The sequence below is a fragment of the Lepisosteus oculatus genome, chromosome 10, assembly GCF_040954835.1.
Source record: "Lepisosteus oculatus isolate fLepOcu1 chromosome 10, fLepOcu1.hap2, whole genome shotgun sequence".
NCBI classification, from domain to species: Eukaryota; Metazoa; Chordata; class Actinopteri; order Semionotiformes; family Lepisosteidae; genus Lepisosteus; species Lepisosteus oculatus.
This window is the reverse complement of record NC_090705.1, coordinates 20,145,077-20,217,165: the sequence shown is the minus strand read 5'-3', so window position 1 is coordinate 20,217,165 and position 72,089 is coordinate 20,145,077. Positions and strand designations below refer to the sequence as shown.

Genomic DNA, 72,089 nt, shown 5'->3' with positions numbered 1-72,089 from the left:
ATTCGGTAACAACACAGAACACAACAGCCTGGATTGGGGACATTGAGGAAGGCGATAGGAGACCAATCTGACAAATGAGTTGGTAAGAATGGGATATCTTGTTATGCAGCCATGGTCATCCAATGTGCAGAAGAGGTCACTGACACAGCATTGCTGAGACCCTAAAATTTTACATGGCTGGGCTGCAGTTCAACATGTTTTAAAATTCCTGATAACTCCGTCTAAAGGGAGATATTGGCTTCTTAATTAGTTCCACTCAATACATGAGTTGACAGTGTACACCTGCGTATGATGGCATTCTTACGCACAAAGCAAGTTTAAGAGTACCAAGGGTGCTGCAAAATGTTCTTTGAGAGAAAGGCATGTATTACACTAACAGCTGCTCCTCTGGGTTCTCAGTCTGGGCTGCTCTCTGCCGTTTTGCCCCAGCCTGCCCCAGCTCCCACCCCAGTCCTGTACCCAATGTCAGCAGCATACTCCTTCAGGGAAAGCAAGCATGCAGCAATCAGCAAGCCATTAGCTCTAATTAACCTTCACAGGGATATGCTCCTTCTATTCCCTTCACTTGTAAGAGGCAATTGATTACCTTTATTCTTCTTTGGAGATCACAACTTATAGAGGAGGCTCTGAATCAGAACAAACCACAGAAAATAAAAAAATGGTGGTACAATCTTCACATTTTGGTTGTGTAGGAGGCTTTCTCACCACATATTTTCATTGTAATTATTTTTGTAATTATTGTTTCGCTGTAATGCTTTTTTTCCCTCTGTTCATTATGGTATTTGCATCACTTAATTGCAAAGGAACATCCATCCATCCATTTCTTAACAATCGATTTACAGGGTGACGGGGGAGCGAGAGCCTATCCCAGCAAGGAACAGGCACAACACAGGATACACCCTGGATGGGATGCCAGTCCATCACAGGGCACACAAGGACATAAACACACATATTCACAACAAGGCCAGTTTTCCTAGCATTTAATTAACCTACCAGTATGTCTTTGGACTGTGGGAGGAAACAAGAGCATCTTGAGGAAACATAAAAACTCCATGCAGATAGTACCCCTGAAAATGACTCCTTAGCCCCAGCACTGCAAAGCAGCAATGCTAACCCCTGTGCCTCTGTGCTACCCTGAAAAGGAACAATAAGCAGTTAATTCCATAAAAAAGAAAGAGTAAATCACACAACATTTCAACACCTTTCCTCAGGTGCGTAAAAGAAGAGAGGGAGGGAGAAGGGAACACAAAGAAAAAGTGGAAATGTCTGGACATTAAGATAAACGGTAGAAAGTGCAGTCTTTCTTTCACTTCTCTTTTAGTTTCTTTCTGTTCCAGGTCAGCTCCACACCCAGTGGAACCTCACACATTGCATTTGGCTGTGTGGTCATTGATGAGCATTCAGACAAACAGTGTGTAATTTCCATCCATGAAGATTGCAACCCACCATGTTGATTACATTATAGCAGCATGAAAACTATAAACGAATTACTGTGAGAAGAGAGGGAGATGCAGACACAGGTGGAGAGATTTTCTTGTGCAGCCTATGCAGACCTGAAACATGAGTACAGTACATTTACTTTTTCTTTCCGTGGAACAAGCTACAGTACTTTGGTTATTGGACTTCAGTTGAGTAGGCCTAGAATGCAAGATGATAAGAATATTTTCCTCACTAGTTTTGGCTTTATTGGGGTAAGTCTGTGTTAAAGATAAATATTATTTTGTATACACTCTCTCTTTCTCATCCTAACGTTAATCCCGCATCAGCAGGGTCCGCTTGTCTCCATTTGGTGGTTTGAACCAAATCTTTGAGCTGACGTTGCCATTAAATATGACCAAGAAATACTCCAACCGGCGCGTCGCTCCGCCTGCCGTCGGGGGGCGAGGGGGGGGTAGAACAAAAAGTAATGTAGCCAATTCATAGAGGGGGATTATTAGGAGGCATGGGAAATTTGGCCAGGACGCCAGGGTTACACCCCTACTCTTTTCAAGAAACACCCTGGGATTTTTAATGACCACAGAGAGTCAGGACCTTGGTTTTACGTCTCATCCGAAAGACGGCGCTTGTTTACAGTATAGTGTCCCCGTCACTATAGTGGGGTATTAGGACCCACATGGACCGGAGGGTGAGCGCTCCCTGCTGGCCTCACTAACACCTCTTCCAGCAGCAACCTTAGCTTTCCCAGGAGTCTATTTTGTATAAACTCTCCACTTTTTTTTACACACTTTTCTTTGTGTAATACAAGTCTGTCTTCCTTTCAGATCTGGGATGGTTATTTAAAATTTTGTTAGTCTGCATCCTAGATCAAGTGTATTGTCAGTTTATATTGTAACTGGTAAATGATATTGAAAAACATGCTTCTATACTTTCTTGCACACCTACAAGTCTCTATCCTTCCGTACAGAAGGTACTGTTGCAAATAAACCTTTTGTTGTATTCCTTTTCTGGTCATCACACTACAGTTGCTCATACTATAAAACATATTGTGCTTTTGTAAACCCCAGACTACAGAATTGAGATGCCCTAGTCCTCTATTATACAAGGTAGTGAAAATAATTTTCCTCTTTTTTATTATTTAAAGCTAAAACATAACCACTACAGACATGATTGGTAGTTTGGATGTTTAGACAATGGACAAACATGTTGAAGAAATGAGGAGCTTGGTAGTATGAGATGTTTGGAGAAAAATGTTAAGTTTGAAAGGCAAATTATAAAATGGAGATATTTTTTGATGACCTTAGGAATAGACACTGTTTTCTGGTGGAAGGGGAGGAGCAGTTAAATTTGGTTCCAGGAGAGTGTATTCTTCCTGTGATTGGTACTATAATGGCTATATTTAGCTCATGTGAGATCCCTTTAAAAGGAGTCTGTAGTAAAAAGTTGTGTTATTATTGTCAACGATAATAATTAAAGCTTGAAGGTGTTTAAGATTTCACTTCTCAAGAGCGGTATATTGGTCAAATCTTATAAACAATTTAGAAAAAATTGATTTAACTTCCACCCCTGCAGCCAAGAATTCTGGATCTGAATAGTTGAAAGTGTAATTCAACTCATTGCCTATATGGCAGTAAAGGTGCCATGGCTAAGATACCAGAAAGAGAAGCAGACTGACAAATCACAGGACCAGAAACCATAGCCGGGCCACAGAAATCGGGTGACACAGGCAGAGCTACTGGAGCTCCAGAGAAGTCAAACTGTGCTCCCATTGCCAGCAGGGTGAGATAGATCCTTGCAGTAGGTGCTCTCTCTGTTAGATTAGAAGTACTTGGGGATTAGACAAAAATTCTTCATCAAATTCACAAGTCCAGAATACCCCTCACCTGGCAATCAGAACAGCTATCAATCTTACTGGGGAAAAGGGGAGACACAGTAACTCAACAGGGGTGGCAGCCAAGTACGTGATCTTCTGTCACATTCTGAAGAGCACAGAGTGAGCCTCTCTAGTAAAGCAGCAATGTTATTGTTCTAAATGTACAGTATGTAAGTTGTTTTTGTTTGGCAACCCAAATTCATCTGCCATGCCAATAAAGCTCTATAAATTCTAATTTAAATCTAAAGACATGCCAGTGAATCACAATAGCTACTTTTTGCAATTTTGTGTGCTGTGTATCTGTAGTGATGTAGAAAAGTGTTTTTGTGTTCCATTTCTTTACCTTAATTTTGTCTCTAAGCACTTTCCTAATGCAATCTGTTGTCAGACTCTAAGTCCCCTTGCTTTTCAATGAATCTTCCCATTAGAAAGCGATAAGGGTTAGAAAGTGATAAGAGAGTTCATTTGTGTTATTCTGCTTTTTCTCAAGTTATCTCAGCTTCCTGCTGACTTCAGCTTTTCAGGCACATTTGAACAAAACTGAACTATTGCTCTGCCTCTACTGAAAAGGGGGAATTGGAAACTCTCTGAAAAAGCATTAAATTCAACTTAAATTTCAGTTATGTTCGAGGCATACTCAACTAGTCTTCACACTTAATTGCTTCTGTTAGAAAGTCGATTTTAGCTTAAAAGCAATTTTAAAAGCGAGAAGTGAATGAAACTTTTGAAATTAAAGGAAAGGAACGAGGTGTGGATATACTTTTTGAATACATAAGAACAATTTTAATTAGAGTCCTCCCACACCCCTCAAACTGTATCTTACTCCCTCTGCCTCATTCTTTTGCTCTGTATTTCTGAGTTCTTCAGTCCCATGACACATTCATGAAATTAATACTGTATTTCTCTGGAGGGCTCACTGTGTTAAGCTTTGTCTCCTTCAAGTTCCTTTAGAGACCAAATTGATATGAGCCATGCATAATTCATACAAGAATGATAAATTAACCTCAATATTTCATACATGAAATGTAGAGTTCAAATTAAGCATGAGCTCACTCTAAATAACAATATTGTCATTCAATGCGTGTACAATAAATCGAAAATGAATTTACTCCACTTATTTTACATTTCCTGTGATATATTGATGAACAGGCAGTTAGTTATCATTATGTGTGAACTGTATGCTACTTTAGAAAAGCATTTGTAAAATAATTTCCAGTATGATATGACATGGAGGTGAGCTTTGACCTTGTTGTTACAGCAGCAAGGCTGTGAATATGACTATGATATAATAATAATAATCTTTCTTTTGCCTTGAACTGAAACAAACCTCCTGATACTTAAGCTACTGTTCCAAAACAAGTATATGTTTGAGAAAGATTAATTCATGACAGTGATTGAATACTTAAAGGTGGCACAGTGGCACAGTGGTTAGCATTTCTGGGGTGCTATCTGCATGGACTTTGTATTTTCTCTCTGTCTTCTTGTGGGTTTCCTCTGGGTGTTCCAGTTAATAGTTTAATTAGCATTTGGGAAAATTGGCCCTGGTGTGATTGTGTGCATGTTTGTGTCAATGCATAACCTGTGGTGGAGAGGAGACCCGTCCAAGGTGTATCCTGCGTTGTGACCGTTGCTCGCTGGATAGGTACCGGCTCTCCCATGAACCTGAACTGGATGAAGCAGTTAGAAAATGGATGGATGAATCTGTGTGTGTACATCACTATGTTGTGATTGATTCATTCCCATTAGTCAAATTCAAACTTCAAAATCCCTCTTTTGTATACATTATTAGATACATTCTCTTATCATCAACCTTTCCTGTGCACTATAATTCACGTAACGTGTGTATGTGTTAAAAATGCACCGTCATGTTTTATTGTGGGGAATATACTTGGTGGGAAAGACTGCTGCAACTTATACAGATTGTTCTGTCTGGGTTGTTGAATCCTGAGATTTATACTGAGCTCTGTTAGCCTGGTGGTGCATATTACACAAACCCCTTTTCTCTCTACATTGAGGTGATCTATTATAAATCATGCTAGTATAAACTCGTGCTAGTATAAATCAGAAGAGAGGCTACAGACAGCATGTAGTGATGTAGCTATTTACCGCATGTGTACTGCCTGTCGTGAATATTTCATTGTGACACCAAGGCTGTGTTCTCTCAGTATTCAGACCAGAGCAGGGTCAAGGGATGACCATGACCAAGATAATTGTTTCTCTAACCAGACAAGGAGAGTGCGTAACGAGGAACAAATGCAGAGACACTATGCCAAAAGAACAACTCAAAATGGTACCATTGAGCAAGGTGCTTTACCCAGGTTGCTAGTGTAAAACTAGTACTATACCCAAAAGAAAGTCTTCTGGATAAAAGTCCATGAGCACACATGTTCTTCTGGATTCACTCAAAGTTTTATATAACTCAGTGGACATCTATTTTCTTTTTGCCTATTTATATTTACCTGTTACGTCCCAGTGTGTGGTCTATGTGTGTTTGTTGTTATGTTCTACACTGCTGACCTTGATTGTTCTCCCTCCCCCATTGGCCCACCATTACACAACTATTGCAGTATGACATCATCACCAATCATCAATCAGCCTCTCAACCAATCAGAGTGCATCTTATTCAGTACAGTATATAACATGGAGGTTTTCAGGAAGGAGAGATGCTTCTGATTTTGCTTTGGCTTTGTTGGTTTGTTGTTTTGCTTTGTGTGTATGTGTGTGTGTGTGATTTCGGATAGCTTTGGCTTTGTTGGTTTGTTGGTTTCTGTTTTTCTCTTTGTACTTTCATTTGTTTGTGTGTTTATCTTTGTTTTGCTGTTACCTTGCCCTAATGTGTTACATGTTCAACTTTTGTGTTCTTTTGTACCCTGTTCCTGTTGATTACTCTCGTTTTCCCTTATTTGTATTCCTAGTTCACTTGTGTTTTTGTGTGAACTTATGTGTATAAAGTTAGTTTAGGTTGTTGGGTATATTCTGCACACTTAGTTGATTTTGTGTTAGTAACACTAGTTTAGTAAGGGTGAGTGCTGTTCGTCTTATATGGTTTTGGATAGTCAGTGGAGGTTAGCTAGGGTGTTGAAGACGCCGAAGTCTTTTGTCTTTCTTTTGTAGTCTTTCTTTTGTAGTCAGATTAGCTTTCCCTCACTTTCCTAGCCAGCTCCATTTTGTTTATTTTCTTTTCTTTGGCACCACTCTAGTTCCCTTACCCTGTGTGTTATTGTGTCCTATTTTGAACCAGCTACTTATTCACCTTAAAATTATCACTTTTTGCACCAACCCTTGTTATCACGCTTCCTAGTCCCTCACCAGAACCCACCTGCTTCCAAAAATTATCATAAATGTTACACCCCTTTTCCCCTAGACACGTGGGGTCATAACAATACGTTATCTAAAGTTCTTCACAATAGCTTGTTACTATTGGGATTCATTTGATGTACTGTATGTTCAATACCTGCTAGACATGACAAGAATTTGAAAAGAAATACTAAAATCTACTCATGTCAAGGAAGCAACAATTCTGAAAAACAAATTTGGTTAAAATGAACAAAACAGATGAGTCTGTAGTCCCCGATCAACATTTGAGAAGTCTAATGCTGAAGATTTGCCAATCAGAATATCACACATCTCATCCATTATTATTATTATTATTATTATTATTATTATTATTATTATTCAAAGATTTGCTTCACTACAGCCGATCTACTCCCAATTACCTCAGGACTCATTATAACATTAAAGAAGGAGGAAGAATATTACAGATAATTGTTCTCAATGACAAATAATGTTCACTATAGTTTAAATCTACTTTTAAAGATGTAAATTAATGCATAATCAGTCCATCGCTAGAAATTAAGCCAAGTGTATGATGTTCATTTCAGTTTACAATTACACTCAAGGAGCACTCGTGCGCAAAAACACATCCCCTGAAAAAAAACAGGCTTGTATCCAAAAACAAAAGTCGATTAAATATTTATAAAGGGGAACTAAAAATAGGCAAAGGCCATCTATACTGTTGTAACTCTGTGTGCTCAAATAAATCACAAGCTTAAATTGCAGAACTACAGAAAACAGAGAAAGAAAAGAACAAAATGGAAGCAGAGAACATATTTCAGCATTCTTTGTGGCTCCCATCTCTGATGAGTCTGATTCCAAGAAAGATTCCAGTTTTCATATTTCTTATCTGGACTTGTGTTTTAAAGACTCAGTGAGTTTGCAGTGTAGATTGATGTCACTGAAATGCTAAAGGAAATATTTGCTTTTATTTAACAACTCTCCTTGTGCAGTTTTCCATCCCACACTCCTACTGTGACATCTTAGCCTTCTTTTCTCACATCCTTGTCTGTATGTATTTCTGCCACACTTGTCTCCTTTTAATGAGATCTTTAGTATCACTGCAATGTCAATTAAGCTCCACCTGGAGGCAGTATGAGATCTAATCATTAGTAGCTGCTGTCATACAGAGGACCCTTCACACACAAATGGAGAAAATGTAAATCGTTTCAAAAACAATAACTGAATAACTGAAATAAATATTTGTCTTTAATTCTGAGCACCAACATGTTTTAGGAAGATATTGATATTTCACTTAATTGATGAATAGCAGTTTTCATCAACATCATTATTATTTTATACACGTAATCATAGGTTACTAACCAATTTTTGAATTAAGTCTGGAACTAGCGCCCTAATGTGAAGGTCACTCAGCAGGACTTCTAATTTAAGAAGGCAAGAAAGTGTTTCTAGGTAACACATCTGTGAGGAAGAGACAGGTTTGTGGCCTAGTTGTCTGGCTGAGATGTCAATGTTGGATTTGCTCCTTTAAAAGCCCATTCCCCATGAGGAGATACACCTAATGGAAAAACCTATTGTTTGAAAGCAGGAAGGATTGAAAAAGCAAAGTGAAGAATTAGACCAATGCTTTGCGGTGAAGGTTTAACAAAACACAACAGCAAAGATGTTTTAGTGCTATTAGGGTTTAATGATGCATAAAAAGTCGATTCCATCGCTCACTTGCTTTATATAAATTTTAATTAATGTTACTAATAACTGAATGAAAAATGAAAGCTAATCTGTCTTGTAAACATACAGAATCTAAAAGAGTGTTCTGGCATTATAGAGATGAGCCAGAAGAATTGAGATTTTACAATGACAAAGGGCACTGTACACTCCTTATGGGTTTTTACTGATGTTTGCAGCAGGAAACAGAGAAGATGCCATTAAGTATTAAAGCATACCTAAGCCTCATAAAATTAGTAAGAAATATACTATATATAGGAATGTGCTATTTCTGACTGAGATTGTAAACTGGTATTCTGGATAGACATAATAGTTCAAATAGTTACCAACAGCCTCAAGACATGCAAGCCTTTGTTTGCCAGACAGACATTTAAACAATTGTGCTTCTTCCCATAGATTGTTTTCAGTGGGAACATTACCACCAATAATTTTAGGTTCCAGAGGTCCACAACATAAAACATAAAACACAACATAAAAAACACATCTGTACTGTCCCACTAAATTGAGCACCATGAAGAAAAGACTCACAGAGTGCAAAATCCACAACATCCTGAAAGCTTGTACCTCAAACTAATGTATCTTTTTTCACTTTAACATGCAACGTCTGCAAGTCACAGGCAAGTATTTCATTGCAAAAGCCAGGCTTTCAGATATTGGATTACACGTCAGTACTTTTCTGATGAGACCAGCTCAGATGTCTGATACAGTACCTCAGCCACCCTCTTCCTGTGGTCTGTGAAGGATTTTAAATTTTCATCACATTTTAGCATAGGAAGAACATTACTTTAGTCCAAATTAGTTTGCATAATAAAAGAAAAATGAAGTTAACTTTTTTTGTGTGTCTTCTAATTTCTTAGTTCTTCTTCTCTGTTAATCAAGTCTCTGGTGTGTCTTCCTTATCCACAACTACAGACTGCTGTCAAGAACTGTTCCCTGGGTGCTTTGTGGGAGAAGCAGTAGTGTGCAGTGGTCGTTAATTTCTAGATTCATAACTCAAAGGCTGTGGGTTCAAATCCCACTTGAAACACTTAAGTGTTGAACCCTTAAGCAAGGTACTATGCCTTAATTACTCTACTATAAAATACCCAGATGTAAGTTGCTTTAGATAAAATCATAGGCCAAATTAATTAAGAAGAGTATCTTTAACAGAGAGTTACACCTCAGAACTCTTCCAAAAGTCAAATGAAAATAAAACAGTGCTATGTCCAGAATGGAGAAGAAGACTTATACTGTTGAATGTCTAAAACGCTTCATTAGGATCTACATCAGCTGTGTCTTATAATAAAACCATCAATGACCAGGGCAACAGTTTTACTTCTTCTGCATTATGATTAAATAATATCAATCATTATTGTTACTGGTAACTGGAAATACATTAAATAATTGATTTTGAGATAAGAAGAAGATGTACTACGTTACTTCAAAATTACAGTATTTGCCCATCACAAAATAAACTAATTTTGTCCAACCTGCAGATAAAGAAAATTTTGGTATGAACTACAGTATATGGAGAAGTTGAATTCCTCCCTTCTGGGTATTTCTCATTGTTTTGTTAGTGTAATTTTGTACCTTGCAAACTATATGTGGTGTTTACCTTTGTGATGGTTGGTAAGGTGAAAGGCAGAATTGAAGAACTGCATGTAAAGTAATGCAGAGCACCAGGGAGAGGAGTGAATAAGTAATGTCAGTTGATACATTGTGTACTCTGACAATAATGGAGTCCTTGCCATAGTTAGTTCCATATATCACCATGGGAAAAGTTGTACTGCACTGGCTTACACAACGATCAATTTAATCAGAATGCTTTTCACTGGAAAATGAGTGCAATGAATCACAGTTATTGCAGAATAGGGATTAAAATAAACAGAGACAGGACTGTTAAGGCATTCACCCTGCAGGGGCACAAAGCAAAAGCAATGAGTGGTACCAGAAGAGAGTTTATCTTCATCTTTGGAGCCTAACATACTGTAGCACTGATCAGAATTCACTTGAGTTACAAAGGCCACCATTTGCATAAAACATCTTACAGTGGGTCTCCTGAGTGGCTCAACCAGTTAAGAGCAGAATGTCTCAGAGTACAATATCGGTTGTCTGTAAGACACGAGAACATAAGACTGGAGGAATAAAATTCAGTCCACCTAGCTTGCTTGGTTGCTACAAATGTCACAGTAAATGATCCAAGGATCTCACCCAGCCATTTCTTCAAAGAAGCTAAGTTATCAGCTTGAAGAAAAACATGGGTGGTTTGTTCGATGAACAACACTTTGTGACAAAAGCACCTTCCTGTTTTCAGTTTTAAAAGCATTTCTACTAGTTTCTATGTCTTCTCATTAATGTATCACTGTTGATACTGAAAACATCAGCTGGGTTGTCTTTGAGGATTTTGAATACTTGAATTAGATCCCCTCATAGTCTGTTTAAGAGTGAAAAGGTTCAGTATCTTCAATATCTGTAAATGTAGGACTTTCCTTTAAGCATTAGGATACTGTACTGTATATCTGTTATACAGTATATCTGTGAAGGGTTGTTCTTTTCTGAACTAACCTATAGTAGCAATATCCTTTTTTGTAAAGTAATAACTAAAACTGTACACATTACTCTAAACTAGCTCAAATGAGTGTATTGTAAAATTTGTTGTGTATTCTGTTTGCTTTTTTATTGCTTAGCCACATTGGTTAGAAGATAAAAATGATATATCAATATAAACAATTTAGCATGTGAGAAAGTCCAAAGCTTAACAGGAGGACAGAGGTGAATATGAAGCAGCTTTATTCCAGAGATGAGCTATAATAAGGGACCCGACCCTTTACCCAACCTGCCAGAGGTGAAAAGATCACATTAGAAGATCAATTCTTTTAAATAAAAAAAACAGTGAAAATAAAAAAAGCCTTTTAACTGCAGTAGAAAGAGAATTCTACTTTCAGGGAGGCTATCATCTTCTCCTGATGGCTTATTAACAGGAACTTATTCTGGCTGCATTTTGAGTGTTGTGGAGAACAGAATAACAAGATACTGTATCTCTGAAACTAAACCAGCACATGCCCAAGGGCAAGTGGGGGGTAGGAGGTCTGTCTGGCAAAAATATTAATCTTCTCTTTCCATCTGCTTGTGCACAACACAACTGGAACTGATTCTTTCGCACACAAGCTTCCACAGTATATTACTGTACTGTATCTCCTGAGCTAAACAGGTTGAATATCATAGGCTATCTGACCTTAAGCCACTATCTCCCTATCTCCCTAGAGATTTTGCCATGCCTGGTTGAGCTCAGGGCTGCCATGTCAATAGAGGTTGTCTTCTCCCATTCCTTTTTTGACATTGCCTCACCTCATGCAGAGCACTCTATGGCTGACACCAGAATCAGCCACATTCTTTCCTCCAGTCGATGCTGACAGATGGGGCTCATAGGCAAATGTGCTGTACATGCTAGGTGCCATTCTCTATTGCCCTCAATATTCCATCTGTTGTAGCACTTGACATGAAAGGTTGACTCATTCACCTTTGGTGTTAAAAATTAACTAAACCACTTCACAGAGAATCACAGAGAAAATTACTGTATTTGTGATGTGGGAGGTGAGATTGCTTATAGCATTGAGATTTGGAGATGTCAGTTCTCTTCTTTTAGACTGTACCACATGAATATACAAGAGGCACCCCTCTATGATAGGATGTCTACTCCCTAATAGAACATTAAATGTCTTAGTGATACCAAGACAAGATAAAGGCATGACTAATTTCATGTAGGTGTTCAATCAATTATCAGCAATTTTCCATGAAAATCATCCATCCATTTTTTTTTCATTTTTTAATAAACATTTAGTCCAATACAGCGCCACAGCAAACCAGAGTCTAACTTGGGAAACAAAGAGAATGAGGCAGAATATTCCCTGGACAGGATGTCAATCTATCAGAGGACAAACACAGCGGGATCCCCAGATTGGAACTGCTGAACCCAAAGACCAGTTGTGACAGCCCATGATCCACGAGGTGTAAGGCACATACTGTACTGAAGTGTCTTCATAAAAATAAATTGTTAGAAAGTCAATGTACTGTATGGTTTTATTTATCTCTCTAAAGGTTTTAGGTCTCATAATTTTCTAGTTGTTTTTGAACAAATGCCATAAGTGAAAGATTGCATACTAGTAAAACATTTATAAGGTAAAATAAAAACCTAAGAAGTCAGTGTCCCACCAATATGCTTGAGTCAGGATCAAAAATGATAACAAAATAGCTGTAGAATGTATTTTACTTTGAAATTATCAGAAGTAATTTTAGAACAACTGAATAAAATAGGATATAAAAGAGATGTCCCACAGAAAGCAGTTAATTACTAAGACAAACACTAGAACAAAAGACTTGTTGGATAAAAAAGAAGGTTAAGGAGTCTACATAGTCTATGACTGATGTAATGACATCCAGTGCGAATTGCTTATTTACTGTAATTAGGTTAAAAAATATGAAGTGGCATTATCACAGCTACAGTCACAAAAGAGGAGAGGCATGTAATTAAGCCTCTTCCCACCCAATAACATTAAACCGTGTTATTCATGTAGTAGGCAACTGTGACTCACACAGTTCCAGCTCAGAGCTGGAGCACACTGCCTAATAGCAGGAGATGCAGAACCACCATTACAAAAATAGAATATGATCTCATTAACAGATTAGAAACAAATTCAAGTCCATATTTCCTTGGACTTTATATTTCATTTTTCATCCAGTCATATTCTAACCACTTTATCCAATACACACTATCACAGGGATACAGAGCCTATCGTAACAAAGGATGCAAAACAGGATACACTCTGGACAGGACTCCAGTCCGTTGCAGAGCACACACTCAAACTTAGGGTTAATTTTCTCAGAAGCCAATCAATCTACTGGTGTGTTTTTTGACTGTGGGAGAAAATAAGAGCACCCAGAGGAAATCCACAAACACAGGGACAACCTACAGTACAAACTCCACACAGACAGTACCCCAGATCCAGAACTGAACTCAGGGCCCCTGTGTTCTGTGTCACTGTACTTCCCACATCCCATTGTGATTCTACTAAATCTTTCAGATAATATAACATTAGCTATTTTAAAAGATGTTTATTAGAAAAAGAAATTCAGTTATTACCCTACTGGAAACTATGAAGTGAGAGGACAAAGGTTTCTCATTTCAAAGCAAGAGAGGGTAAGAAAGGGAGGGGTGTTAAATTTGTGGTGTCATCCTCAGGTGATTTCACCCACAGCTCGAGAGGAAGAGGCTACCCTAGATGGAAATGAGATCTGGGAGGAAAGAACAAGACTGACCTCTGACCCTGGCACAGCAGGTCCATATGTCACACCGCTGTGCAGTGGGCCCAGCACTTGCCCTGAGCTCCAGATACAGCGGTCGACCTGACAACCACCACCAGCTCACAGCCCGCTCAGGTGAGTCTGGCATGGCCACTGTGACAGTCAGACACCTCTGTTCTAAAGTTGAAGATAATAAACTCAGGCATCCTAGACCATAGAGGGACTGTGGTCTCTTACTGAACATCATTCTTAACCTCTCCTACAAATATTACTTCATAGCAGATTTTCTGTTACAGTGTGGATATTAAAGTTCAGCTGAAAAAGTCTTACAACTGAGGAGTTAATGGCAAAACATTTCAGTTGAGCACATTTTCATTCAGTTTATGTACAATGGCTGTTTTTTTTTAACACAGACTAGCAGTCATGTGTTTGGGAGATCTTTGGTGGCGCAATGAACCATCTTAACACATAGAGCTGATTTACACACACTGAAGAGAATGAGGGTGTTACATAGGGGCAGGAGTCATGTGGGCAGTTGTTAATAAACCTGTGAATTATTCCATGCACCAAATTCATTCTAAGACAGCTTCACAAGGCTTTTTTTTCTCACCAAACTGCCATCTCACACAGAGCAGCCTTAACCTTTTAATATCAAATTTCTCATTTGCTCCTTACTGAAAGTGATACATATGGAAATGCCATAAAACATCAATCATTTATTTTGCATTGCTTAAATCCCAGAACTCCAGGCAAGTCTCCCAAATAGGTTTACATATAGTTTATTATTAATATTCTTCCTATTATGTTTGATCATTTATCTAGCTGATGATAAATGTAAGACAATGGAACTTTCTGTTTAAAAAAGAATATACAGTAGCCTATGCATCCCTGCAAGGAACAGAAACCTTCTAAATATATACAATGAGAAGTTTTACTTTGTTATTTATTTTCCTTAAAACACCGTACAGCTCAAGAGTGATTTATTTACAATATATATTTCAGAGATTTGCTCTGCCTTTTGTCAATTTGATATTTTTATTCTTTCACCTGCTCTCTATGACATATCCATTCATTTTCTATCTGCTTCATCCAATTCAGGGTCACAGAAATACTAGAGCCTATACAGGCATGCAATAAGTGTCTGGATACACCCTAGATGGGACGCCAGTCCATCACAGGCAAAAACTCAGACATGCTCACAGATTGGTAAGATTCCCAGGATTCAATTAACCTAGCAGCATGTGTTTGAGGAAACAGGCACACTCAGAGAAAACCCACATGAACATGGTGAGAGCATACAAACTCCACACAAATAACACCCCAGGTCCAGAATTGAACCCAGTGCTGTAAGGCAGCCATGCTAACTACTACACTACTGTTCTGCTGCTCTTCAATGACCTCTTAGATACAAAAAGTAATCTTCTCCCTTTAATTTAATGTATTTTTGTTCTGCCTATCTTGTATAGACTAGTAATAAAAACATTTTTCTTCAGCATTGCACAATAATTTTAACTATAGTTTCATTATTAAGGATCTTTCTCCAAAAATGAACTGCAGATGACTCTATCACGGGAACTGGACTGCAGTGATAGTAAACGAAGCAAAATAAATTTTACAGGAATTTTCTCAGTTTAAATTGACCAGTTCCACCACGGATCCTCTCAGTTGGTGAAATGGCCTTAGACACACAGCTCTGCTATATTCTCTAGTTTATGGAGTCTATACAGCCAGCCTGGCATTGTGTGTCTCTGGATTGTAACCTTTCTTTTGTTTTTATGATATTCCTCGGGTATTTATACAAGGAGGACATGAGCTCTGTGACAAATGGCCCCATCTCTCATCTCTCATCTCTCATTGACAGTAGTTTAGAGTCTTTAGAATCAAGAATACTATGACAATTAATAACTATAGCACCTAAAATGCATTTAATAAAACTCCATTGTTGAATATGTCTGGCCCCATAAGTAGAAAACACATAAACAATAAGGGAATGACAAGACTATATTGGCCTATAATTCTTCTTCCTTGGCTGTGACAAAATTTATATGGGACAGGAAATGAGAGTATTGCATTCTTATCAATGCACTGAGAAAGAATCATATACATTACATGGCATTCCTGTTCTGTTGTGTGTTCATAGTCAATGCTGGGTCTCTGAAACATAATACAGCAGCATTGCCAAATGTAGAAGACTTTAAAAAATAAAGTATTGTACATAAGTATGATTTAACCCAAATTCTAATCCTAAAGTGATACTCTTCCTGACCATGAGAACAGCTTACATTAAGCAATTGTGGGAACATTGTAAGAGTACAAACTACACACTCATAACCGGGAAAAGGGAGCACAGGCAAGCAATTCAAGTACAGTACAGTCAGACTTTGGCTTGAGAAGAATGAGCACCCTCTGCTGGTCCTGAAGCAGCATTACATACTGTGGTGCAGTTCATCCTTTCTTCTCCAGCATTAGCTCCTGAGACTTCCATCATGTGAAGTTACATAATCAGATGACTCTAGGCAAAAGAATTAATGGGCCAAATAATTTTGTCCACACATATGAATTCTATAATGAGCGAAAGAAAACCTCAGAACTAGCAAATGAAATATTAAAGAAAACTTTGAAATAAAGGCAAAGCTTTTTTTTTCTTGAAGGTTGCTTTAAGGTGAAAATTTGACTAATGAGGCACTTATAGGCCATAAAATTACCACTAACAGGTTTATCTCGGTCTCACCTGTCCATAAAACCTGTTGTTCCAGAGCTCTTATGCCTTATCAAATTCTGAAGCTTTAGGAGGTAATGTCTGGACCTGGGCTAACAAGACCAGCTCACTATGCTTGGGACTGTCTCGCTTATCCTTATTGATGACGTACAGTAACTAATGCTGGCGGTATCAGAATGAGCTATAAAGTTTACAAAAATATCTTGACTGCTTATGTTAGAAGAAAATGTTTTTGCTACTTCAATGTGTCATGACCTTATGGTTTAGATAGATAGATACTTTATTGATCCCGTGAGGGAAATTGCAGTGCAACAGCAGCTTAACACAGAGAACACAGCCACAGTGTAACAAATGATATAATAATAGTACAATACATACAATACACTACAAGAGTTACTCACAGTCCGGATACACAAAGAACAGACTAGAACTGTCACGGACGTCCAAAGGGACAAACCGTGGGGAGCAGGAGAGCGGAAAAAGACCCATATGCGTAGAGGCGAGACGGGAAAAAGGCCCGGGCTCATAGTGCAAACAGTTCAGGAATGCCGTATAGAAACCTATGCCCTCAGGGAGCGGACGTGGGGCGCCCTGGTGCTAGGCGGGTCTCAGGACATCCAAACGTCAATGCTGAGCGAGGACAGAGTGCAAGACCCGGAAATATATAGCCCAAGGGAAAGAGAGGGACAGGAAGGACAGCAGACCGGAAACTAGGGACAGGACAGAGAAGGAGCGCCCTCTGGCTGCAGAGGGCGTGACAAGAACAGAACAGTACACAGAAAAATCGTATCACACATATGAATATAAATATAGATGTAAATATAGATAAAGATATAAATATAGATGTAAATGTATTGCACAGGTCCCTGGCATATATTGCACAAAAAACGGTTGTAAACGGGAAAAGAAAAAGAAAGAGAACAGATGTAGCAGTAGATGTGTAGATGCGTTCAGCCCAGAAACAGGTCACTGTCAATGTTGCCTCTGCCCAGACGCAAGGTGGATGCGTTGTACAGTCTTATGGCAGAAGGCAAGAAGGCTCTCTGTCGCACTGTGGATGAATCAGTCTATTGCTGAATGTGCTATTCTTTTCTGCAAGCCTGTCATAGAGGGGATGGGAGATGTTGTCCATGATGGCCTCTAGTTTGGACACCATTCTCCTCTCAGCCACTACCTCCAAGGGGCCCAGGTCAGACCCAATGACAGAGCTTGCTCTCCTGATGAGCTTGTTCAGCCTTTTAGAATCCACTGCTCTAATCACATAGCCCCAGCACACCACTGCGTAGAAAATGGCACTCGCTACCACCAACTGATAGAACATATGTAGCATCTTACTACACACATTGAAGGACCTGAGCCTCCTCAAGAAGTAAAGTCGGCTCTGTCCCTTCTTTTATTGATGGCCTCAATGTTCTTAGACCATTCCAGTCTATCGTCGATGTGCACTCCCAGATACTTGTACGAGTCCACCATCTCCACACCACTCCCATGGATGTAGACAGAAGTAGGTTTGACCTTTTTCCTCCTGAAATCTACCACCAGTTCCTTTGTCTTTGTTACATTCAGTTCTAAGTGGTTCACCCCACACCACTCCACAAAGCTGCTGACCAGTCCTCTGTACTCCTCCTCCTGTTCACCCTTGATACATCCCACAATTGCAGAGTCATCTGAGAACTTCTGCAGGTGGCATGACTTTGAGTTGTACTTAAAGTCCGAAGTATAGAGGGTGAAGAGGAATGGAGAAAGAACTGTCCCTTAAGGTGCCCCTGTGTTACTCACTACCTGTTCAGACACACAGTTCTGAAGTCTCACAGACTGTGGTCTGCCTGTCAGGTAGTCAGTGATCCACGAGGTCATGGAGGCATCGACTTGCATCTCCTCCAGCTTCCTCCTTAGAAGTAAGGGCTGGATGGTATTGAAGGCACTGGAGAAGCCGAATCCTTACAGTGTTGCCAGCCCTGTCCAGGTGTGAGTAGGCCCTTTGCAGCATGTAGATGATCGCATCCTCCACACCAACACTGGGCTGGTAGGCAAACACAAAACCAGGGGTCTCAGGTGGGATAAGACCAGCCTCTCTAGTGTCTTCATGACATGAGATGTCAGTGCAACTGGTCTGTAGTCGTTCAGGACAGATGGGCGCCCTTTCTTTGGTACCGGGACCAGGCATGATGTCTTCCAGAGCACCGGGACTCTCTCCAAGCGCAGGCTCAGGTTGAACAGTCGCTGGAGCACTCCGCTCAGCTGATCAGCACAGGCCCAACAAAATGTGAAAAATGTGCAAGTGTCTGAGTACTCTTCATGGTATTCTATTTAAACTATTTTCACTTTTCATTTTTCAGCACAGGCTCTAAAAGTGTTAAAAGCATTTCTCAAGAGATTTATCACTTTCTCATCAAAATCCAAAACTTTTTGTTTAAAACTGTTGCATTCTGTTCTAAAACAAATCAATCAGAAATCATAGCAAATTATATTTCCAAAAATATTAAGAACATAAGAAAAATTACAAATTTACTTAGGTCATTTTGGCCAACAACCTTGTGTGTTAGTAATTTATGGATCCAAGAATCTCATACAGTCATTTCTTGAAGGATATTTGACTATTGGCTTCAATAATCCAGTGTTTGAAATATTATAGCTTTTTACCCATATTCCCATGGAATTTTTGTTTTCTTTTGGAACAATTTTTTCCCTTAATATTATCACTCTGAAGAAGTATCACTCTGTTCCTGTATGGTATTCCACCTTCCATATCATAGCAGTGTGATGTCCTTCCTAGTCTTTAATAAGCTCTGTGTTGCATGTGTTTTGCCTGACTTGCTGGACCTTTTTGTTGCACTGTGAGCTCCATCAGTGAAACTCTCAGAGAGCTGAGTGTTCCAGAACACAGCCCTGTTGCTACATCGTGAGCTCCAGACGTGGAATTCTCAGAGCTGAGTATAATTGAATACAGCTCTGTTGCAATACGGTGAGCTAAGTCAGTGAAACTCTCAGAGAGCTGAATGTTCTAGAATACAACATTTATTACATTACTTTTCATTATTCTAAACCAAAACCGTTGAAGTTTTATTTCCTTTATATTGTAAATTAAAAATAATTTAAAAGTAAATGTGGTTTTTAAATTGCACAGACGAGCGTAGTAAAGTTACAGCATATGACTTAAAAATGTTATCGGAAGTGGATTAAAACAACATACAGGAATTTGTACTGTATGTAATTATATTTTTATGTTGAAAATGTGGTATGAGTCATATGTTACTGAGAAAATCTGCAAAATTCAGACAGGAGTCTGTCCCCAAAATACAGTGACACAGACAAGCAAGTTCCAGCAGTTTAAACTCCAATTTCTAATTTGCAAGAGCAATTTAATGTGTGAATTAGAACGGGAGTGACTCAGAATGACATTCCGACTCCCACATTGCAATGGTAAGGAATTGCCAAACCATTCACTGGCATTAACTTTAGCATAAGGAAATCCTGGGCAATTAGAAGGTCCAGATAAGTAGTGAATAGTGATTATGGAGAATGGAAGAACACTTTCTTGAAAAACATAACACATTACAATTGTAGTTCTCCTTGAACATTTAGAAACTCAACAACATCACGACCTGTATGCTATTCAATTTTTTGTGTCTGCGGAAACTACTCATTACACAAAAATGTGAGACACTGCTGTTGTATCAGTGAGCAAGGTACTATAGCCAACTCTCTCTAGTAAAACACCATCTGTGTAAATGGGTGTAAATTTAAATTGCTTTGGCTGAAAGTAAATAAATGTAAGGTCTGAGGGAGAGATATATGCAAAATGCAATAATGTAGCTATTATATGACTTTCACCTTTTCACCTAGTACAATTGTCCTTATACATTTATAAGGATCAAAACAAAGGCAACGGGAGGAATAGTTATGTATTTCCTTGCTTTGTCTTCTTTATTTCTTCATCTAAAACTATATGCATGACAATAATTGGGCTCTGAGTCTCAGTGTGCATACCTGTACTCTATCTCCTGTCCTGCAGATTTTTGTGATCAAAGACTCCAGATTTGAACGAAACATTTTATGAGTGTTGTACAGGAGCTCAATAGAATTTTACCCTTCAAAATGGATGTGATCAACACATTATAAAGTTTTAAGTAGTGACAAAAGCAGCTTTGCAGTAATGTATGTTTGTAGTCTGAGTCACCGGCTGACTTATCAATGAATTCCGCCCTATCAGACACTGTGGGAAGTGCCTGCTGTGAGGTAGTGGAGTACATCAGAGGCTTAAAGAGCATGTGGGATGACTTTAAGGGCTCCTGGCTGAACACACATTTTTTCACGTTGTGCTTAAGTGATGCGATTAGTGACCTGTTGCAAAAACAAGAGAACAAACATGTAAAATTGCAAAGAACAAATGGTTTTGTTTTCCGTGCATTTGAACACTATGTGTATGGAAAATTATGGTGGAAAAATATTTAAGTGTTCACCAGAACTAGAGCTTAGATTAGAACAAAAGGTTAAAATGAAAGCAAATTTATATATGTCTTGAAGCACCCAGATGGACAGTAGTAGGAAAGAAAAAGCAGATTTCACTAACAGAATTCTAGTTGAATAGTCTATTCCTGTTGCAATATTCCCACTCTTTATCCTTTACCCAGTATGACTATAAATATATATGTAATATCCTGATTGACATGCATTAGCTGTATTAAAAATTATTTACTTCAGGTGTTTTTATTACTATTATTACTACATTTTACAGGAAGTACCTATATGACCAATCACTTGCAAAGCAGACTTGGGGCCACATTTTCAGAGTGAAAATAGATACATGTTAAATATAAAATATACACTTTTAAAAGCTAATGCACTATGCCATTAGTGCTCTGGGGGATGTGTGTGTCTCCTTGGAAACATCTTGTGTTAGGAAGTAGTGTTTCCTGGTGGAGACTTAGAGAGTGACTCAGGTAAGTGCAGCACTCCCCAGGAATGACGCCTCCACCACCCCCACTCCACCAGGGGGAGTGATTCATTATTGTCACGGTTTCACTTAGACCCCTATCCTTAGAGTGAAGTCAGAGTTATATGGAGGGAAGTGATGAGGAGAAGGATTCTCTTACACTAACATGTAATAAGTTGTTTGGCTTTTGTGAGTTTTGAAGGAAATAGATTTTTGGAATTGCTATTTGAACATTTTTTGTATTAATGCAATTTGTTAGGAAATGTCTCTCACACACACATATTCACCTAAGCACATACAGTAGAAAAGAAATGAAAGGAGGGGTTTCTTCTGTCCGCCACTGATCAATACACTAAAATCTGCAGGGGCTTAGGTTCAATTGCCTTTTGCTTTTTGATGTGGTTCTCCTCCTTATCTAGCTTTGAGCTTTTAAGAAGAACTTAAAAAGAAGCTACTTCTTCTCCTAAATCAACAAGAGGTACTGCATGTACAGTAGAACAGCCTTGTTCATAAATGAAGTAGGAAATGCACAAAACACATGACTAGTAATCTACGCAAGAATAAGAAAATATATCAACAGAAGGCTGAGCCATTTAATTATTATATATAATGGACTATCAAAGAATACATGATAGGATTTATCTAAACCTCTTTAACTTCTTTATGTCCTCTGCCAGTAACTAATGTTCCTTTTTCTGATATTACATGAATATTTTAGGAATGAATATTTTATTTCTGCAAAATACTACAGGAAATAGTTGTATTCTGGTTATAAGTGAAAACATTACTTTCTATAATTACTTGTGCTGTGAAGCATCAAGGCAAAACAAGTTGGGAAGAAATTTGTTTAGCTGATCATACAGGTATGCATCCCAAATGAAATAATCAGCAGTTAAATTGTATATGAACATTATTAAAGCAAAATTGTAGATTTTTAGGTATTAAGGATAATTACACGGTGGCGTAGAATAATGGATTGATGGAAGATTTTATTCATGTTCTGAAGAAAACTCTACAATGATTCATTGATGACGTTGGAAACGCTTACTGTACCTTTAGTTTGCATATCCAGGAGTACCTCAAGCATTAACTGGGCTTTTGTCATCTGAACTATTTGTATGAAAGGTGGGTAGCTGCGTCAGCATGCATAGGCTGCAAAAGAACAAGTAGTAGGTTTATTCCATGCTAAAAAAAAGAAAGAAAACACAACGTTTCGGCCGTGAAGCCTTCTTCAGGTGTGAGCACTTCTTCAGGTCCTCACACCTGAAGAAGGCTCCACGGCCGAAACATTGTGTTTTCTTTCTTCTTTTTTTCAGCATGAAATAAACCTATTGTTTATTTGTATGAAAGACTGATGAGAGAACTGTTAGTTCTATTAAAGTTGGCATGGGGACAAGAATCACAGTAGGCAGCTGCCAGTGTTCTTCCTTGTATTGTGCAAATGAAAGATAAACTGTCTTATTACACCTCACTGGTAAAACAAAACTTGGCAGAGTCACAGGCAATCCAAATGCATCAATATGATAATCAAAGTGCTGTGAGAATATCATTCAGGTTTTACTGCTGTTATTGTCTTCAGAACAAAAACTGGCAAGTTTCTTAGAAAACTGAATGGGTCACATACAGCAGAATACCAGATAGAACCCAGTCTAAACAAGACTTCTAAGTTATACCATTAAAAAATTGAAGGATAGGGGGATGGAATCATCTACAGTAAATGTGGAATGTTTTCTTAGTGAGATAGATAGACAACAGTCATACCTATATTATTGGTTTAAACTGCTGGTTCTTTGTTTCCAGCATTATTATAACATTTGATGGAAGCATTTTTAAATAACTACTGTATATTGTTTAACTTCTTTGCTTCTTCAGTACTTCTTTTGAAATCAATTTCCTTTTTTTCTACGACAGTTACATGTCAGGTATCACATCTGAATGAGGGGAGCTCTGAAACTAGGAAACTAGTTTAGGGTTGATACAGTATGAATTCATATGATTTGATGTTCCCCACTGTTAATTTCTAATGTGTTTCTTAATGGTGGATTATTATTGTTTCTTAGATCTATCTAATGGAATGGTGCTATTAAGTCCTGGGTTTGAAATTTCTGGTTGTATGGCAGGGAAAAGCTCTGTTGTAATCCAGACCACAGAGTAAAAATATAAAATTACTCTATGACTCTTACTCTTTATGATAATATAAATAATAATACTGTATAGCGCCTAAAATATCTTCTCAAAATGCTTTACAGAAAAAGTAAAAAGTAATAAACAAAGGAAAACAGTTATGTCACAGATGTTGGAAGGGACAAACCGTGAAATGGCAGAAGAGCAGAAAAAGACCCTATGCGAAGCGGCGGAACGGGGAATTAGCCCGGGCTCAGCGGTGAAAGAGTTCAGGAATTGCCGTATAGAAATCTATGCCCTCAGGCCACAGACAGAGCTAGGAGACCAGGTGCTAGGAGGGTCTCAGGATGTCCGAACATTAATGCTGAGCGAAGGGGAATGAGTGACCCAGAAATATATAGCACCTGAGAGAGAGACACCGGAAGGACAGCAAAGCACAGGAAACTAGGGACAGGACAGAGTAGGAGCGCCCTCTGGCTGCAGAGGACGTGATAAGTAACAGAGATAGGAAATAACAAAATTAGCACAAAGAAGAGATTAAATATGTGATAGAAGATATAAGGAGGAGACACCGGCACAAATTACATAAAAGCCTTTCTGAAGAAGAAGGTTTTGAGTCTGAATTTGAATGTGCTCAGGGTAGGTGACTCTATCACGAAAAAGGAAGTGAAAATAGACTCTGTGCAGGGCTAAAAAAGGGAAGCCACAAACACAATAGACAGTCCAAAACGCTAAGGAAGTATCCAAAATCCAAAACAGTAGGGCAGTAGAAGCGAGCAACAAATCTAAATCCGAAAGGTGAGAGTGATAACTAAGAAACAGGCAAAAGTCAGTAAACAATCCACAACCAGAGAAAACGAAAGAGACAATGCACACTACAGGAACTCAGGGAGACTAACCACAATAGTGAGCAAGTAAGAAGGGAAAGAGAGGAACTAAAATTGTATTGGCAGAGAAAAGTGATTAATATCCTTGAGGATAGAATTCCAGAACTCTAGGGCATAACATGTGAAGACCCTGTCACACATAGTGTGTAAGTGAGTGTGGGGGACAAACAAGAGACCAGAATCAGATGAACGAAGACTGCGAGATAGTGAGTAGGAAGATAATAAGTCAGACAGGTACTGAGGTGTCAATCCATTTAGAGCCTTAAAGGTGAGCATGTGGATTTTGAAGTCTTCACAAAAACTGAAAGGAAGCCAGTGCAAGGAGTCTAGGACAGGAGTAATGTGATCACTTGCATGCAACATGGTCAGGATTCTGGCTGCCAAATTTTGTTAATCCTGAAGTTTGTTTAGTGTGGATTTAGATACCCCAGTGAGTAGGGGTTTTACAGTATCAATTCTAGAAAATACTAATATGTTGATCTGTTTTTCTGTTAAAGTTAGAGACAACAAAGGACATAGTCTGGCAATATTTCGGAGATAGAAGAATGATATGTTTACAATACTTGCACATGAGGGTCAAAGGTCAAGACTGGATTGAATATCATCCCCAAATGCTTCAGTTTAGATTGAAATCCAGGTACAGTATCATCCACAGATGGGGTTACTGCATTGGCTTTAGACCATTAATGTGAGGTGCAGAGAACCATGACTTCAGTCCTCTTGCAGTTTAAATGAAGGAGCGTTTAGTTGCTACATACAGTATATAACATTAAGCTTCTTCTAAATCTTCTAAACCCATCCAAGGTTAAAGAAGTTATAGAAAGGAGTTATAGAAAAAACACAGGCTCATCTGAGTTTCCGTATCACGTTTTGTCTGTATTGATTTTGCATCTGAGGATGCAAAAACATCCTAATCATTACCAAGGGCTTCACAAGGTTTTAAACTATTACAAATCTTTAGCCTAACCTAGAACACTATGTACTGCATTTTAGTTAGATACACCTGAATTCTTGGACTGTAATAAAGCTCAGTTCTGAGCAGTTAAACTAATACTATATCCCAAAACGAATCAAAAGGTTGATGCCTTGACTTAATCTGTTATACCTGAATTGTGGCTGACTGGCTGTCAGCTCCCATCAACCAGCTGACAATCCTTTTCCTCTGGAAAAATGGAATACAACAGTCTTATCCTGTCACTTGTAATGTTCTTCTATTCTTCACTATTACTTCAATTCATAGTACATTTTAAATTTGTGATATGCAGTTTATTCTTGTTACGACAACGGACAGATGTCCGTTTCGGATCTTGTAGTAGACCCTATGTGATGCAGTAAGAGCTGGAGAAAACAGAAGACTTAATATGGAAAAACACACAGGGGTTTAATAGTGCACAAAATAATAGTGACAGTCCATGAGACAGTGAACGGGGGAGACAAAGAATGACATCCAAATCCAAACAGGTCCAAAGGCAGGTCAGGGTGCAGTCTGGGAGTCCGGTAATCCATCCTGGGACGCGACAAGGTTAAAATCCCCGGGAAGAGGGAAAACACGAACAGACAAAAGATAGAGATCCAAGGGTGACGGGGCGAGATCCTCCAGACCCCTGGCTCAGAAAGCGGGAGGTGTCGGGGATGAAGCCTATGCCCTCGGAGAAGGACGTAGGGTATCCTGGTGCTAGGCGGGCCTCGCGACATCCTTACCCTAATGTTGAGCCCCGAGGACTGGAGGATCTAGTCTTTAAATAATGCACACAACAAGGTACACCTGGGAAGTTAACAACAATTACAGGAACAATAACGGGAGTAGCTGAGCGCCCTCTAGGGAGGGGTGTCGGACATGATAATTCTGTTATGATGGGTCAGCTCTCTCTATACTGTGCTGTATGCAGTTTTGGTCCTGTGCTGACTCATGAAGCTTCTGCACAGCACCAGGTCTAAGACTGGACAGGCTGAAAAAATTAATTCTCTACAGGTCTGCAGTACCTTCAGTACCTCATGTGAACCTGTATTATGCCCACTAAACATTTGCTTCTCTGTGCTAGCTGTCCTACCTAGTGCCTAGCTGTGCCTCACACAGCCTCTGTAGGTTTTGATTCAGTACATTTCCCCTGTGGATAAGACATAAGAAGTCAGAGAAAGAGGTTAACGTTTAGCTTAGCAGATACTGAAAATGTTCTTGCTGAGAAACAGCCTGAGAAGATCAGGATGCAGTACTACTCAGTTTCTGCATTTTACGGGCACCGAAGGAAGTCATTATCTCTAAATTGCCAACAGCCTTGCACCCACTTAGCTGTCCATTCTTACTCTTAAATAGAATATTGTGGGCTTTAGAATAATCATCTTCAAGGTCTTCTACTGGAGCTAAAATAAAATGACTAATAAAATAAATTTGGAAGCAAACCTAATTAATTGCCTCCATGGAAATCTGGCCATTCCCTGCAGAGTGACTTATACAACATTTTTTTTCAAGATATTATTAGAATGGGAATGCAGAAAGGCTTTGCCTTTATGTTTTTACTGTCTCAGTCATAGATTTGCTGTTGCTGCTTCTGTTAATAATGGTGGGAGGGGAAAATGATGGGATTCATATCAGTGGGCTAATAGGAAGAATAATAAAATCTAAGCAGAGAGCAGCCAGTCCTTCCTCATGAACCTTAGCTTAGATACAGAGGGAGAAAAATAAACTTTACTGAAGTAATTTTCACCATTGTCTCAATTGTCACATTCAGTAACCTCCTAAAATAAACTACTCATCAACCACAGGCTGATTTCATCGTATTTAGAGGTACAGAACAGCCCTGTCCTGACTGAACACGACCATTGGTACTTACAATCATTTCTAAAAATGAAAAGGCAAAAGATTTAAATGGCAAAACTACCCTATATTTGAGTTATGTAACAGCAGAGTTTTAGCAGCAGAACAGATCTGTAATTAGTCTCTGTTAAACTATAATAATAAATTCTTGCACAATTGTTGATTAATCTGAACACAAACCACACAGTATGTGTGCCATCCCCTGTCAGGTTTTTAAGAACAAGCAGATGTCGCTGTGAATGTTGAGATATAAAAATACCTACAATGCACAAAAACACACAGATCAATTTGTATAAATTGCATATAGGAATAAATATGTGTGAAGCATTACTGCCTCGTGGCACTGGGATGCTATCATCATGGTGTTTGTACTGTTACAAATAGGGGGTTAAGAAAATATAGAATTATAGAAAATAGACCAAGTGGGTCAATCAATAATTCAAATTAATAATTCTAACACCCAAATTATAAACTGAGCAATTGGTATGCTTAGAGGCACTTGAGATCTTTGTACTAGGTACAGTTTTGATTAAAAAATTAAGAAGTATATTAAACAAATATTTATTAACAATGACACACACTATACAACACACAAAATAAAACTTACAACATACAAGTTACTCTATTTACAATCAAGATGTCCCAGAAACCTTTGTGCTGACCAATCAGAAAAACCGCAGACTTGTACCAAGTATTACAATTCTATGCAACATGTATGCAGGACAACAAGAGAGATAAACCTGCTTCCTAAACTAGAATATGACTTACAGTTTCTCCCTATTGTAACGACATGGCCAGATACAACCACGTGAGTGGTGATTAGTCAGAACCCAAGTGCAAGAGACCGGAGAGTGGTGCAACATCTGAAGAGACCCGACTGATAGAGGCTGGAGCACTCCAAGATGGGGGGAAAGTGAAAAGGGAATGAAATTGATCATAGAATAATTTATTTCTGGCTGGCGGGGCTTAATCAGCACAGGCTGGACAATAATGGAAAAGAGAAAGGAAAAAAAATAAATAAAACATAACTGGCTGGGGGAGCAAGGGTTGCCCCAGCCAATCAGCAAAGAAAGAAAAGGGGGAGGTGTGGTGGTTCGAAGTGAAACTGTCTCACTGCATCCATGGAGAAAAGAGGGAAAGGTTGCCCAGGAGTGCAGGTCGGCAAGCTCAAATACCAACACAATGAACAAAGGAAGAGTCACCAGGGATCACAGCTGTGCTAGATCCCAAGGGCTTCTCTGAGAGGAAGGGTCTCACCAAATAGTGGTGAGGCAGGAAACCCCTATTGGTGATCCAGTCAGAGGGCCCAGGAGCTGGTGATACAAGGTTCACTTCCTGATGGGGGGGTTTCCTCTCAGACTAGGCTAGGCTTGTGCTGTCAGGTCAGTGTTCCAGGAACTCACTCCAACTCAACCCAATGTAAGCAGCCAGGTGCGACTGGAATTAGATACCCAGGCACCCTTTGGATCAACCAGGGGAGACATCCGCCGAAAACCAGCCATTACGCCCCTCTCAATTTCAGAATCCCTGGTTCAGCACAGCTGCACGGAACAGTCCCACTCAGGGCCAGAAAACAAGGAATCTTCAGGGAGCTTACGGAGTGATGCTAACCTTGCATTGCATTGCATTGGCCCCCTAGGAATAAAATGGAGGGGACCGACTTGGCTGCTGGAACATGGCAAGGAAAAAAGAAAAGGAACAAACAGTGAAAACAACAAGTGACCCTGACAGCCCCCCAAAAAATGAATGAAAGAAAGGAAAGCCCCAAAGGCCAGGAGAAGAGGCTGCCCCAGAGAGAAGCCGGAAAGGCAGCAGGAAAGAGGTCAGCTGGAGAAAAAGCCAAACAGCAAGGGCAGGACTCTCTATAGAACTGTAACAGGGATACTAGGCTGAGGGAAACATGACTGCACAGGGAGACACCCGGGGTTCTGGATGAGATTAGCTGCCTCCTGAAAACAGGATGGAACTGAAAGGGAAGGAAGCCAATGGGAAGAGAAGATTAGAGTGTGGAGTGGAGTGAAAACCTGAGTCTGAAGCTGCTGTGCCAGGCAAAGCAAAGGCTTGAAGCTGATGCTGCCGCACAGGACAAAGGGAAGGCTTGAAGCTGAAAGTGCTTCAGAGGAGAAATGTGGAGAGAAGGGAAGCAGTACAATAACGTGGGAGAAAACCAGGGTAAAATGAATAATGACGAAGCCCCGTCAAAATGGTGCCTCAGTATTAAATAGAAAAATGGGAATTTAATAATAGATTGGATAATTTATAATTAAGAAGGATCACCTGAAGGAGATGTAGTTAGAGCAGCAAGTCTTGAAAAACAGTGAGCCCTCATGAGAATGTGACGGTTTCCCAGGACAACTGCAAGCCGAAGGACACTGCAAGACAGCAGTCATGACTCCTATGCTAAAAATGCATCCACTAACCAGGAGAGGCTATTTTTAACCTAGGGATTTTCTATGCAGGAAATCAGAGTTTCCAAAAAACAGAATGACAAGCAGAATTAGCGGAACCTTATATACTGTATATCGTAGCCCAGTGGGGTCAGTGAGGATGGAAACAGGAACTTGGGCTCTTTTATTTAAAAACTCAGCTCTTTACTAGTCAGACGTGCGTCCGGCTCAGCAACAAAAAATGTAACGTACAACACACAAGGGTCATTTGGGGTACAGATACGTACAGTAGGTATAGGGTGGTAAGTGGGTACAGGTATAAAAGGTGGTGCAAAACCGGGGATAACTATTTATAGGGATCTGGGCAACCTTTACAACGGTGTACACCCTTTCCGGATGGTCAACAGCACTGGCCAGCGGCTCCCTTAGTCCCTGGCCTGGGCCATTCCCATCCTAGCCTTCACCGTGCACCTTAGTAGGGTGCGCTTCAGCTGCAATGCCAGGCGGGGGCAACACAATATGTACATACTGTCTCTCTCTTTCTCACACACACAGGTTAAGCAACAATTACATAGGCGGCCTAATGCTACTGTGCCATGGTGGACACACAAAAAAAAACAATTAGTGCTTACTTTTGTTGTGAGGTTTTAGCCTTCTAGGCCAGACACTGGAATTGTCTTGGAATTGAATATTGCGATAATCTCATCAATGTCTAGATAGTTGGCAAGTTCCCGTTGAAATGATAGTATGATCTGATGACACCGAGGATCGCAAAGCGTCTTGATCAGATTAACAGCTGAAAAGAGTCTCTCAATACTGCATGATGTACTTGGAAGTGTGAATATTACTCTCAACAGTGCGTTAACCTGCTAATAAACCAAAAACCTAGTGCTAGATAGCTCTAAGAGTGTCTGACTCTTTTAGCCAATTAGGCTACGTTACGCATGCACCACCCCACTGCAATGACATAATTTTCTTATCAGTCACAAAAGATACAGCGAGCCAATAGCAAATTACATACCACTAAAAAATCAAATCATGTAACATTTAAAAGCAAATATGTAATGCAAACAAGGAAAAACAATTAAATTACTTTGGACTGATTGGGTAGGCCTAGGATCAATCAGCGTGGGCCTGGAGCCATCCAGGTCCAATTGTGGCTACACCCCTGCCCCGATCTACCTGCAACAGTATGTGTGGATTTCCTTTGGATGCTCTGGTTTTTCTCCCACAGTCCAAAGACCTACGATACTGTTTAGGTCAGTTGGATTCTGGGAAAATTGGCCATGGTGTGAGCATGACTGTGTACCCCACCTTGCACCCTCCACTTGCCAAGTGTCACGATATTAGTTCCCCCTCCTCAAGGGTGCTCCAGCCCTTTCACTCAAGACTTTATTCTATGCACCTGCTCCCTATTCCCAGCCCACCTTAAAAGCCAGGCGCTGACGCTCATCCGGGCTCTGCATCTGATTTCCATATTGTGCGAGTCCGGGACCTGGAAGCGCCTGGTCCCGTTAAGGTTTTAACCTCTGTTCCAGTTCCCATTCCCGTTCCCGATCCTGTTCCCCGCCTGCCGGTTCCGACCCGGCCTTCGTGGTTTTTAACTTGTTCTGATGGATCTTCTGGTTTTGGACTTTCTCGTGTGTTTTGGGATATTCCCTAGGACTACTCTTTTGGATTGTTCGCCTCGGCCACACCTCCCCCGTGCACCAGCACACCTTGGACACGCCCCCTTGTCTTCAGCCCCGTTTTCCTGCATGACGTTTCCCTAGTGTTTCCCCACTCCGTCGGACTGTGTCGTCCGCATAGGGTCCGGAAAGAACTGTTCGTTACACCAAGATAGTCTCTGCCCCCTCCCCCCCCCCAAACCTGAATTGAAAGAAGCTGTTAAAAAATAGATGGATATGTGAATGTGAAAACATTAATTAGATAGATAAGACTTTATTGATCACGAAGGGAAATTGATGTGTTACAGCATACCCTGACAGCTGTCGGGAGGAAAGACCTGCGGAAACGTTCCCTTGAACACAGTAGCTGGAGCATTCTGTTGCTAAAGGTGCTCCGCTACCCAGTAACAGTCCCATGAAGCGGATGAGAGGTGTTGTTCATTATGGCTGTGAGCTTGGTCAGCATTCTCCTCTTAGCCACCACCTCCCGGGGATCAAGGCTCAGCCCCCCATAATTAGCTATGACTCTTAGGAGAACTATTGTATGAGAAGACTGAAAGGTAAAATTTGGAGAATCATCACAGCTATTCTCCCTGTGATGACATGACAGCAGAAAATTAAACATTCATTTTTGCAGTGCCTCCAATTAAGCAAATGGCTTGATGTGTAAATAAAGCTATAATACTACATAGATCCAGTATAAGACATTTGATATGAATGTCTAAGCAAGAAATATATTGTAATTACTTTATAACAAGGTTATTCTCCAATGTGAAAACATCAAATAAAATGTGTTTTTTGAGCATTCCTTAAGAAAGTCTGCCTTTATTTCAGTACTTTCATTAAGACACTGTCAAAAATTAATGAATACAGATTGATTAACTGTAGAGTCTGTACATCTGTCTGACACATGCTCTCCAAATACTCCTGCCTACTGCCGTCACTGTACTGTTCTGTGACTAAGACGTACTGTATAGTCATCCCTAACAACTTATACATTACACTAAGGAATGTATACATTTCCAAGTTAATTATAGTAAGGGACATGTTAATAATGGAGTTTAAACTCCATAATATGGAGTTTTATTCATTTAAAAAAGAAACAGTATTAACCAGTCAATGAGTTCATTTTAAAACATTGCTATGATTGAGGTCATTATTTGCGTCAGCGATAGTCTTGTAGATTTTTTTTTGTAAACATTAAGTGGTACCGATAGTGAGTCATTGAAGATAGAAGTTGTATCGTTAATATCAATTCTACTCCAATAGAAATAAATTGTAACAGGTTTCTCAGTTTATTTCAGTTTATTTAATCAAATTAAATGCTGAATTATTCATTGTAATCTTCAGGTGGTTAAAAAGCATAATAGTTTAAAAATGCTAAGGAGACTCATCTGTAATTAGACTTCTGATTAAATCATTTTGTTTTGGTTCACTTGATGACAAACCACAGGTAGCAGGGCTGAATGGTTCATAATGTCTCATACTTAACTACTTCTTCATGTACAGTAAAGTAGTATTTTGTATTGAGCTGCAGTGGTACCTTCATGCTGATGTCCAGAGGCAGGGGTCCATTAGTTGCCAGCCTATGGCCTTTATGAGTCTCTCCAACCGAAAAGGTTTTAATACGGAATTATATACATGCAAAAAACGCTTTAACTCCAGGGTGAAGTTTTTCTTTTTGATAAAAGTTAGGAACAAATTTAATATGACAGAAGCATATAAGTGAATACAAGTCTTAATAGTTTATGAGGAGCTAAGAAAATGAACTACGTATTTTACACCAGTGAAAAATGCATTTTCCTCTAACAATTCATCACCCATAGTAAATTTTACCTTTTGTCTCAAGATTTATTTTGAAAGAAATAAAAGAGCCTTTTACACTTAATAGTAATTAAAGTTTTATTTAAGTCCTAGCACGGTATTTACAAAACATTAGTAAGTATAAAGAGCAGTGAATAATTTATCTAGTCAATTAAATAACCAAAATTAGACAATGAAATGTTAGCCTGATCAGAACAAAAACAAGAAGACACCCTGGCACCCTTGTCAAAGTGTTTTCTGACAAATTAAAATATAAAAGCTCTAACGATATTAAGGATTATCTGATTACCTGATTATCAACTGATCAGAAATGATTCTTTTATGTGTTTTCTGTGGTTATAATAACTCAGTGTAATTCTATTCAGCGCAATTCTTTCTGACAGTAAAGCTGATTATTCTCTGAACACATGTATTGTGGACATTTATACGTCTCTACTTGACCTTAATAACCATATGATATTATATGAATTTGGATTTATATCCTCTGATATGAAATTTCACACTACCAAACAAAACGTATGGATTGTACTGTATATAAAACTTAGTGCTGTTTTCATGCATTTATGTTTTTAGAGAGCAAATGTTGTTTTGAGCAGTCCAATCAATGTCAGGATCCAAGTCTGGGATGTTCCCAGTTAATGGGGGATTGGTCTGGGCACGAGTGTCTAATTGCCACAAGTGCTCCACTTGTAGTGACCTCATTCACTGCCCTTTCTTTGGGTTCATCCTGACAACATTTTGGCAGGACATCTGTGAGATGATCTGGGAGCACACAGGGCATCAAGGGTTCACAGAGTAGTGAACAAGCACATGTTTAAACAATAAAAAGGTTACAAACAAGAAGAGGCCTACCTAGCCCATTATGACATTAGTCGATTGATCCAAGGATGGCATTCAGCCATTTCTTGACAGACACGAGAGTGTCAGCTACTAGAACATTACTGGGTAGTTTGTTCCATACTCCCACAGCCCTTTGGGTAAAGATATTCCTCTTATTATTACACTTCTGTGCATTCTGTGCAATTCCTACTTACTTTATACCCTCGGTTTCATGTTTCACTGGTCACTCTGAAGAAGCCTGCTGATTTGATTTTGTCACTGCCTTTATGAAATTTTGAATACTTGCATCAGGTCCCCGTGGAGTCTTTGCTCAAAACTTAAAAGGCTCAGTTCCTTTGCCCTGTGAGTGTGGGACATTCTGTTAAGCCACAGAACGTATCCGGTTGCTCTTCTCTGGACTGATTCCAGAATGACAATATCTGGAATATCATATTATATAAATATCATATATAATATGGCGATCACAATTGTGCAGTTTCCAAATGAAATATATTTCATTTAAGAAATTAATTATAGAGCTCTGACAAACAAATCTATTTGTCCATCCTTTACAAGAGTAAGGGACAGAATTGCAGCCCAGGACAAAGCACGTCACAGATGTTAGTTCATATTGCTTCCAACAGCAGCCACACTCGATACTCGCCTGTGACTTTCACAGTAGACACACTGTTGATTAACCCTGTGAATGACATATGTTGAACAAGCATAATGAATTTACCCGTGGAATGTCTGTCCAATAAAATGTCAGTGCACCTGCTACTATCTACGAACCACAAATGTAATTTTGGTCGCTCTGTTGATAACATCTGTTAAGCAACGATAATAAATTTACCTCAGTGATGTGTGTTCAACAAATTGTCTGTGCACAGGCTAAAAAAAGCTTGCCATTTTCCTGATAGCAACTGTATGAATTTGTAGCAGTTATAGGTGATGCATTTCTTTTGATACCTAGCATATACTGAGCAAGGTTACTCAGTCAATAATGTATGGATAAGTTTAATCTAAATCTTCCCTACTGCTTTCAGACACATTTTGTGAAAATGAAAATTTATTTCAGACACATTTTGTGAAAATGAAAATGATAGAGAGATTTAAATGAAGGCAAATGCACCGAATTCCCCCTTCATTTGTAGCGTTTATAAAAGGTTATTCCCAGTTTTATCTGTATGTCTAAAATTGAGGTGCACACAATGTTCAAGGGTCTTTGCTCCACTTCCATTCTTGGTGACCTAATTCAGCAAAACTTGGACATTTAAACATTTTCACTGGTTTCTTCAATTCTAATCAGATATAGAACACCTATACATTTTCCCAGTATTTGATCCTAGAAAACTGGAGTTCTGCTCCTATGTTTTAAAAAAAAAGAGCAGAATGGTGGCACTGTCTTGCTGTGCTAGGGCCCTGGGTTCAATTCCACACCTAGAACACCTATCTGTGTAGTGTTTGTATGTTCTCCCCACATTTGAGTGGGTTTCCTACAGGTGCTCTGGCCTCCCACAGTCCAAAAACATACTGTATTGGTAGGTTAATGGGTTTCAGGAAAAATTGGCCCTGATGTGAGGTTGTCCATGTGTTGTCCACCTTGCACCTGTTGCTTGCTGGGATAGTTTCCTAGTCCCTTATGAATTGGTTGAAAAAGTTAGAATATACAGTAGATGAGATGGCTGGATAGTTTAAAACAGGGACACTCCAATCCTGGTCTTGTGCTGGATTTTACTTCCTGTCAAGTTTGTTACCTAGTGTACTTTTGAGTTACACTAACAGCGTTTTATAGGAATTTTTTTTTGCACTGATTTATTTGGTTGACACTGTTATCCAAGGCAGCTTACATTTGCTGTGTTTTTTACTGGAACATTTCAGGTGAAGCAGTTTACTCAAGGGTACTTCTGCTACTGCTACTTCTTCTGTGACACAACTGGAATTGGAACCCACACCATTCCACTTACTGTATGAATCCAACACCCTAACCACTGCTTCACAGTGCTGCCCCTTAGAGCTTAATTTAATAAGTTAAGGCACCACTGCCTTTAAATCATAAATCACTTATGAAATGCAGTAGTTAGAATGAATGCTCCAACATGCTGTGGAACTAAAAATGAAACATTTCCATTAATTGCATTATTAGGTCGATTAGGAGCTTAATTATGTAGCCGAAAGCTTGAATGGAATGAAAATCAGCAGGATTATGCATCCCACTGAGCAGGATTGGAAAACTGATTTTTTTTTAACACAAGACATTCAAAAATCTGTTCTTACCATAAGAGGTCTGTGCCATTGCCACCATCATCAGATAAAAACTGCCTCTAACCATAGTTTTATATTCAGCTTTTGACATGGCAGGAATGCTCAGAATAGGGACACATATTCTATTATTGATTCCTCATTCATGACAGGATCTTTAAAAGTATCCTGCCAGCTCTGTGAAGAAAGAAGGATAACACCAAGAGTCATTAATGGAGGGTTGCTGCCCCCCTCTGGCATTTAGTTGGAAATATTTGATATGTTACTACCAATTTGTGCTACAAGGGGGGAATAAAAAGGTCAGTATTAAATAAAATAGTAACCACTTGGTGCTCAGGAGGCTGTTTGTACACAGAGACAGTGAAGACAGAGATGGTGATCGAACCCCCCTTTTCTGCTTCTACTCAAATTAAAGGGTTTCTTCCCCAATGATTCTACCAGGCTTCCTTTCTTCAATGGAAACTGCATGTGCTTTGCATGCTTTGACCATAACCTTCTGGTTTTGTGAATTAGGATGTTTCTCTGCCTTGTTACTGTGCATGCTCTTTGATGGAGGACTGCTGATGGGCAGTTTGGTGGCTCTGTGGCTGGAAGGTTGCCGGTTCGAATCCCGTGGCCGGCAGAGGAACCCTACTCCATTGGGCACCTATAGTAAGCAAGGCCCTTAACCTCAGCTGCTCCAGGGGCGCTGTATAAATATCTGACCCTGCGTTTTGACCCCAAGCTTCTCTCCCTGTTTGTGTGTCTCATGGAGAGCAAGCTGGGGTATGCGAAAAGACAAATTCCTAATACAAGAAATTGAATATGGCTAATAAAGTGATCTTATCTCTTATTTCTTATCACCCCCATTCTACTCTGAGCATCACAACATCAGCAACCTCTCCGACACACATACCCAGTTTACCTGTAATAGTTCAATGGTAAAAATGTTGCTCTACGGTTTCAAGAAACTTTAATTTTGTGATCCACCTGACAGACATACCACCAGTGGCAGTCTAGAGGTGGACCTTGGAAACAGTTAAAACCTGCAGCTCACCGCCACTAACACCTGAAATCATTAAGGACTCATTAAGGACACCTTGTACGGGAGCTGAAATTGCAAATTGTTGCCTTGTCTCACCTGGCTGACCTAGTTTGGTTTGCTGTGCTGCCTGCTGCTATTCTGAGGTATGATCACTTTGGTGCTGTTTATTTTCTTGTAGCATAGCTGAAACTTTTGTTACCCTTGTGAAACCATCACTGCCGTAACTGCCACCCCACCCCCTCCCCCATGGACGTCATTCTACAGTATGTACATTTTTTCATTCCCAAAATGTCTGCAGTTGATACATTATAGATATGAAAGAATACATGTCTCATCCTGTTGAGCAGGTAGACTCAGGCTCCCCAGCGACCCTGTACTGGATACAATGGTTAGAAAACAGATTGAATGGATGGATGTGTCTCAAAGGTATTGTAGAATGACAAGAAGCAGGGCTTGTTCTTGAGTATATTTTTTATCCTTTGCAATTGACTTAAAGAGAATGGTGTATTTGTATCAGAAACACAAATCATTGTGACAATGCAGGCTGAGGTCCAATGCTTTAAGCCATTTTCCCACACTCTGGACAGATGAACTCATTTCCAAATTTACAATACCCCACGAGTAGTCCAGTACAAAGAGACCATGAACACCTCTCTTACTTTTGTATATGTCAGAGATTGCTTTTATTGTAAAAGCAATTTATTTTTATTCCATGTTTTTCTTTTAACATGAGATAATTAGCAAGCAGTGACAGTAAACTGGTTGAATCGAGGTGTACACTGGCCAGTCCATCTCCATAGAGCCAGATGAAAATAGTGACTTATGCTATGTATGGCTTGGCTAACAAAACTGAAAACTGAAAGAAGTTCACATGAAAATGAGATGAGAATGGTAGGAATATATCTATTATAGACTATTTATTAAGATGATCTAAATGAATTTGGTATAAAAATAAACTTTTAGTTTTCCAAACATCTCATTGCTTTTTATCATTTTCGTTGCAAATTCTTATTTTTTCACCTTGAAATCAGTAACTTTGGTGAAATTCAAATGTGTTGGGGTTTCTCTGGCCATAATAGCCACTGGCTTTTGGCAATGAAAGTGAGGGCAGAACAACCATTCCTGGTTTCCTTGTCCTTCCTACCCACACAGACACTTGAAAATAAAACAGCGCTAAGGCGACACACACTGACTGAGCAGAAGGACTGTGCCGCTTATTCCTCTCCGGCTTTCTGTTTATGGCCCTCCTGCCTGCCCATCAGCCCGTGCTAGCGCTTTTCTCTGACTCCACAAGTACAGCTACAAACTCGCCACAAGATGGCACTTTTCTGCTCTGTCAGGGTATTTTTTATTCATCTTCATCACCATAGAGATCCTTGTTTTTTTTTTCATTTCCGGTGCCACGCTTCCGACTCTTCCTGATTGTCTGCAATTGCTGTTTATAAGTGAAGATGGAGGGTGTGAATGATGTTAGAGAACTCGAAAAGCGGCTGCAGGAGCTGGAGAAGCGGGTGTATGGGGACAGGGGAACCCGTGGCAACAAACCCGTGAAGGTTAGCTAGTTGATCAATCTACTGTTTTCTGACTTCACCCGTCAACGACAGAGTTTCATGATCTAACATATTATTAAATGTCCGTGCATTCATCGTTTATGTATAGAAACAACGACAGTATCAATAATATAGAGACCTGCTATTTCAGTTAATTTATATGTATCTGATTGCATAGTATGTTTTTATAAAACCGACAAAATATGTCGGGTAGCCTGATAGAACAGCATACATTTGCGAGGGAATACGGGTGTGGTTACGACAGGCTCAAACGGTTTATGTGTCGAAAATTAATACTATTTTAAAGTATCAAGTCATTCATATTCGGCTGAAAAAGTTCTCTATAAACAACCGAACTAGTAGAGGCTGAATCGTGTATCACAAGTTTCAAAATACAACGTACTATTGTACAACGTACAATGTATTGCTATAGTGAGCTGTCAAGAGTAGCCTAATTCATCTGTCGCAGATGAATAGTAAGTAAAAGTGGATCATATAGGGAAAAGAGACGAGGAAATAGAAGCTTCTAGTAATAGACTAATAGTGTTTTTTTATTATTTAGGATTTAAGATTCTATTTTGTAATACAGTTTTTCATCACGTAAATATTACATACGAAACACGATTAACTGGCATACATGGGTATGGCCATGTCTGACCTGATACATACTATGTAACAGATAAAATGAATAAGAATTATTTGAAAATGTTGTATAAGATTACTCATAAAGTTCTTATACTCACCTTGTTCCAATACTGTTCAATCACTACACCAGTGAGGAGTGTTAGCTGTTGTTTTCTTGACCATGATATTAGTTGGCAGTATAACAGGCTTCACCCCTATTTCATTTATCTCCCTTTCTTGCAGTGTGCTGATGTGCTGGGAAAGATCCAGGCCTCCTTGGTGAACACGTCCAACAAGAGGGAGCGAGTGAAGATCCTACACAAAAAGAGTGAGTGTGCTGAGTACAGGGCAGATGACTCTGGAGAGCCGCTTGTTAAATACCTGCCTATGAGTATGCATTTGAAATGGAACAAGCAGAGGTTATTTGTTTGTTGAATAGTAAATATAAAGAGTAAAATGCACACTAGTGGAAATAATGGACTTTCTCTGCAAAGACAGATGATGGATGTGGGACTGGAATGCCTGCTTTCCTTCGAAAGGAACTGTCTGTCTATATACTGCAGAAACCAGCTAAATGCCCCGGACTTGTTGTGTCCATTCAAACAACAATTTTTGAATGCAACATTTGCATTCAGATCTCTTTGGGAAGCCTAGAATTCTAATTGTATTTGATAATGAACAATTTCCCAGGTTGTTAACCTTGCACTCTAGACTTCGTTGTGTGAGTATTCAGTGTCTTTCGCTCCAAACAAAGTTCAGTTAAAAAAAAAAACAATTTGCTGAAGAGTGTCCATCTGAGTGTTTAAGTTAGCTGTTGCAGCAGTTTGGGATGACACAAGCCGTGTTTCCTGATCACCTGTCTTAATTCATGAAGATCAGATTCCTTCCGTTTCTTCTTTGTTTTACAGTAGATATCACAGATAGGTCTGATGTTTTCCAGGTTGCTGTCATCAGTCTTAGCTGGTAAATGTTTTGACTGCTTGTCATTGAGGCTACCTACACAATGATTAAATTTGTTTCTCTTTGTGTGCTACTATTTTTGAATAATATTACTGTTTAAACACTGTAGGACAAATGTTTCTGGGTGGTACTGCTTCAAGAATAAAATTATAGTATTAGATATGCATATAGTCTAATAGGCATTTCTGGGTGTTGTAGGTTTTTTCATTTCAATTATTTTTCCTAATAATTATCTATTTGTTTTTCTTTTGAATTTTGTTGGTTGCAATGTCAAATTAAATATGGAAAAATGTCTGTCATGATTTCTCTTGATTTTTGGCTTTGCATCACAAAAACATGCAATTTCAGTAAGGGTGTGTAGACTTTTTTATATACTGTATCTTTATTGTTTATCACAAAAATGGGTGTAAATATGGTGATAAAAGGCATTTTAATATTTCCCCTTAATGGCGTCTTTATTTACCAACTAATAAGTGGTAAACTTCTAGACCTTGTGCATTTTAAATGACTCCTAAACCTGCCAAGATTGTACCCCTCTGCCATTTTCATCGTATTCATCACAAGGAAATAGCAGAAGTTGTCATGCATAGTATGAGGGCGGAGCGGTGGCTCTGTGGCTAAGGATCTGCACCTGTGGCTGGAAGGTTGCCGGTTCAAATCCTGCAGCTGGCAGAGGACTCCTACTCCGTTGGGCCCCTGAGCAAGGCCCTTAACCCCAACTGCCCCAGGGACGCTGTACAATGGCTGACCCTGCACTCTGACACCCTGTCTGTGTGTCTGTGTCTCATGGAGAGCAAGCTGGGGTATGCAAAAAGATGAATTCCAAATGCAAGAAATTGTATAGGGCTAATAAAGTGATGTTATGTTATGTTATGATGTGATATGTTATTAAACATCGCCTCCATCTTTCTGCAGTTGAGGACTTGATGAAATACCTGGATCCCCAGTTCACTGAGAAAATTGCCATACCTGACACCATGAAACTGGAACTTATACTGGCAGGTGAGAGTTTCACATGCTGTGTGTGTAGGCCTGTCAGGAGTGAGCGAGAAGCTACTGGCCAGTGGGAGCTAACCTTTTACCCTGGAAGCCAGCAAATGGCCCTGCAGCTGAAAAAATCCAATAAACAGCAGGAATCTGTTAATTGTACTGAAGCCATATGAGCAAAAGATCATAAACCCTCTTTGTGGTGTGAGTTTCTCAATTGTAATTGAGCTTTTTTTTAATTTATATCTCCCCCCTCATTGAAATTCATCTTCCTTTTGGAGAATGGGAATTACTGGAAACAGCTTGGAAGGAGTCGATGTTGTAAAGAAAAAATAAGTATTTTACAACAGTAATAATGTAGTTATAAAATAGTATATTATGAAACAGAGATGTGTCCAAGATAGTATCCTTCACACACCTATAAAGCTTGTAATGATGCATTGTTGCATTTTGTTATGTAATTTTATTGTTTTGCCTCCCTTAACCTCTACTCTTTTCTTACACTTCTCATTTGTCTTTCCTTTCCTTGTCCTTTGTCAACACATCTTCACTCTTCACTTTCTGTCTCTCTTTCCCTTGCCCCTCTCTTCCCATGTTTTTCATCTTTCTCCATGTCCCTTTGTCCCTCTCTTATTTGTCTCTCTCTCCTTAGAGGAGGAGTTCCTGCGGTCTCAGGCGGCACTCCTGGAGCAGGTGAGCAGTCTCCAGCCTCTGTTGGACAGCGCTCACATCAAAGGTCAGTATAGCAAAACAAAACCAGCTGTAAAACCTACCTACTTCTGCTCCACAAAGTAGATTGCAAATGCAAGATGAAGTACATGTTTTACTGCACATTCTGCACCTCTAATTTTATGCTCACACTCTGAAGTTCTGATTTTACACTCCGTTTGTATAGCTGTCCCTGGTGGGATCTCTCTCTTCGTAACTTTTGACAGTAGCGGCTTAAATTAAATGCTTTAAATGTAACAATATTGTGCCTAATGTATAACATGAAATTGTACATTATTTGTACATAATAATAGGTATGAGACTTTTTCTTATCTCAGCAGCCATATCACCCTGCAACTCACAACTGGCAACCCAGTGAAGCTAAGCAGGTGTGAGCCTGGTTAGTACCTGGATGGGAGACCTCCTAGGAAAAGGTTGCTGCTGGAAGAGGTGTTAGTGGGGCCAGCAGGGGACGTTAACCCTGCAGTCTAATGCTGAATCCTAATAGTCCAGTATAGTGATGAGGACACTATACTGTAAACGGGCACCGTCCTTCGGATGAGATGTAAAAACGAGGCCCTGACTCTCTGTGGTCATTAAAAATCACAGCGCTTTTCTCGAAAAGAGAACGGGTGTAACTCCGGTGTCCTGGCCAAATTTTCCATTGGCCCTTACCAATCATGGCCTCCTAATAATCCCCACCTATGAATTGGCTTCATTACTCTGCTCTCCTCCCCACTGATAGCTGATGTGTGGTGAGCGTCCTGGCGCACTATGGCTGCCATTGCATCATCCAGGTGGGGCTGCACATTGGTGGTGGTGGAGGGGAGTCCCCATTACCTGTAAAGTGCTTTGAGTGGAGTGTCCAGAAAGCTGCTATATAAATGTAAGCAATTATTAATTATTATTATTATAATCTCTCAAATGTGGAAATACTGTACCACTTCTTGCTTTGTACAGTGTTAGAGGAGAACCCCATGTGTTTTGTAAGAGGTCTTTGTGGATCTTACCCTGGCTGGTTTCTGAGAGGTTGCTCTGTCACTGTTGCCTGTGTTGTCCCCTCTGGGAGTGTTCTGTAACATGCCTGTGTTCTACACAGCTGTCCCTGACCACGCCACCAAGCTGCAACGCCTGTCACAGATACACATCAAACAGCAGGTATGAGCTCCTTGCCGCTAACTCTATCTCTCTCTTGCTGTCTATCAATCTGGGCTCTGATTTCTTTCTCTGTAATAAAGTGGTTCAACAGCAGGTAATCCTCTTTCTTAGGAAAGTGGAAAGAATAGGCTCACATTACCCCTATGAAGAAAGTATTTAAAGTTTTTTGTATTTAACTTAGATACAGTGTGTCTTCATTCACGAACTATCATGATTGCTTTTCAAAGGCAAAATGAACTATTTCTCACTCAATTCCTTTTCAGTGATAGTCTAACCTTCACAGGGCAATTAACCAGATAAAATTGCTTACATATCTAATACTTCTTGTAAGACAGCAAGATGAATTTATTCATTTTCAAGGGTAAGGTGAAATAAAGCCAATGACAAATTTGTGTAAAAATATTGGGGTGGCCAATCGATAAAGGCTTGAAGATTAAATGTATTTTTCTCTGTGTATTCATGCACACGCATTTATTCTATACAGTATCCTCCAGATGTGTTAACACACAATGATAACGGAACAGCAACACCATATGCAGTAAGAGCATAAATTATAGATTGTCTTGCTTAAAATACTTCTGAAAATGATATGGTGTAATTATAATAGAATTGAATAGAGCAAAGTCATACCATACTGGTCATAAATAATTGATCCCAGAAAACACAAGGGTCACATTGCTTTGCATCAATAAGCGTTAATTGAAATAAAATTCAACAAAGCCAAATCCATAGTAACATTATGCTCTTTGCAGCGAAAGCCTCCAGAATTTAGTAGTAGCTGCAGCGGCATCATGGTTAAGGTCAGAGATCCCTTTGAATGCTGCATAGAAACAGTTATCGCCCATTTTGTCAGTATAAAGTCAGTACTTTCATCACTTTCCACTGTAGTGTCAATTATTAAAAAAATTTAAGTGTACTCATAGCCTTAAGGGCAGCAGTCCTGCCAGGAAAAGGAAACACTTGCTACTGTAGATTGTAAATGGTTTAGGTGTTTAACAGTGTGGGTTTTGTGGCTGCCTTTTCTCTGGTCTCTGGTCGATACCTCTAGCCAAGAGAGCCGACGTGTACACTAAGTGGCGTTCTTGTAGCCTTCAAGCAAAGATAAAAGTGTACGAATTTCGACATGATGGTTGAGATCTCCATAAGAGAGTGGAAACGGACGTCCGCAGTCTGGCGACTGGTGCCGTGGCTCTGATGCAAACACAGGGAGATTGTGTGCGAATGTTATATAGGGTTTCTAATGAAGACCCAGGTGGTGCTGATATACATTCTCACGCTGAACTAATGAGAGAGGGGCTGGCTAGAGGGCCCTCTAGTGGTGTACAGTGGGCAATAATAATCTGAGTGAATTTTACTGTCTTTTGGAATTAAAGTAATATTAAAATTACTGTTTTCAACATTCCTACTACAAAATTAAATCCCTTCTCTTTGGTAATCCTGGAATATCATTTGTTTTACCTCAAAACCTCAGTCGTTTTTTTCTTCTCCGCAGGACCAGTGTGAAACTCTATCTGAGGAAGTGAAGAAGCAGTTTGAAGATTACAACAAGATGGTATCCTTCTGACACTACTGCTGCTAGTCCTACTACTTTATGTCTCAAATTGTCATCACATGGAAAATGTGTATCAACAGTGTGGTGCGCATTTTGTATTAACATCTGCAAGTCAGCCAGATGTGAAGCAGACTAAGCCAACTTTCAGTTTCTGTTAATTGACGAATGGGAAACAAGAATAGGAAAACAGTGAATTTCTTTGGATAATACAAATCGCCAGTACATTCCAGTTGTGTTGTAATAATTCATAACACATCAGTTATGTGGTTAACCTTAATGATAAGTGTAGTAAGTGTAAGGCATTTTAAACGATTTATCGTAGATCATTGATATAAAGGAAGAACAGTGTTCTTGTTACAGACCATTGTGGCACTCAACTAGTTCCATCCTCCCACTGTATTTACCCTTTTATCTGATGCTCTTTTTTATATCCATTTTCCAGTTTTAAATCCAGACATATATAATCTTAAATACCCGGAATTTTAGGATTAGTCTTTTATGACGAACTGTATCAGTAGCCTACTGAAAATCTTAATATACCAGATTGTGTGCTCTGGATTTTTTACTGTTGTTGCTTGTTCAGAGAACTAACTAATTAAGCAGGCTATTCTAAATCCATGCTGACTGCCAACTAGAATCCCATTTCCATTTAGATGTTCCAGTTGTCATTTCCATAGCCCTACATATAATATAACTAAGACATACTGGTCCACAGTTATGCTCCTTGACTTCATGCCAGATGTTCCTGCTGTCTAAACAATTTTCTCAATGGGACGAGATGTTGAGGCAGCTTGAAAATGCCAGTCAGGTCAAGCCAGTAGTGGAGTGAAGTCCTTGGCCTGGAAGATGCCAGACACACCCTGACTTCAGAGGAGAGATGGATCGCCAATGGAATCTCTTACCTGTTTCACCACATGCCTCAGATCACCCTTCTCCCTCCCTTCCTGTAACTCAGAAGTCCCAGAAACCCCTCTTCCCTACACAGTGTATCCAAGATGGATTGACTTAAAGAACCCTTTGACATTATAGACATTGCAGCTGCAGTGTTTAAACAAACATACAATATCCAACTTGGAACGCACTGGTAGTACCAAATACTTTAAGGTTATAACTTCCATCCCATTTATCCTACTGGCACAAAGTGAATATCACGCTACTTACGATATAAGGTGTAGGTTGTTTTTGCAGAGCCTATCCAAATGTTATGTTTCCCATGGTCTCCATGGGGCATAGAGAGGGTTTGTGGACCAGGTGATTTTCATGGAGGGCTCATGAAGTAATCGCATTGTCTGCCACCAAAACCTCCAACTTCTGCTCTGGACCTTCAGTGCTTGTTAGTCCTTATCAACACTTTACAGTCACATAGGAGCTTACTTTCTTCCATGTTCTGTAATGTTACAGTTTTGAAATATTAAAATGAAAAAAGGGTCTCTACAAGAAATGAGAGATACCTGTGTTTATAAAAAGAACACAATAAACTTAAATTATTAAACTACACATGCCGTTTTTGTTTTCTTTCACTATCTAAAGAGATGAGTAATTGGTATTCTCATTTATGCCACACACAGTTAATTATCCTAATTTAATAAGAGTTTCCTAATTTGTCAAAATATAAAAAAGTTAAAGACAAATTGGTTAATCTTACTCATTTGGTAAATAGTAATAGTAAGGTTATTGACTTCTCATTTGTGAAGCATCCCACATCAGTTTCCACATGGTTGGGAAGCTTGTTCTAAAGCCCTAGAATATTTGTGTGTAAAAAGGCACTTTCTGTTTTCAATAGAAAATGTTTCCATTTCCACTTGTGTACTCCAGTCAGTCTTCCATAACTGGTGTACCTCCAAAATTATTATATAGTAATATTGAAATTGTATTTTGATGAAGGTGTAAATGTATGAAGATAATTGGTTATCAAATGTTTCTTGTTTGTCATGTTTATTGTTGAGTAAGACTCATAAAAGAGCCTAATTTAATTTAAAAAGGTGCTGTCTTTTGGATGAGACGTAAAACCGATGTCCTGACCTCTGTGGTCATTAAAAATCCCAGTGCGCTTCTCAAAAAGAGTAAGAGTGTTACCCTGCTTACCCTGGCATCCTGGCCAAATTTCTCATTGACCTTTACCAATCATGTCCTCCTAATAATCCCCATCAATGAATTTGCTTCATCACTTTGTTCACCTCCCCACTGATAGCTGATGTGTGATGGGTGGACTGGTGCACTGTGGCTGCCATCACATTATGCAGGTGGATTGGTGGTGGTGGAGGGGAGTCCCTACCTGTAAAGCGCTTTGAGTGGAGTGGCCAGAAGAGTGCTAAACAAATGTAAGGATTTTTTTAATGCTTTTGTATTGAAATGCAACCAATATGACCTTAGCAGAAAAGAAAAAAAGTTCATTGTGGAGGTGTATGATGCAATGCCATCCTCACACGAATCAGTTCCTTAGTAGTTGATTAAATATTAAGAGCAGTTTAAACAGAAATAAGGGTAAGGAAGTTGAAAGCCTTAACTCCTATAATGCAGATGAGGGACACACTACCCATGAAGTGTGGTGTTTGGAAACTCGAGATTGAGTAGTCGAAAGAAGCAAACAGACCATTTAAATTAGCGCTGAAAATTTAGAGTTTAGCAGACGGGAAGAGCAGCAGGCACAGTATTCACAAGAACTGAGTAACCACTTAGTAGTAAACGCCCGAACACCAACACCTGCGCCGCGACGGAAAGGGGTGCGAACTACAATTCCCAGCAGCAACGTTGGTATTTTCCAACGCTTTACAGCAGCTGTTACTGCTTGACGCTTAACAAAGTATTTTTCGGCAATGGTGATGAGCCTTACTGTAGTGTGCTGTTCGAATTAAATGACAGTAAAAAAAGTACTATTTTTTGTGTTTTTTTTAACTACAGCGAGGATCCCTGCCTGTGTGAGTATAAATCTACATCTCCAGTACAATAAGTCCAAAGTGTGATTTGATTGCTGTACTTTTTACGCGCTTTAAGTGCTTCAATAATCTTGTTCCGAACATCAGACTGGGCTGCAGGCTATTGTATCAGTAGTGAGGGATAGATCTGTAATTTATAGCTGAACAATTAGTTACAGAAAAGTGTTGCGACCTTAGGGTCGTGCTGCGTTATTTTATATCAGCACAACACACGACTAAATAAGTTATGAAATGAAATGCTCCGCATATCTCTGTTGCCCTCTAGGTGACGCCCACTGCAGTCACTTAATTTTGTTTTATTAAAAAATATATTGTACGGATGCCAGTTGTCCACAAAGGGGATCTGTATTTTGTGCACTTCTAGTTTCACACTTACCGCGTGACTGTTGCGGACATGGAAAAAAAGAAATGCACTTACCGAATAAACGCTCCACTCCTTTATGTCATGTTAAACGCTTTATCCAAACACTTAATTCATTCACTATTAATATTATTGTTATAGTCCGATATGCACGTCAACTCAATAATAAATGTGTTTACTCTTAATAAATATACACACCTATCGTGTACATAGCATCACTTGAATGTTATATTGCTTTAATCAAACGAGGTGATACACATACTGTTTTTTGACACTGCTGTATCTTTTAAATACCTTGACCAAAATAGATACAAATTTGAGTTAAAAGTAATAACTAAGAGTGAAACACGAAAAAGGGTGTTCAGTTATTGAATTGCAACTTAACAGTGCTTTTAGTCAAGAGTGTAGATCTGTGAAATAAGAGTTGTTGATATGACCGTCATGATGAAAATAACTTCTTTAACAAATTTTGCAATGAGTGCCAAAAACGTTGTCTGTACTATTTGGTCTTTATGTAATGGCACTACTGGTAAAAATAGGAGTGTTACCCTAGTGTCCTGGTTAAATTTCACTCGGGAGTTGCACTATCTGGTCTGTTTAAATGTCCTCCTTAATTGGCTACATTTACTCTGCTCTCCTCCCCACTGATAGCTGATGTGTGGTGAGCGTTCTGGCGCACTATGGCTGCCGTCGCATCATCCAGGTGGATGCTGCACATTGGTGGTGGTGGAGGGGAGTCCCCATTACCTGTAAAGCGCTTTGAGTGGAGTGTCCAGAAAAGCGCTATATAAGTGTAAGCAATTATTATTATTATTATTATTTCAGATAGTGAAGTAATGGCTGCCACACTTCACCCAGGTTGGGCTGCATTCAGTTGCGGTTGAAGTTGGTCCACACCTATATTTACTGCTGTTTGGGTTCTTCTGGATGATTAAAAACGCAGACATTTCTAATTCTTCACTAGCCTTTAAATATCTAAGCTACTATCTAAATTCTGTTTTGCTATTAAGTTAGGTTTTAAACATGGGAAATTTTGCTTTATATTTAACTGTTACGCTGCACGTGTTTCAGCTTTGCTCTAGCACAGACGACAGTGGAAGTTTAAAGATCAAGGAAGGGAGAAAAGCAAATGGGTCAGAAACAACACTCCCAACTTTCACAGAGTTTTTACTGCCGTTTTTGATCCTTCCCTAAACTTTTCACATATGTCCTGCGTACAATTTAGTGTCTTCAGTAGCTTTATTCCATATTAATAGAGAAAATTAATTTGTTACAACAAGGATGAATTTCGGAAAAGGAGGATCAGATGTTCTAATTGGGAACATAAGCATGCAAGACCTTCCTGAAAGCAAGAAACAGTGATGGTCTCCAATAATAGATCATTGTGAATATAATTGTGCTGAAAAGGAAAGGCACTGACAGCCCTGCTCCTTTATTGTCTGTGCAGTTGTGAGGCCGCCCAGGCATGGAGAATTACCGCAAAGCGAAGACGATGGAGCAGCCCTGCCCCTGTCCCTTCCCTGGGCTGCCCGCCGGCACACCTGAGATGAAGGTCAAGGATGGCAGCAAGATCCGCAACCTGATGGGCTTCGCGGTGGGGCGCATGGAGAGCGAGGCCACGCGGCACATTGTGTTCACCGGCTCGGGCAAGAGCGTGGCCAAGACCATCACCTGTGTGGAAATCCTGAAGCGGCGCGTGCGCGGGCTGCACCAGGTCACGCGGCTGCTCTACAGCCGCACGCAGGAGCTGTGGGAGCCGCTGGAACCGGCAGCGGGCCTGGACGGCCTCACCGTGCACAAGAACGTTCCCGCCGTCTGGGTCCTGCTCTCCAAAGACCCCCTGGACGCGACCCAGGCAGGGTACCAGCCGCCCGGCTGCTTTGACACCCTGTGGGCCCAGGCCGCAAGAGAGGAGGGGGCTGCGCAGGAGCCGCGCAGGAAGAGAGGCGGGGGCAGCGGCAGAGGGAAAGGGGGTCGACCCTCCTCGGGAGCTCGGGGGCGGCGCAGCGAGGTGTCGGGGAAAGCGCCAAGTTGGAGGGGCACTCACCACGAATGAGGGCATCCGGACAACTATCCTGAAGACGCCAAGTTCCTAGCCAAAGAGGTTCATGGGAGGAAATCTTCACCAGTTCCTCTAGAGGAAGGATATGTCGATAGCGAGGACAAAGATCAGCAGGAACTTGAATTAGTGGGCATCTGAACTTCGAAGGAAATATTACATGTTTTGTTTGAGAAGCAGAAGATCTGTCTCTGTGTACCTTAGATCTTCATGGACTACTTTCCCATTTACAAGTTTAAATGGACGAGTTAAAAGTGTAGACGGATGAAATTTGTCTTCTGCCTTATTTTTATATGTTGAACAGAGAAGAAGGAATTTATAAGAATGTTTTAAGTTAATTCAAGTGATGCAATAAATTATATAAATACAAACTCAGGTGAACACTTATTTTTTCACTGGATTAAAAGAAGAATTATGAAAAACTTCTGAGTATTTTATTAGCAGAGATATTTCCAATAAAACATATTAATGTTGTAACTTGTCACATGGATGCATCAATGCAATTAATAAAGTTTTCAGGGAAATTACAATGTTTTTGTGGCAGAGGCACTGACATGTTACAGGAGAAAGAGACAAGAGACAAGGCAGTTACTTTGCATTGTTTAAGAGTGTGATTGCAGTGGGTATGAAAGATTTCCTGAGTCTGTTGGTTTTACACCTGGGTGCACAGAGGCGTCTCCCAGATGGGAGAAGTGTGAATTCGCAATGGAGGGGGTGAGACACACATTCCATGATGCTTTTGGCTTTCTTAGTCACCCTCTCTTTGTAAAGGATACTTAAGTTGATAATTCTGAATTATTTTGCCACTTATATTCACTAATTTACCCACCCAGCCTATTACAGTTACCGGTACTTATGTTGCCAAACCAACATGTGAAGCAGTATGTTAAGACACTTTCAATAAATGATTTGTAGAAAAGTGTAAGAATAGTTTTATCCACCTTAAAGTACCTGAGTTTTCTAAGAAAGAAGAGTCTCTGCTGGCCTTTTTTATAGATCGTGTCACAGCGTTTGTTCCATTTTAGTTTATTGTCAATGACCAGTACTTTTAGTCATCGACAATTTCAACAGGCTGACCATCAATTATAGTGGGTTGAGGGGATGTGGTATTTTTCCTAAAATCAATAACCAGTTCCTTTGTTTTTGAAACATTTAACTTTAGGGAGGACTCGTTGCACCTGTTAGTAAAATCATTAAGGATGGGCCCATGATGGTATTCTGTGTTCTTTAATAAACTGACCAGAGCTGTGTCATCAGCAAACTTAATGAGGTGTCTATCTGTGCGTTTGCTTATGCAATCATTGGTGTACAAAATGTACAGCAGAGGGAACAAGACACAGCCCTGTGGTGATCCAGTTGACATATAGTGAATGTCAGATAAGCACTTCCCCAATTTGACCTGTTAGGAAGTCTAGCACCCACCTTATCAAGTTCTCATTCAGACTGAAGTGCTTTGAGAGTTTCTGTGCAAGCAACGGTGGTTGTATTGTGTTGAAAGCAGAGGAATAGTCAGCAAATATAATCCCTACAAAGGTCCGTGGTTGGTCCAGATGTTGATAGACCAGTTTTAACAATGTGTATATTGCAAGAAGTCTGCTGTGAAGTCATGGGTTATTCGCATGAGTGTGTGGTCACCACTGGAAGCAGTAGAAGCTGTGTATCTGTAACATATGCTTTCTGGTGGGATTCTGTCCCATACTTCTTGTAGAACCTGGGATGCTAGTGCCCATTCACTGAATTCTTGGTCCTAAGCCCCACTTTGTTATGCCAGTATATTCCACCAATGTTCAGCAGGCTCAGATGTGGTTTGTAGGGCATAAATGTCACATTCACACTTAAGAAACCTGTTGCAGATGCCCTATGAGGACAGGTGGTCTCCTGCTTGTGGTCACCTTGACCAGGAAAGGAAATGAGGTCCCAGAATGTCACCAAGTTTCGAATATCACTGTCTGCGTATATTATTGGTGTTAATCATATTTTTATTTAAAATCTGAAATGTTTTGCATGAGAGAGAAAAATCAGCCTGTGTGTAAGCTGTGAAGGCGATGGGTAATACAAATTTCATTCTTTGGACTTTTAAATATCTTTTCCTCAAAGCAGATGAATACACACTTAAGACACAATAAATGAACAAGTAAGACAAAAATGGAAGCACCCGGTTAATAAAAGTTACCAAGTACATAGAAAGCAAGGGCTTCCACAAAGGTGTGGCTCATGTATTGATTACTCAGATAACATCACAGCATGCTTTGGGTCATGTCTAAAATTCTGGTTTGTCCTGGTTAGCTATAAATATAGTTGGCTTGCCTGCAAGAGGAGACGCTAGTGATTTTGGACGAAATTTGCTTATTTTGGCTTGTTTGGCAGGAGCTTTAATGACTAAGAGAGCTCAACTTGGTGGTCTTTCACGAATAATGTAGATTTCTTGGTCAGGTTGTCATTGTAGCTAAGAATGTGTTTTCAGCTGGTTAGTTAAATACATTCTCTACTTTATAAGAATTTATTGTGAGAGACTCCAGATGCCTGAAGACTGTGGAGAGTAAAAGGTAGCTGGATTTTGGAGATGTGAGCGATTCAGTAAGTAGGGAAGGAGTGACGCAGAACAAACACAGTTGCTTCTCCAAAAGACGAAAGAAAGGAATTGGTCACTGTCATGTGAAGACAACTCATTTGTTATTTTAAAAGCAGCTCCAAAGCAACATGAGACACCTTTAATATACACTGTTCTGTCGATGGTTTTGTATGCCCACACACAAATACAAAAACTGTATATGTGGTGGTAAAAACAAATAAAAAAACATTCTTCCACAGCACTATGGACTACCTACTGCAAATAAAAAGATGGTTTAATCTTTTCAGGTAAAGAGATTCTGAGGTGAGGACACTTCAAATTTACACTTCAAAATACTATAGTTTTACATTTACAGTTGAAATTGTACATTGGTGCAGTTTAAAAAATCATGGAAATTGTTATGAAAGTAGAAAGTAATTTCCACCTATTTTACATTTTTATGAACAAGCAGACAGAACCTCAATTTATTGTCTCTTCTGAAGACCCTTAAGGAGGTGCACTGTCTCCCATCCTAGTGCTGACACAACCTTATCATTCTTAACTTCTGAGGCCTGGCTGCAAAATAGGGACATAATTTCGTATTTCATTATGTTTTTTAAGAACGATGATGAAACTGACTTTCCCCTTCATCTTAGAGAGATGTACAGTAGAATAGGTGTGAGCCTCACGTCTCTATAAAATATGGATTCCAGCTGACTTCTGTGGTTTCTTTGGTGAAAAACAAGACAATTTCAAATAACAAACCCTTTACTTTCTTTTCTAAATTTACAGATTTATTTTTGACATACCAGTCAATTTGTCCTCTTTGAAATTCTACAACTTCTTTCGGAAAATCAAGCCCATTTTCATTCTGAAGAAAAGTTTGAAAATCATATGTACTTTTGCTCTGTTCCCCTTTTCCTAATCATCTAATAAATAACTTTCCACTTATTCTCTTCATTCTGATCATCTCTGCCTCCCTCTCTGTCACACAGCTGCATTCTCAAAGTCACACTACCTTTCTTTTTTCTCTTAGTCCCTCAACTCTTGCTTTCATACTTCTTGCATGAAACTGTAACTGTTATATTGTATGTATCATTCCTAAATAATGCAAATGCCACATCTACCATTTCTTAGGCAATCTCTTTCTATAGAGAAAATGTTTTTATCTACAGTATATTAACCTTAAAGGAAATAAATCTGAAGACTTGTTGACTGAAGAAGAAATAGCATAGGGTGTCACTAATAGCCTTGGTACTATATGCTTGCAGAAAAACCACTGAAGAATGACCTAAGAATGAACTAAATTGATTATGGACAGATAGCCCAAATTATATCAGTATTATAGACAGATGAGTTGTCCTGTCTGTGGTCAGCCAAAATGACTACAGAACAATCTGTGATATGAGGACTAACTGTCTATTTGTGATAGAGGATGGGTTAACAGGACTGACTGGTAGTACAGTAGACCCCATCTTGTCTGAGTAGCCAGACACCCCCTCCCAGCAGCAGGAGCACTTTTGCCCCTAGTGAGAGGGACAGGAGCAACAGCAGGACAGGGGGGGTATGAGACAGGCTCTGAGAGGGGCGGAAGGGCAGCAGGTAGAGGGTGCCGTGGTCTTTCCCCAGGGGATTGGAGGCAGAGCAGGTGAAGGGCCCCCCCTTGGTGATGTTCCTCAGCTCCTGAATCGTCTGGTGCTGCCCATGGGCGCGTGCTGGGGCGGGCTGCTCTTCCAGCTGCACATGCCTGTCTGTTGGCCGGCTCCAGGAGATCACGGGCAAGGGGGACCCCTGGGCACGACACATGGCATTGTATCCCGTCTCAGCGCTGCCATCTGCTGACAGCTCTAGGATCCGCGGTGGCGCTGTGTGTAGCAAATGGGAAGTTCAGACACATACTACACAGCTCCCTGCTCAAACATCTTTAGTCATAATACATTGCTATCTCATCTGTGTATTACAACACTAGAATAATTTCACAAATAATTTTTACATAACATATATATTATGCGTGCTTATATTGTCTTCCAACACAACTTTTAATCCAACTTACATTTTTTTTAGCTAACAAACTACCTAAATAAATTTAGCTTTTCATGGAACTTAGCTCACAAACATGCATTATTTTGGATGAAAATTCATTATTACTACATTATTAATATTATCCATTCATCCATTTTCCATTGGAACCATGTCTTCCAATTCATCGGGGATAGCTGGAGCCCATCCCAGAAAGCACAGGGGTCAAGGTAGGGGACACACTGGACAGGACACCAGTCAGTTGCAGGGCAGACACACAGACAAACATACTGTATGCTCACACCAGGGCCGATTTTCCCGGAAGCCCATTAACCTACTTGTAGGTTTCTGGATTGTGGAAGGAAACCAGAACACCCAGTGAAAACCCATGCAAGCATGGGGAGAACATACAGTTCTATGCAGAATGCAGAAAGCACCCCGGTTCTGGAACTGAACCCAGGGCCCAGCACTGCAAGGTAGCAATGCTAACACTGCACCACCACAAGAAAAGAAGTAAGCACTCTCTCAGTACCTTCCACATACAGCTGTGTGCCCATCCTGTTCTCAAAACTGGCTCCTAGGTGACCAGTCAGCTCAACACGGCAAAAATAGCGAGCGCTGTCCTTCAAGGTAGCACTGTTGATCCGCAGAGAGAGGTCGTGCTCTCTTGGGTTCCCCTCCAGACGGTAGTGAGGGTCCTGACCCGGCTCAGGTTTGCAGGTGTTGCTGCCATTGTGGCTGACACACTGGAAGACCACTGGGCCACTGAAGCTGTGGCCCATCTTCCAGATTGCCAAGATGGTAGCATGAGGAGTGTGGTGAGGGTGGGTAAAAGTGCAGGGCAGTACCACAGGGTGCCCTTCTATTGCCCTCACCTCTGAGGGCACCTTCATGGACCAGCCACTGTCATGGGCACCTACCAGCAGGGGAAAGATGGCAAACTCAGGTAAACTGTTATCAAAGGTAATGGATGAATTCAGTCTTTAATTGTTAATGTATATCCTCCTTGGTCTCTCACCCAGGACCATTACAATACAAGAAAATTGATTTGTGGTAATCATTAGTTGCTTTTTTATAAGCAAAATGGCAATTACAAAGATTCTAGACACAGAGAATGTTGGAGTTCACCTTAATGTTAGAAAACAATGAACAATAAAAAGTAAGAATTAATTCTGCTTCTCCAACATTAGTTTCATCATCATTTAAGACATCTGAGGCACTTCCAGAGGTGGCTACACATGAACAGGCCACAGATTTCTCCACAATTTATCCTTTACATCAGTTTACATTACCCTTTCGTTTGGATTTGTATTGGTCTCAGATATATTAAAACTTTTTCAAAACCCCCCTAACAACTTATTTCTCTCACAAATTCTGAAGCATGTTGGAAGTAATGTCCTGGCCTGAGCTTGTGTGGCCACCTCTGGAACTGAATCCCTCATAATTATTATAGACGTTTTTGTCTGTGGAAAATTAGCCTTTCTGAAACTGAGTTCCATGTCATTTGTCTTAACAGGAAGAGATTTCAAAGACAAAATGCTTACTCTATTTACTGGAGCAAATCTTCAAAACTTTTTCTTCTCCTATACATTGTCTCTTCCTGGTTTAATTTTGTGAGGCATATGAAGATCTTTTATGCATATGTTCATAATCATAGTAGTGTAACAATAAAAAGCAGCATGCGCTTCAGTATAAAAATGTACCTCCCTGCAGAGAACTAATTTAATTTCGCATTCAGGCATTTTATTTATAATGCTATTATTGGTCTGTATTTTCAAGATGGTCTTTCTCCATGTTTTCCACGATGCGAAAAGATATCCACAATTGATTTCTTTTAAATAGTGATATCTCATGCAAGAATGTTGAACAATCACAAAACTGTCTAGAAATTAAATATTCACCACTTTCAACCCTGCTTTGCAGGTAGTTTGGATGTCTCTTGACATCATGATCAAATATATTTATGAAAGAACTAAGGACAAAATTCTGGAAATGTAAACTTACAATACTGAAAAAGCTTTTTTCATTATCAACATAACCATGCCATTTTACAGGTAATTTCACAGTTGCCAAAGTGATACAAGTCCAACTTGACATTGTTATTTTCCATAAGTCTATCAATGTACTTCACAAGAATATTCTACTCTTGGCTTGTATAGTGTATATCTTCATCATCAAGCTTCATATTTCACCTTTAATTTGAGTGTGAACTGAACTACTCTACTTCAGAAAGTTATTCCAGTTCAGTTCAGAAACTGCTCATGAAACCAACCAGGATATCTATTTGAAGAGCATCCAGTCAGCTGTTTGGTTTCTTTTGATAAATAACTAAGCAAATAGAGGTATGTACAGAAAAAGAAAGATTCCTTGACACACATACATCAGCTTTTGTCAGAAGTACCTCAACCATTTAATGGAGCACATTTTTAGAAAATATGAATTTACTATATTTTTATGTTCAATGATATAAGTGCTGCATGAGATATCCTGGACCGATATCATACTTGAAGGTTGTGCAGCCTGTATCAGGGTCACTCACCAATGCAGTGGAGATGCAAAAGAATGAGAACAGCCAGAGGCTCATATTCCATGGTGATCTTGCTGTCTGTCAGGCACACACTGCTCTGAGAATCTCATTGCCACTGCTTACAGCTGCTCCTGACTCACACACGCTTTCTCAAAGTTTCCAGCACCGGCTCATTCACATAGCTCAAAATCAGAAATGGCTTTGCTTAGAACAGATCATCTTTTTATCTGTTGCTCGGCTGCAAGTAACACATTCTTTCAGGTCCCTCATCAATGAAAATGTTCATTGTTGATGTATTCCACTGGCAGCATTTCTTTCATCCTTGAATCTTCCATCATCTTCCTTGAATGTTCCATCAGCATTATATGTCCAAGTTAAAGGTCAGGAGAACTTTCATCAATCTATATACAGTTTGTGTCTGTACAGTATACATATATATATATATGTTTGAATATACTGTACAATATAAGTTGGGAACTTGTCACATACTGTAAATGCACTGTGGTGATGTTCTTTAAGCTCAGATGCATAAGTGATGCATTCATTCCCCAGTAAGATGAAAACTGAAAAATACATTATAATATTCATATACAATATATACTGTATGCAATTTTAGATTTTCCAATGGCACGGTATTAATCAGAATAAAATAAGAATGCTTTATTAATATATGCTTAGGCATCTACAAAATAAAAAGTAATTATGAAAATACTTTTTACAATAATATCTATAAGGACTTCATAATACATTTTTAGAATCTTGTGAACTTTTTGGATAGCAGTGAAGAAAATGCAGAATATGGGCAAAAGTCAGAGATAGGTCAGAGTCTTAGCTTCTCCAGCAAACATTTCATTTTATATAAAAAAAGCAGTCACACTGCACTCAGTTTTGCAGTAACTGGTAAAATGCACATATATAGCACTAAAGCAGTATAAACTAAATAAAAACAAGTTTTAAAGTGCTCTAATACAATATGTATTAAATGTAAACACACAGACTACTTCTGTGTGCTTTTGTACACAAGTTAATTAAATGTAATATGTAATATAACCTCAGGTTAATGGAAATCATAATCCGTTATGCAGAATTGTGGTGGAGTGGTCAAAGTGTGTTGTGAGGAAACCCAGTTTGGGTTTTCTCCCTCAAGCAGTCTTCTCTTGTTGAACCCTGTAGAGGAACAGCACAAAATAAAAGGAAATGTGGTAATTGTAATCAGAACTTCTTTTACTTCTCCATTCACATGACAAAATTGACAACGGTAGCACTATTCTAACAAGTTAAAGCCTTGTTTGGCATTTTATTTATTTGTAAAGGGGAGTTAATATAATTATTCTTAAATATGGGTTAGAGAAAAAAGGATAAGATGTCATGACAAGAAGCAGTATATCTTAAATTCCTTTGCACTTTATACTCCATGTGTTCTAATTTTCACATGTAATCTGCTGTTTATTTTCTTCCAGGACATTTTTTTTTCAGAAAACATCTGATCACAATCCTATACTTTAAAAGTTAGAATCATATGCTGTGCTGTTCCACAGTAGCATACTGTACAACATTCAATTGTGACATTAATAAGGATCCACTGTATCAGAAAAAAACTGAACAGAAAAGCTAGGAGACTGCAAACTCAGACAGCATCAATATAAGGAAAAAGCTACCACTGAGATATGTTAGTAATGTCTTTTAGGCACGGACATAGCTGGCCAGAAAATCTTATACACTTTTGTTCCAGAAAATAAAATGACTAAGAGAAATATGTCACCCTGGACAATACCTTAAGTTCTTAGAACATATAAAATATACACATCATATCCAAATTTTTAAAAATTAAGGTTTGCCTTGCCTCAGGAATCCTGCAATTATTGGATTTCATTACATACTGGATGCTCTTAATGGGCAATCCAGAGATTTACTCTGGATTACTGCAAATTAATATTACTGCAAATTAAACAAAACCCACAGTGAAATTCACAGTCCACCAGAGGAGGCCTCATTGGGGTTACAAAACTTTATAGACATAAGAACCCTCCACGTGAATGATGGAGACAAGGAAATGAAAATGAAGGAACGTACAGACACTTGGATATTGGAGAAACGTACCTCTTCATCATGACTATTCCCATCATGATTATTCCCAGGAGGAGTAGCAGTTTGATCCCTAGAAGGAGCAGCAGAAGAAGGGCCAGGGAGAAATCAGGCTGGCCAACAAGTGGTGCAGAGATCCACACTGACCTCCCCAGCTCATTTTCCACTAAGCATACATAGCGTTTGTTGGGCCTGGGCACCAAAAGAGTTGCTGTCGACACATGCTGATCAGGATAGCTAGCCAGAGAGGTGTTGAGAATGATGGGATCCCCTCCAGCCTCCAGCCAGCTGACACGCGGTAAGGGCAGACCCTGTGCAGTACAAACCAGCTTGTTTGTGCCAGACTCAGTCTCCCAGGATACATTTAACACAGAAGCAGTCTCTGACAAATGCAAAAAGATCACAACAGGTTAAGAACAAACCAAACACACAAAAGGTAATGTTAACGTATTGGTCCTCTATGGCATTTTATCTTCTATTACAACAGCACTAATGAGATTCTGCGAGAGCCAAGATCAATATCAATGTCACCTCCAAGGAGCCTGGCAAGCTTTATGATACTATAAGAGGCATTTTCTTTTAAAAAATAATTTGATAACCAAAGCTATGTATTTACACAGAATAGTTTCACCGGAGATTCTACAAGAGCCCATTTCAGTTCATTTATAGCTTTATGGAAGGTTCCCAAGCAATCAGCTTCAAGAACATGTCTGCATCATTTGAAATGCTTCATATCAATCTCTTTTGTTGTCATCAACATAATCACATGGAGAAATATTCATAAAGGCACAAGCAAAGCTTCACAAGCTCCTTGTGTCAGCTTACCTAACACTTGGAGTTTTGTCCCATTGACATCTCCGTACTTGTCTTGGTCTGCGTCCAGCTCCACCCGGCAGTAGTACGTGCTGCTGTCACTGGGCTGAAGGTCCTCAATGTGCAGTGAGAGGTCTCTCAGTCTGGGGTCCCCTTGAAGATGAAAGCGCTTGGGGGCTTTGGGGTCTACGCAGCCAGCAGAGCTGCCCTCAGTGCTGTTACTGACATGGCACTGGAATATGACTTGTCCACTCAGAGACACCACCCTCCAGATGACCCTGATGCCTCCAGTGTAGGTGTCCTGCTGGGGGTGAGTGAAGGAGCACGGCAACACCACAGCCTGGCCTTTGGTACCGGTCACCTGAGCTGGGATGGACATGGACCACTGCACTGCAACAGAGCCTGGAGCATAGTGGACAGGAAAAGAAGAAGACTTTTGTAACTTGTTCTGCCCCCAAAAATGTGAAAACAGAAAACATCATCGTTACTCTTCCCCAGCCTTAAGGAACAGAACTAAAACCTTGGTTTCTCAGAGTTTGGAGCTTCATTATTTTAACTGAAAAACTATAACCTGTTAATTTCTGAGTTGCCTTTATATATTGGGAGTATTGTGCTCTCACTGTCTTGGATCTGTTTTTAGACTAAACTGCTGAAAACAAACTACTTAGCGATGATGTTCAGGTATACCAGGGCCCTGTAAAAGTACCTTAATAATATTGATGATTTGCTACTGTAGGATATACAGTAGAATGTTAATATGAGCTCCATGGAGCTTTATGATACTGTATACAGCATGTTTTACATAAAGAATTTGGCAACAGAAGCTGACAATTTACACAGAATAGTTTCACAGGAGATTCTACAAGAGCTCCCTTCAGCTCATTTATAACTACATTGAATGTTCCCAAGCAACCAGCTTTAAGAACATGTCTGCATCGTTTGAAATGTTTCACATCAGTCCCTTTTGTTGTCATCTTTATAATCACATGAAGAATATTAGTAAAGGCCCCAGATAAACTTCACAAATTGGATTCAGCTCCTTGTATCAGCTTACCTAACACTTGGAGTTTTGTCCCATTGACATCTCCATACTTGTCTTTATCTGCGTCCAGCTCCACGCGGCAGTAGTACGTGCTGCTGTCACTGGGCTGAAGGTCCTCAATGTGCAGTGAGAGGTCTCTCAGTCTGGGGTCCCCTTGAAGATGAAAGCGCTTGGGGGCTTTGGGGTCTACGCAGCCAGCAGAGCTGCCCTCAGTGCTGTTACTGACATGGCACTGGAATATGACTTGTCCACTCAGAGACACCACCCTCCAGATGACCCTGATGCCTCCAGTGTAGGTGTCTTGCTGGGGGTGAGTGAAGGAGCACGGCAACACCACAGCCTGGCCTTTGGTACCGGTCACCTGAGCTGGGATGGACATGGACCACTGCACTGCAACAGAGCCTGGAGCACAGTGGACAGTCCTGTCAGTGTTAGGTGCCAGTCTGTGGCAATGTGTTCTTGTCACTGAGTGTGCTTTGCACAGCACACTGGACCCACATGATCACACTGATAGTGGGGCCAGACTTCAGATGAGACTAAAGCAGACCTAACACCTTGATGTAAGATCATGCAAAACAATTTTTAAAGGATCAGATATGAACAAAACCAACAAAACTATGCAGATATTTTCCTAAAGTGTATTTTACATGTTATTTTGTCATTATACAGTTTTGTGCTTTCCAAACACTGATTTTTATAAGGAGAAGGTGGTTGTTATCTGTTCCGAGCCATAAAGTGAGGGAAATATTCTTGCTACTCTTTTCCAGCCTTTAAGATTAGAACTAAAACCATGGTGTCTCAGTGTTCAGAACCTTATTATTTCAACTGTAAAACTATAACCATTAAATTAATGTTGAGTCATCTTACATGGTGAGATTATTGGGGTCTCACGGTCTTGGATCTGTTCACAGAGTAAGCTGCTGAAAACAAACTGTTAATTCATAATGTTAAGGTATATCAGGATGCTATAAACATAGCATAACTACAGGAGATCAATAAACTGCTAGGACATAGAATTTCAATATCAGTTGCAGGGAGCCCAATACAGTATGTGTTATAATGCAGTATGCACCTTTTTTCAAAAATAATTTGGTAACCAAAGCTAAATATTTATATTAAATAGTTTCACAGGAGATTCTACAAGAGCCCCCTTCAGCTCAATTATAACTTCATTGAAGGTTCCCAAGCAATCAGCTTCAAGAACATGTCTGCATCATTTGAAATGTGTTACTCTGCAAAGCAGCTGTTTGCAAAGGGATGGACCCTATGCAGGTAAGATGTCACAAACTACTGAATAAACAACTAAATCCAAGGACGAGGTCTAAAGTCTAGCAGAAGGTCAAGAGCTGAAAGAAAAACTAGGCAACAGACATCCAAGACAAAATCCAGAAATCGTAGTCAAAAATGTAAGCCAAAAAACCTAGAAGTAGTCCCAGGAAGATATCACAAAGGAGGAGACATCTGGCTCTCAAGGTCAAAACCACTACAAAGCAAAGGTGAAACAGGGAGCAGGATTTAAGTAGGCTGGAGGGGAGGCGTGGTGATGGGATAACGAGGTACGATTAATCTACGCCTCTCCAGAGTGGATGAGGTGCATACTATCAGCTTGGGTGCCCTCTGGTGGCAGGATGCCGATAATGTAACAAAATCATTTTGTTATCATTTGCATAATCACATGAAGAATATTGGTAAAGGCACCAGCGAAACTTCACAAATCGGATTCAGCTCCTTGTGTCAGCTTACCTAACACATGGAGTTTTATCCCATTGACATCTCCGTACTTGTCTTTATCTGCGTCCAGCTCCACGCGGCAGTAGTACGTGCTGCTGTCACTGGGCTGAAGGTCCTCAATGTGCAGTGAGAGGTCTCTCAGTCTGGGGTCCCCATGAAGACGAAAGCGCTTGGGTGCTTTGGGGTCTACGCAGCCAGCAGAGCCCTCAGTGTTGTTACTGACGTGGCACTGGAATATGACTTGTCCATTCAGAGTCTCCACACTCCAGATGATCCTGATGCCTCCAGTGTAGGTGTCCTGCTGGGGGTGAGTGAAGGAGCACGGCAACACCACAGCTTGGCCTTTGGTACCGGTCACCTGAGCTGGGATGGACATGGACCACTGCACTGCAACAGAATCTGGAGCACAGTGGACAGTCCTGTCAGTGTTAGGTGCCAGTCTGTGGCAATGTGTTCTTGTCACTGAGTGTGCTCTGCACAGCAAACTGGACCCACATGATCACACTGATAGTGGGGCCAGACTTCAGATGAGACTAAAGCAGACCTAACACTTTAATGTAAGATCATGTAATATGATTTTCATAGTATCAGATGTTAACAAAAACATCAAAACTTTGCAGATGTCTTTGTAAAGTGTCTTTTACATGTTTTTTATCTTTATAAAATATTGTGCTTTCCAAACACTGATTTTTATAAGGAGGAAGCTTTTGTTAAGATAAGATCACTTTATTAGCCATATACAATTTCTTGCATTAGGAATTCATCATTTTGCATACCCCAGCTTCCTCTCCATGAGACACACAGACAGGGAGAGAAGCTTGGGGTCAGAGTGCAGGGTGAGCCATTGTACTGTGCCCCTGTAGCAGCTGGGGTTAAGGGCCTTGCTCAGGAGCCCAATGGAGTAGGATTCCTCTGCCATCTGCAGGATTTGAACTGGCAACCTTCCTGCCACAGTCACAGATCCTTAGCCACAGAGCCACCGCTCTGCCCCAAACAGTTGTTATCTGTTCTGCACCATAAACTGAGGGAAATTCCAGTGCCATATCTGGGGCAGAGCGGTGGCACTGTGGTTAAGGATCTGTGCCCATGCCTGGAAGGTTGCCAGTTCAAATCCTGCAGCTGGCAGAGGAATCCTACTCAGTTGGGCCCCTGAGCAAGGCCCTTAACCCCAACTGCTCTAGGGTGCTGTACAATGGCTGACCCAGTGCTCTGACCCGAAGTTGCTCTCCCTGTCTGTGTGTCATGGAGAGCAAGCTGGGGTATGTGAAAAGATGAATTCCTAATACAAGAAGTTGTATATGGCTAATAAAGTGATCTTATCTTATGTAAATATCATTGTTACTCTTCTCCAGCCTTTAAAACAGAACTAAGACCATGGTGTCTCAGTGTTCAGAGCCTTATAATTTAACTGTAAAACTATAACTTTTAAATTAATGATGAGTCATCTTACATACTGGGGTCTCACCATCTTGGATCTGTCACAGAGTAAGCTGCTGAAAACAAACTATTTATTCATGATGTTAAGGTATATCAAGGGGCTATAAAAATACCTTAACTAGATCAATAAACTGCTAGGACACAGAATTTCAATATCAGTTGCAGGGAGCCTAATATTTCGTATAATGCAGTATGTACCTTTTTTACAAAACAAATTTGGTAACATAAGCTAAATACTTATATTAAATAGTTTCAGAGGAGATTCTACAAGAGCCCCATTCAGCTCATTTATAACTTCATTGAAGGTTCCCAAGCAATCAGCTTCAAGAACATGTCTGCATCGTTTGAAATGGGTTACCCTGCAGAGCAGCTGTTTCCAACAGGATGGACCCTATGCTGGTAAGATGTCACAAACTACTGAAGAAACAGCGAAGTCCAAGGACAAGGTCTAAAGTCTAGCAGAAGGTCAAAAGCTGAAGGAAAAACTAGACAACAGACATCCAAGACAAAATCCAGAAATCATGGCCAAAAATGTAAGCCAAAAAGTCCAAAGAAACCTAGAAGAAGTTGCAGGAAGATATCACAAAGGAGGAGACATGTGGCTCTCAAGACCAAAACCACTACAAAACAAAATTGAAACAGGGAGCAGGGTTTAAGTAGGGTGGAGGGGAGGCGTGGTGATGGGATAACGAGGTCTGATTATCCTACGCCTCTCCAGAGTGGATGAGCTACATACTAGCGGCTTGGGTGCCCTCTGGTGGCGGGATGCCGATACTGTAACAAAATCGCTTCGTTATTATTTGCATAATCACATGAAGAATATTGGTAAAGGCACCAGTGAAACTTCACAAATCAGATTCAGCTCCTTGTGTCAGCTTACCTAACACATGGAGTTTTATCCCATTGACATCTCCGTACTTGTCCTGGTCTGCGTCCAGCTCCACGCGGCAGTAGTACGTGCTGCTGTCACTGGGCTGAAGGTCCTCAATGTGCAGTGAGAGGTCTCTCAGTCTGGGGTCCCCTTGAAGACGAAAGCGCTTGGGGGCATTGGGGTCTACGCAGCCAGCAGAGCCCTCAGTGCTGTTACTGACGTGGCACTGGAATATGATTTGTCCACCTTCTGAATGAAGGAGTTTTTTCAACCCTCTAGGCTCAATCCTCCAGATGACCCTGATGCCTCCAGTGTAGGTGTCCTGCTGGGGGTGAGTGAAGGAGCACGGCAACACCACAGCCTGGCCTTTGGTACCGGTCACCTGAGCTGGGATGGACATGGACCACTGCACTGCAACAGACCCTGGAGCACAGTGGACAGTCCTGTCAGTGTTAGGTGCCCGTCTGTGGCAATGTGTTCTTGTCACTGAGTGTGCTCTGCACAGCAAACTGGACTTACATGATCACACTGATAATGGGGCCAAACTTCAGATGAGACTAAAGCAGACCTAACATCTTGATGTAGGATCATGAAAACCAATTTTTAAAGAATCAGGTGAAAACAAAAAAAGAAAACAAAAACTTCTGGATATTGTTAAAGTAACCCCGAAAGAGTTCTGTTTGCGTATTTAACCTTACGCACATCGTTTTATAAAGAGAAGATTGTGTTAATCTCCTTTGTGTTATACATTGTGGAACAGCTTCATTGTTACTGTAATCTGATTGCAAAGAAGATTGTGCAATACAGAGAACATGGAAATAACAAGGTTATGTAATATTTTAATGTTTATTACTGCAAATGTTTTGGGAAATCACAGTAAATTTCACTTCATTGTGATGTAAGAAGTCATGCTATATTTATGTAACAATATGTTGCAATGTGATACGTTTCACTTTTTTTCAAAAGAAACGTTTGTTTAGTAAATGCAGGAAGGATTCCAGACACGTATGCATAGTTTAATTGTTATATTTACACTTAAAGTAATTATTTAAAGTAATAAAATAATTATATTTAATAATTGCTTACACTTATATAGCTCTTTTCTGGACACTCCACTCAAAGCGTTTTACAGGTAATAGGAACTCCCCTCCACCCCCACCAATGTGCAGCTCCACCTGGATGATGCGCCGGCAGGCATAGTGCCCCAGAATACTCACCACACACCAGCTATCAGTTGGGAGGAGAGCAGAGTAATGAAGCCAATTCATAGATGGGGATTATTAGGAGACCATGATTGGTAAGGGCCAATGGGAAATTTGGCCACGACGCCGGGGTTACACTCCTACTCTTTTCGAGAAATGCCCTGGGATTTTTAATGACCACAGAGAGTCAGGACCTCGGTTTTACGTCTCATCCGAAGTACGGCGCCTGTTTACAGTATAGTGTCCCCGTCACTATACTGGGGCATTAGGATCCACATGGCCCACAGGGTGAGCGCCCCCTGGTGACCCCACTAACACCTCTTCCATAAAATAGCTGTGGTTGTCATAGCAATCATATTTTTTATACGTTACAGCAATTTTTGAATAGAATTTTAATCGAAACCACTGTTCTGCTGTAGATGTATTTAGTAGTAAGAACACAAAAACGTACAAAAACTGATACTCCGAAAGAAGAGCATAATTACAGAGATTCACAGTACCGACACGCATGCAGTTTTCACTTATTGCTCGGCAATTTAATTAGTCAGATTATTTTTGTCAATAAAGAGTTGTTTAGGATTTGTAAGGTTCTGTTAGTCTTTTATATTTTGTTTTCAAGTTAATAAATGTAGTGTAATGTGGGATTTAAAGTTAATTTGCACACCCACTATTATGCTCCATAAATGTTTATTAAAACCCTTAATCTGGCAAGATAGCATATTAATATTCTCATGAACGTATCCGATTTATTTTTATGCCTTTCTTTGAACTGCATGTGATATGTAGATAATTATTTGAAAAACATACCTGGGTTGTTACACAGACTATATTTTTCTGTCTTATCTTTAGAAGCTATTTTTAACACAAGGCCAATTGTCATAGACCACATTCTCTGTTTTATTGACTGGAGTTTTCTTTTTGGGATGTAATGACTGGACTATTTGGTGCAGGTCCAGAAGTCTGCCTTATGGACCCTAAACAGGAACCATACTGTACCTGCAAAACCATAGTTGATACTACAGCATCTGATTTTCACTTAATTGGATTGAAGATTATATAAACAGATAAATCAAAGGATATGTAGGCATGTCAATACTTTATCTGTAAAATTAAGATCTCCAGGTGCCTGGGCTGGGGAAATTCTTTTTTAACATATTGGTCACTGATCTCTGTAGGCATTGTAAGACCGTTTATGTTGCTAGCCTAACTTTCTCTGTCGATGCTGAGAGACTAATGCATGCCTTTATTACATTGAAGGTAGGGTGTCATAATCTGCATTTCTCTGGCTTGTCTTTCCATAGAACTCTCCCCTGCTTACAGCTTGTACAAAATGATACTGCCTGAACCTTAACAGAAACCAAGAAATGATAACAGATTTTCCTGCAATTAGCATATTTACAATGATGTCCTGAGCTCCAACTACTCACACATGGATGAAAGTTCTATGTGAATGCTCTCACACATTTATAGCCTTTGTTAGAATCTTACATTCCAAAGCATAACTCTCCTAGCAGACTGTTTTAGGCCTCCTCCCTACTCGTCTCATTGTTCTGACTCATAGTGAGCCACATTGGCTGCTGCACCACTTCAGTGAATCAAGCTTAAGCCATTTTCATGGATCCCTGAAGAAGCAGATGTATTTTTCCTACTGCAATTTTTATGTGGGAATTATTTTCCTCCCCCTTTTTGGTGGTCCTAATAGCATTCGCCAAATAGGCATCAACTCATCAGCCATTTTTACTGCCATCATGGTAACAGTCTCTTTCTCTGGGAGTCTCAGCCTCAGTTTGTTCAGCTCCACTGCTGCTTGCAAGAGAGTCTCTTTCCTCTCCCCTCTCTGCTGCTTGCAAGCTGCCTACCTGTTTTTTCCCTCCCCGACTCTTTCCATTTCTCCCATATCCCTCATTTAAGCCCCGCTCCATCCGGAGATCACAAAGGGTTGCCCCGAGACCCTGCGTTTGGAGCTTGGCTTGCCATTCGCCATGGCCCAGAATTTTAGGGTCCCCTGTATAATTATATACTGTATTTCATTCCTGCTTTATTACATAGCACTTTGTATTTAGTTTGAATAACTTTCTGTTTCTCTTTGAAGTGTTTGTATTAGCAAGGGACTATTCAAAACTAGAGATCTGACTATATTGATGCATTTTAATGTCTTGAGATGATGCACCATCATCTCAAAGGTGCTACAAAAAATAAAAATTACTTGGCCTAGTAAATCAGACATTGGTTTGCACAGTAGCATCAGGTCATGTTGTCACCTTTAGTTTAGTTTTAGAAAAGGGCTGTATTGTGGTTTATCATATTGGTTAGAATGTACTGTGTCTATCAAACATTTAATTAAATTGATTTGACAGTTCTGGTTCAATATTACAGGGTCAATGCATTTCTAGAAGAAGAATGCATCTGATCAATGCAGCAACACTGTCAGTCTCAGAGCAGTGAGTCGTAGTCATATCCTGATGATGGGAATTTTACTACGCTATACTGTACATGTTGGATGCTTGGGATTAATTTGCTGTCAGAGCTCGAATAGCAAAGTGTACATGCTGTTAATTTAATATCCTAGCACATTTATCCCACGTCTTCAAAAAGAATGTTCCACTTTATGAAACATACTGTAGGATAATTTATTATTTATACATGATTGAAAACACAATTAAAATGCCTAGTATGAATACAGTAGATACTGTATGTACAGTAGAAATGCAGTAACCTTTGCCTTGTGGTTCATCACAAGTTTTTTTTTTTCAAATTCAAAATCATATTAGAAAAGCTGATTTGTAAAAGTCAACATCTGCCCAGAGGTAATGATAAAAAAAGATAAAAATAATTAGTTGCATTATATCTGAATAGAATAGATTTCATTTAATGTCAAATAATGTATTAACAAGCCCAGAGTTTTCGATGAAGTACCATTTAACCAGATCAAACACACACCTACCTCTCACATGGTTTGACAGAGTAACTGCAATCATCAGGGGAAGCCAACGGATCATTTTCATTCTGTTTAGAAGGAAAACAAGAAGTTCACCGTTCACAACACAGTGAGTAAGCAAGTAAAATGTGAAGTGAAACATATAATGAACTTGTGAGCTGGTAGGAACTGCAAATGTGTGTGGAAATGAAAAATGGGAAGTGTTGACAGATATAGGGAGAAAGAGAAACTGGTCAGAGATTAAACATCATGAAGATCCACTACCTAAAGAATGATTTATTTCAGTGGCCGTGTGCACCAGCGGTGTTTGGGGCTTTTTAAAGGGTAAAACAAAAATGGAACATTGAACAGAAAAAGGAACACCAATAATGTAATAAAGATAAAAATAAAAATGTGGAAATAAATTGCAAACACTCATTGAAAACTTGACTAAGCATTGAAGTTTTTAATCTAGATTTAAAACCTGTAAAAGACATCACATTTCTCAGATTGAGTTCCAGTTGAACAAGTGCTCCTGTGTCTCCTCAACGAAACATGTGTCCCAGGGTTCCTGGTGATTGAGTGTCTGTAGAGGACCTCTCTGGTCACTAGTCTCTGGTGCATGACCATCCAGTTGAGGTCCTTTAGCTTGCTGTCTAGTTCTTCTGGTTGTGTCATTTCCAGACTTGTCTGGGAACCAGCAGTGTCTTTCGGCGACCAGTTGCCGTCTCACCACCTTGTACAGGGCTGTGTGGTTGGTGCAGAGCTCTGGTTGTCTCGTGGTCTCATACATGTCACTCCACTTGACAGCATTGGTGTAGGTCGGTCATTTTTCCACTTTTGGCCCAGTGTTTGACTACTGGGATGGAGAACCACAGCCTGACAAAGTACTGGTACTTGGGGCTGATCGGCTCCCGCAATGCCCGACAGATGTTGCAGAAAAGGATGCAGTCATGTTTCAGGGGAAAATGCAGCATATCTCTCCCCCCTTTCTCGACTGCCTGTACTCTTACCTGCTGTCCTCTTACCTGCCTCCCCAGACAAACTTGAAAACTATCCATTGCTAAGCGTTGTCTGAGTCTTAGTACACCAAGGCCTGGTTAACCAAAGCCGGGCCGGCAGGATGTCTGCTTTCTACTCCATCACTTTCCCTGTGAATGAAAAGTGACCCCATCTTCCATAGATCTAGCTTTGTGCTCACCCTAGAGATCCTCTCAATATCTGAAGGGACTCTGTGCAGAGCTTGAGACCTTCCAGCATGTCATCTTGTGCTTTCAGGGTCCAAAAAACTGCTCTTTCAGCAGTTGAGATTCGATCCTGAGGCTCTGGAATATTAACCTGGAGGGCTCTATTCAAACACATGTCCAAGCTCAGGAACATTGTTGTGTACTGTGCACTGGGAGATCTTGAGGACTTCCCCCACGCCTCCCAGTATTGCCAGGCCATCATGACTCAGTCCTGTCTCACCGCCATTACCAATGGCTCTGTAAAGAAAACATGGAGAAGAGGTGAAATGGATACATTTGTCCCACAGATGCCCGTTCACGTTAACTCTGCTGCCTACTTCAGAGCACAGAATCTGTATCCAGTGGCTAAAATTCTCTCTGAGATATACTGGTAAGTTAATTGGCTTCTCGAAAAATTGACCCTAGTGTGAGCATATGCCTGTGTGTGCCCTGCGTTGGACAGGCGTCCTGCCCAGGGTGTATCCCGTCTTGCTTCAGTTTCTTTCTGGGAAAGGTTTTGGCTGCCCCATAACCATGAATTGAATGAAACAGTTGGAAATGGAAACATGGATAGATGAAAGTTAGTGAAGAAAAATATGCCACAGATTGGAAAGTTTGGGTTTTGGACACCAGGTTTCAAAGGATATATGAGTTGCCTTGATGGCCCAGTGAGACATTGGGGTTGATTCAGTTTTGTTAGGAATCCCTGGTGGGAAGATACAAGGATCCTGTGCAGACGCAGGCACGGGTAGTAGAGTGTTTAAAAACGTAAGGTAAATCGTAATCCAGGGAGAACACCGGTGGTAAACAGTCCGAGGCGAGAGGCAAGATCCAAAGTCAAAAAGGCAGAAGGGGTCCAATGTCCAGAATAGTCGAGGTCCAGGGAAAAACGCCAGGTAGAGCTCTCAAGGAGTAGACTCAATACTGAGCAGCGGGAAGCAGGTTAAGATGGTATAAATAGCACTGCATACCGCACGGTGGAGTGTGTGCAGGTGGGTTAACTCGTGCGGTGGCGTTTGTTAATAATCACCCGCTGCTGGTGCTTAGATCGCTTAAGAGTTGGTCTTAGCTGCCTGGCGGTCGTGACAAGTTTGAAGCCCTATTGTTTGAGTTCCTGCCCTGATCAAAGGCCCCCTTTGTTACACCAAGGCCCCAGAGGACTCATCATTCCACCTGGCATTCCAGCACGGTTCCCAATAAGCCCTTTTACCCCAGTCTATTTAATGCTGCTTCACATTCTCCCCTGTGCTCAGTATTAGGTTTTCCTGGTTAGAGCTACTTCATCTTCCTGCGATTAGTTCCGTCTTGGTTTTTGGCTTCCTGACCCTGGTTTGTTCTCTGACTACGTCTCCTGGTTTTGTTTTGGTACTTTGATTATTGTTCTAGCTTAGACTCTTGGCTTCCTCACGGCTTACGGTTCCACTTCTGATTTTGTACTTTTGCAACTTTTTGTTTGTTTTCCTTCGGCTTTCGGACCTCGGACTCTTAAATCTACTACGCCTCTGGAGTTCGTCCTGATTTTTCTGCATAGGGTCCTCATTAATATCCTGTAACACCCTTGACACAGACACTAGGTTGCCAAACTGGTTTTATTGGCCCTGTGTTTGAGAGCAAGGCCTGATTGAACAGAAACTGATTGAACAAGTTAGCATCCTTCTCACTGGGGAAAGAGTAAGTAGCCCATAGTTTCAAAGGGATAT

General features: G+C 40.1%; 4 protein-coding genes across 4 annotated transcripts; 2 read left to right on the top strand and 2 right to left on the bottom strand.

The window, feature by feature from the left end:
- The first annotated feature begins 38,467 nt into the window (after positions 1–38,467).
- On the top strand, positions 38,468–46,109 carry dctn3 (dynactin 3 (p22)). Its single transcript, XM_015357113.2, has 7 exons — positions 38,468–38,626; positions 39,491–39,575; positions 41,123–41,209; positions 41,847–41,930; positions 43,002–43,060; positions 44,553–44,612; positions 45,352–46,109. The coding sequence occupies exons 1-7, from the start codon at positions 38,525–38,527 to the stop codon at positions 45,439–45,441; spliced, it is 567 nt and encodes a 188-aa protein (XP_015212599.2). The 5' UTR covers positions 38,468–38,524; the 3' UTR covers positions 45,442–46,109.
- A 1,291-nt stretch (positions 46,110–47,400) lies between these two features.
- Positions 47,401–51,234, top strand: rpp25l (ribonuclease P/MRP 25 subunit-like). The gene is made up of 2 exons (XM_006635690.3): positions 47,401–47,530; positions 49,357–51,234. Exon 2 carries the CDS (start codon positions 49,375–49,377, stop codon positions 49,963–49,965), a length of 591 nt encoding a protein of 196 aa, XP_006635753.2. The 5' UTR covers positions 47,401–47,530; positions 49,357–49,374; the 3' UTR covers positions 49,966–51,234.
- Positions 51,235–52,796: 1,562 nt separating this feature from the next.
- si:dkey-11p23.7 (V-set and Ig domain-containing protein) lies at positions 52,797–57,157 on the bottom strand. Its single transcript, XM_015357116.2, has 3 exons — positions 57,078–57,157; positions 55,071–55,454; positions 52,797–54,384 (listed from the first exon to the last, which is right to left on the bottom strand). Exons 1-3 carry the CDS (start codon positions 57,127–57,129, stop codon positions 53,960–53,962), a joined length of 861 nt encoding a protein of 286 aa, XP_015212602.2. The 5' UTR covers positions 57,130–57,157; the 3' UTR covers positions 52,797–53,959.
- On the bottom strand, positions 56,920–69,346 carry LOC138241470 (uncharacterized). The gene is made up of 7 exons (XM_069194986.1): positions 69,191–69,346; positions 65,054–65,467; positions 62,749–63,135; positions 61,018–61,407; positions 59,976–60,365; positions 59,166–59,532; positions 56,920–58,232 (listed from the first exon to the last, which is right to left on the bottom strand). The coding sequence occupies exons 1-7, from the start codon at positions 69,324–69,326 to the stop codon at positions 58,208–58,210; spliced, it is 2,109 nt and encodes a 702-aa protein (XP_069051087.1). The 5' UTR covers positions 69,327–69,346; the 3' UTR covers positions 56,920–58,207.
- Positions 69,347–72,089: the final 2,743 nt, after the last annotated feature.

Bases quoted from the DNA above. Each gene is read 5' to 3' on its own strand.
- dctn3 (XM_015357113.2), top strand. From the start codon at position 38,525: ATGGAGGGTGTGAATGATGTTAGAGAACTCGAAAAGCGGCTGCAGGAG. The intron at 39,576-41,122 runs GTGAGTGTGCTG...ATCTTTCTGCAG, and splicing joins GAAGATCCTACACAAAAAGA to TTGAGGACTTGATGAAATAC. The intron at 41,210-41,846 runs GTGAGAGTTTCA...CTCTCTCCTTAG, and splicing joins ACTGGAACTTATACTGGCAG to AGGAGGAGTTCCTGCGGTCT.
- rpp25l (XM_006635690.3), top strand. From the start codon at position 49,375: ATGGAGAATTACCGCAAAGCGAAGACGATGGAGCAGCCCTGCCCCTGT.
- si:dkey-11p23.7 (XM_015357116.2), bottom strand. From the start codon at position 57,129: ATGGAATATGAGCCTCTGGCTGTTCTCATTCTTTTGCATCTCCACTGC. The intron at 55,455-57,077 runs GTGAGTGACCCT...CCCTGCTGGTAG, and splicing joins TTTGCATCTCCACTGCATTG to GTGCCCATGACAGTGGCTGG. The intron at 54,385-55,070 runs GTACTGAGAGAG...TGCTACACACAG, and splicing joins CACACAGCTGTATGTGGAAG to CGCCACCGCGGATCCTAGAG.
- LOC138241470 (XM_069194986.1), bottom strand. From the start codon at position 69,326: ATGTTTCACTTCACATTTTACTTGCTTACTCACTGTGTTGTGAACGGT. The intron at 61,408-62,748 runs GTAAGCTGACAC...ACTGTGCTCCAG, and splicing joins GATAAAACTCCATGTGTTAG to GCTCTGTTGCAGTGCAGTGG. The intron at 59,533-59,975 runs GTAAGCTGACAC...TGCATTTGTCAG, and splicing joins GACAAAACTCCAAGTGTTAG to AGACTGCTTCTGTGTTAAAT.